Source organism: Cajanus cajan, chromosome 2 (assembly GCF_000230855.2).
Source record: "Cajanus cajan strain Asha chromosome 2, NIPB_CcT2T_4, whole genome shotgun sequence".
NCBI lineage: Eukaryota > Viridiplantae > Streptophyta > Magnoliopsida > Fabales > Fabaceae > Cajanus > Cajanus cajan.
Genome location: NC_138518.1, coordinates 18,828,844 through 18,900,932, shown reverse-complemented (window position 1 = coordinate 18,900,932; position 72,089 = coordinate 18,828,844). Strand labels below are relative to the sequence as shown.

Here is a 72,089-nt window from a genome sequence, read left to right as displayed (position 1 = left end):
CCATAACACTATGTGTCTCTAAATACTCAAAATTTGAAGAAACTAAAGAAAATGTTAAATATCTATTATAAACAATTTATAATGTTTAGCATTGAAAAAAAATTTAAGAAGTTCAACCTATTAATAAATAAAATTATTTATTTATTTTCTTAAATGACTCTCGCTTGGGAGCTAAATCTAAACAAACAATACTATCGGAAGGGTATGCAGTGTATTAACAGCAGCCAAATGTCCACTTATTAAGTTTCCTTTTTCCTTTTAAATTAATAATTAAAACCTTCCAAACAATCATAAAGAGTTATACAACAAACTTTTGTCTTTTCAATATGAATCAAAACCATACATTTAAAAAAAATTATAGTTTGACAAGCAAATAAAAGGTTAGATAATTTAAAAGTCACCTGCACAGATTATGTTCGATAGTAAATAAATGAGGCAATGAGATCTTTAGCATTGAGAGAAGAATAGTCATTGAAGAAAAAATATATATGCAGTAAAAATTTTCAATTTTTTTTTCAATATATGAATGAAGCATAACATGTTCAACTTGGATGATGATTAGATTTCAAAAACCAATACTCATTCACAGTATATATGACATAGTAGATAAATCTATCAATTGAATTGTTTGTGTTCAAAGAGAGGGAAAAAAAAGTAACATTGAGAGAAGAATATTCACAGAATAATAAATAAAAAATAAAGAGAAGACAATAATATTATAATAATGTATTTTAATAAAATATTTTAAATAAATAATATAACACATACTTCTTTTAAAGTATATAGTGTCTATCCTCTATCACATAAATAACTTTATTTGTACTACTTGTGACATGATAAAAAAAATGAACAGCTTCTAACATGACAATCTAAATACAATGAGACTAATATTTTAATATTAAATACCTTTAGTTGTTGTTGCAATCATTATAAATAAAAATAAATAGTCACTCACCTTTTAATCATGCGTTGCAAGAAACAAACACCAAATGTACATCGAAGGCAATATCCACCTGTTTTTGTTAATTGAGTTCATCTAAGAAACCAGCCACCAAATGCATAGTAAAACTACCCTACAAAAACTTTTGTTTTGTTACTTTAAAGCAACCAGCAACCAAATGCTTTAATTATCTGATGAGGTAGTGATTATTTTGGCTTATTTGCTTTAACCAACCATCACCAACCAAAAAATATATTAACCTTTGAATTTTTTTCCTTTTTATTTATGTAACATTTTAATTTTGTAGTAATTATTTGATATTCATTTATTTTTTTTCTTTTTACTTGTGTAACGTTTTTACAGGTAAAAACTTTAGTTTAATTTCTGAATCAATAATCAAAGTATCAAATCTCATAGTTAACTATTTATTTAATAACCATTGTAATTATTTTGAAAAATATTATAGGAAAAAAACTGAATAAAATTTATAATATTTGTTTAAAAAGAAATTGTGTAAACACATAAATATAATTAATATTACAATATATCTTTATACAATATTTGTAAATAATTATAAATTAGTTTTATATTTAGAAATTTTTTAATAAATTTTTAAAATAAAAAATAATAAAATATGAAATAATATTATTTTTTTATCTTCATGTTTCAATTAGAAACTTGAAGAAAGTGAAACATGAGGAAATTGTCACATGAAAACTATACCTAATTCAAGAATTAGAATAATTTTTCAAAGTTGTTGATAAACAAAATGAAACAATCTCATCGTCACCTTATTTTTCAATTTGTTCATAATTAAAGTATGTTTGAAATATTTATTCAATTTGTTCATAACCCATTTGAACAAAATTAGATTTATCCAAAATTATTAACAAAAAAAAGTATTAATAAAGACATTTATAGTTTAAAAAACTTGTTGAATAATATTTGCATAGAAAAACATTTACCACAGGAAAACACCAATTAAAACTTCAATCATAAATCGAAAGGTTAGAATAAAACTAACAATATTTCACAACTAAATCATTAGCACCATTCACATGATGGTATAGTTCTCAAAATACAAAACAATCTTATGATAGTTAAAATCCAAACCAAACCCTTGACATTAATAACTCATAGTCTCCATAAAAGACGTATCCAAAAGGATGAAAACCAACAATACCATCAATCTCAAAATAAATTCATGTCCAAAGGCATGAAATCACAATTTCAAAAGAGCATAATACCAACATCTATATCACTATGAAACCATATGAATAGTTCCTCCAAACTTCAAAACATGTAAACCCAGAACACAACCTAAACACTAATTAATACAAAGAAATCATCATTCTTTTGGTTCCCTCTTGATATCAATCAACAACTTTGGTACCTTGGTGCTGGATTTTTGAGTTTATTGATCCTCAACATTAGAAGACAGTTCAACAGGACTAGCAAGTCTCTTCCCTATGACCTTAATTGGAGGGGTTTCTTCTAGAAAATCAGAAAACATATCTTGCACAAATGAAAATATTAGTGACAATCATAGTTACATCATATTTGAATAAACTTAAACAAAATACATTAAGTAAAAACTAGCAACCAACTTACATTAGGTTGTTGGGTTAGCACTTCTCCACTAACAAATTGATTGTCATCAGTATTAACATTATCAATCTACATACAAAAAATTGATTGAAAAATCATTAATTTAAACCAAATACATAACTTTTACTTTGTAAATTAAATGTGATATAGGTATAATAAAAATTAAATTATAACCATGATATTTTCATCAACTTCATCACATGGGTTTGACTTGATCTCTGTGTTACCATGTTATTCATCATTCTGTAGGAAAAACTTCGTATAAGTAATTACAAACATTCTTAATAAATAGTTCACATTTGAATACATAATAAAATTTGACAAAACAAATAACCTTGATTGAATTCAATAGTTTAAATTGACCAATCATCTCCTTATTAGCACTTAGTCTCTTCACTATATAACCTTGCCAATGGTGATCCACTACTACAAGATGTATTATCTACATTGGTTCTAGAAGGTAATCTACATCGGTTATAAAACTGATGTAGAATAGAGCGACTTAGTAATACAAAGACTTCTACATCGATTGTCAGAAAAACCGATGTAGATTTGCATTCAAATTTACATCGGTTGTAAGTAAAATCGATGTAGATTTGACCACAATTCTACATCGGTTATACCAACAACCGATGTAGATGTGTACTCAAATCTACATCAGTTCTACTTGAAACCGATGTATATTGCATTTAAAAAAAACTAATTATTTTTTTAGATTCTTTTTAGGTTACCTGTATAAACATATTTTATTTATAACACCAAACCAAAACCCACGATAAAATTGTTGAGTTTTGTAATAACTACTTTAAAAGTCATTCATAGTATAATTTCTAAATCTAATTGACCGAGTGTGTGTGTCTCGTGCTTCTTTAATTCTATTTGAGGGAACTTTCTTTTAGTGCTACAAAAAAAAGAAGAATCATTTGTTGTATGAGAAAATATTACATAACTATGATGGGATCTTTGCTGCAGAAATGTGGCATCTAAGAGCCGCTATAAGATGAGAAATTCCCTCTGTGAGTTGCTATGGCACCACTAATGCATTGACCATATCACTTCATTGTTATCCCATGTCCATCGTAGCTTCCACCCTGGTTTGTCTATATGGCGATATAGATAGTAGTTTTGAAGGGTCACCCTTGCCTGCACAAAATTCAAGCTAGTTGTGATTCATAACTTTATATTATATGTTACAAGATAGTAGAACTTAATCATTTAGTTAGTGTTGAAAAAAAAAATTCAACTCCAAATGCCTTTATTCAGTGTAATTTGCAAACCAAAGCTATAGTTTATACAGTGTATAAATGACCAAGTTGATTGGAAATTTTTAATTTTCATTGTATAATTTATCTATCAATAATTCCTCAAGCTCCTGGATAATTTTTGGTACACTTAATTTATTGAGCATAACTGTGAAGCTACTAAGTGTGTGGTTGAAAAATCAAATTGCGGTTTAAGCCTGTGATTGTGAGAATAAGTGATAGGATCAAATTTCAAACCATTTGTAGGATCATATGAGCAAATTGAATTATCATTGGATAGGACAATTCTAGTCCTGCAACCATTGTATATTGAATTTTGATGTTGTTTCTGAAACAGGCTGAAGATCCTAGGTTCAATAGAGAAAATTTGGAAAATAACAAGCTTTTCTACAATCGAATTGTTGATTTGGCTTCTAAACATTCGTCCACTCCTTCCCAGTTAGCCTTAGCATGGCTTCTCCATCAGGGAAATGACATAGTCCCTATCCCTGGTAGTGTCTTTATTACATTTAAGAAGACTAAATAGTTCAATATATGTTATGAGTTGCTTACTATATGTTTCTACAGTTTTACTTTTCATTCTTGAACTTTCTTTATCATATGTTCAACAAATTCTACTAATTTTATTTTCTTCATTTCACTTGTTTAAAAACCACTTGATGAATAAGGAAAAAGCATGATATTAAATTCTTCTCTCCAAACTTAGTGGTTAGGAGAAGAGATTCAAGTAGACATATGAGTACTTAAGTTCATTTTCATTCTTGTCTTCTCTCTGTAACTTGTTTTTATCTATCTATTATCTGTGCATATTGTGATTCATACAAAACAAAGATTACATAAGTAGTTGTTGTAGGCATTAGCTGAAATTATAAGAATAAGAAGGGGAAATCAATACAAGGTATATGGCTTGAAACTAAATATAAAGTTCACAAACAGGATGAAGTAAAAACCTCTTCGTCTGACATCAATTTCACATGTAAAAATCTGACAGGAAATGAATGGAAACCTAAACATGTACCTTCTGTTGAATTGTTTATATAATTGCCTATCCATCTTGTGCCTTATATATTTACATTCACTTTAAATTATAACCAAAAATAGAAATTGGACAATTCAAAAAATTAAATGAAAAAATGAAACTCAAGATTTGTTAGGAGAATGAAAAACTGAAATGATTTAAATTAAATAGACACATACAAGTTAATAAGATGACTGTTTAAGGCCTTGCATTCTTGGATCACTTCCTCTTCATCCAGAAGCTCTTCGAAAGTGAAATTCTCCTTGGAGAAAAAGGATCCACACAATTTAGGAGCTCTATACCACCTTGTTGCAACGTAATCCTGTGAGCAAAACAAGTGGGAAAAAATGCATAATGATCACGTGATTTAGCAACTATTAACCAGGAAAAATCTACATTAGGTAATCTAAAAACAAAACAAGCTAAATATAAAGATCATAACCTAAGTGTATATACTTCAAGCCTCGAAGAAGCTGATAGAGAAAAAATTGGTAATGCTCTGGAGTTAAATCATCATTTGCTTAATCACAATCAAATTAGAAATAGATCCTCTTGACCAAAACATGATAACCAAGCTTTAACTACTTAGTTTATTTTATTTTCGGATAAGAAAATAAACTAAAAAATAAAGGCAGAAAATTGTTTTGGAGATATATTATAAAAAATCCTAATTAAACTAAAAATTGTGCTCTATTTCTAAATTTTTCTAAAAAGAAGGTTGTCCATTGACTCCGAATGTCTTCCAATTTGGTTTCCGGCAATGGTGCAACATCATCAAAAATTTGTAACATACAGAATAATATATTAGTTACATAAAAATCATGTAAATAAATTAATTAATGATAGTAAAAGTAGAAGAATTACATTACCTCAATCCAATCATTTGTTACTTCCCCTTCAATTATGTCTAACATCCAATTCATCACATAATATCCACACTCGTAACCTCCTTGTTGATTACTCTAAAATGAAAATTAGATTGAGTTGTATAAGTAATTTTTAATTTAAGCTAATAAAAAAACATTTTAGGCATATTAAGGTTACAAATCAATTACCATGGGATAAATCCAATCTAGGTTCTTTGGTTGTGCTGTAGAGCTACCCCCATGACATTATAGACAACCATAACACTAAGAAAATAAATGAATGTAAGTTACATGGTTAAAATTTATAACAGAGAGCATAAAATAAATACCTATTACAAACTAAATTTTACCTTTTAATTAAATTTTTTATTTGAACATTTGGCTTACGATGGAAAGAACAAAACTAAACAACAACATTCTTTGCCGGACAGAGAACCAATAACTGCCAATGATTTCTACATTTAGGCACAATTAGTTATACAATAGATACATAAATACAAAAATTAAATGGAGTTCTCAAATATGCACTTACTGATCAACGTAAGGAACAAAGTAAATTTGCTTGGTGAATTTTGTAACCTTTCAATGATATAATTTTGAGACTCCGCTTTTTTATTCTCGGATTTTTGAATTGATTAGGGCTCAAGAAATCCATACAAGTCACCATGATTGAGTTCTTCAATTTTACGATTCAAATATCTAAAATACATACAAAAGAAAAAAATTAATAGTGAAGGAAATCATAATTAAATAGATAATGACACTAACAATTGTGATAGAAAAGAATGGCACAATCCAAGAGGGGGGTGAATTGGATTCAATGACCCTTTAAAAATTTATCAGAGTATTTTGGATCTTAATTTCAATCAAAACTTTTCTATGACAGAATTTCCAAATGAAGCTCTTCTAAAGACTTGTTACAAAAATATGAATGCAATATGCTCACTTGATTACAACATAATGAGGTTCAACAATAATGTTCAATTACAGATTTAAACCATCAAGATTCACATACACTTGTTAATCAAGTTTTATCTTCTTTAATATTCAATTAAGCAATTACTCAAAGTAAGAGATAGGGTAGAAGAAGATTGCACAAGTCTTTTATACTGGTTCAGCCACTCCACATGTGACCTACATCCAGTCCTTAATCAACACCTGATTAAGATTTGTTCCACTATCTTTAATCAAGAAGGTTTATAAGCAAACACACATGCATATACTTCTATACTAAAGATAACCACTTTCTTGACCCCAAGAAAGCACCTCTTGTAGAACCCACTACAAGAAATCTTATTACTCGAGAAACCCTTCTCAAGATTTTCAACAAAGATTCACAAAGAATAAAAGGAACGAATTCACCTGGAATTCTTGAACAAATCTTTATCTTCCCCTTTCAAGATTATGATGATGATGATCTTCTATCAAAGCTTTTCACAAACGTTTTTACTCTTGGATTTCACAAAGAAAACTCTCCAAGATGTCACAAAGACTAAAAAAAAAACGTTTTTCACAAATTGATTATCAGTTCTAACTCATGTCTAAAGTTTCTCAAAGTTCAAACTATTTATAAAAGTTTCAGACGCAAATAATCGATTATTTTAAAGAATAATCAATTATTTTGTTCTTCAGGTTTTCTGGAAACCAACCAAGAACAATTTAATCGATTATTTTGCTGGATAATCGATTATTCCAGAGAGTTGTTCCTGGGATAATCGATTATTTTGGCAAATAATCGATTATTACAGCAAGGCATTCCACTTAGCCTATTTGCTGAAATAATCGATTATATTTAACAATAATCGATTATTTTGAGTTAGTTCTTAAAACTTCATTTTAAGACTCAAAATAACTTTTCCAATGTTTTTAACTCATCATCATATACTCTCTACTTAGTTTAGATAAGATTTGATTATGCACAAAGCATACCAAGCACACACAATACAAAAATTCATTCACAACAATTTATTTCCTAAGTTCTATTACATAGCTCCAACTCATAGCATTTTCTTGACTCTTCTTTGACTTTGTTTTTGTGCTCCAAGTTGTTGTTCTCATGTTGTGATCATCAAAACTCTTTTAAGCTCTCCCAAGCTCAACAATCTCCCCCTTTTTGATGATGACAACCCATGGTTCACATTGAATCAACCCAATGTGATGGAGAAGACTAGGAGAAGTGAAGTAAGACCTCCTCCTTGAATCCGCCAAAGCTAGGATCTTCTTCAAAGGAGATTAGAAACCGTGATGATGAACACTTGAAGACAAGAGAAACTCGGATCTAGGTTTCCTAAGCTATGGAGGGAAGTATCCAAGCTCAAGAAGCAATGGATTACTCACTTCAAAGAGAAGAATAAGATGAACTCCTAAGGTTTTGAGGTGAGTAATCTTGGTGACTTTGAAGGGGAGAAACTCGGCCAAAGGCTCTCAAATTTTCATTCAATATTCAAAGTGAGTACAATAGGTGAAGGAGGGAACATATATGCATCCGAAAATATGAATACACTTGGCGCCACATGAGTGGTCACCATGTTGGTGCCAAGATTTGAATTCAAATTTGAATTTGAATTCAAATCTTGTCACACATGTGTATGACCGGTCCCATGAGTGCTTGGTGCATTTGGTTTTGATTTAGTGTACATTTAGGGTTGAATTTGAGTCACACATGTTCAGCCAAGGTGGCATGATCCATGTGACTCAAAATGCAACTTAAATGCATGCTAAATTAAACCTAGTTTACCCTAATTTAACTAAACTAGTAATCCTCCTTTAATCCTAATCTAATGGCCTAATTACAATGGCCAAACAAATACAATGGAAAGGAAAAATTACAAGAATGAAAATGAGCCCAGTATTGGGTACCAAAAGCCCAAAGGACCATGAAGCCCAAAACTAGGCCCAACTAGCCTATAACCTAAAATGCTACTCTATATGGTCCAAAATACAAGACCAAAATATATTCAAACTAGGTTAACAAAAATATAATAAGGATGTTAATAACAAGATAGGCCCATGTTGAAACTTGGTTTGGGCCTTCCAAGCCCATAGGGCCCATTGGGCCTGAACTGGCCCAATCTTCCATGTCTAGCCCACTCCTCTTGGATCTTTGAGTATGTCACCTCTTGCACTCCAAAGCATGATTCCATCACAATGCTAAAAACATCATTGTGCCTTCCATTTTGCCTTTAAATTATTTCAACCTGCACAATACACACACACAAGCACAATACCTGCACAAAACAACACTGTACACACACAATACCATTTCTCCCCCTTTGGCATTATCAAAAACAAAGTAAGCCAAGTTTAACAATCATAAGCCATGTATAGAATATGTCCAGTAATGTGTCAAGTATAACCCAAACCAAGTCATATGTGCACCATTTAGCCACAGTTCAAATCAAATTAAGTCAAGAAAAACATTACCACAATAAAAAAAAACAGAGTATTCCAATCAAAACCAAAATAGCAATTCATATGCTCACAAAACAGAGCACTTTTGCATCAGTCAAGCACACCATAACATGATACCATATTCAGACCACTAAATCAGCAAAATAAAATCCAAATTTCATCAGATTTAAATTGTTCAACATCAAAAGCAATAAAAGTGTTCAGAAATTAAAATCATTACAACCCAAATGAACTTAAAATTGTTCCAAACTCGAATTAAAAACTAAACAAAATAACAAAAAAATAGAAATCACTCCTCATCATCCGGAATACCAAGCTGGGTCTTGATGAGTCTGACTTCATGATCTAGTTCGTCAAACCTATCAAGAATTCCAGAGTACATGGATTCTTGTCTCCGTGACATCTCCATCATAGCATCCATTTTGTTGATCATGATCTGCTCAAATGATGAAAATGGCTTCAACTCCGGATCAGCTTCCCTAGGCTCAGCTTCCACTTGTGGTGGCTGATCCTCATCTTGAGAAGGAACACCATCCTCATCAGTAGCTGGCTCTGGGGTAGGAGGAATGTCTCCTTTAAAAACCCACTTATCTTCTTGCTTCAGCATCCCCATGTGATGCAAAGAAGATTTCTCAATCTTATTTGATGCGTGCAGTACAATCTTTCTTTCACCTGTCAGATCTACACCAGCATTCTCAAAGATTTTGGACAAAAGCAAAGCATAAGGAATTGGACCGTCTTCCTTTCTCCTTGCTTTCCAGATACAATCGTTCACAACCGACGCTTTCTCATCCGCGAACCACTTCGAAATCGGTTGCTCTGAGGGAAGAGGGCGTTTGCTCCCCCTCACTTCCAGCTTCTTGGGCCTCCTGGAAGAAGATGCCATGGATGGGTTTTTGAGAAAGATGAAGAAGATGAGAGATTTGGGAGGATTTGAGAGGGTTAGGGTTTTGAGGGTTTGGGAGAAAATGAGAGAATGAGAGAATAAGAGAATGAGAGCGTTTTTGAAGCCCTAGCACGTTCTGGGTATAAGGGTAATGGGTAGTTTTAAGGGTTGGCGCGTAAATAACCGTTTCAGGAAATTTTAAAAGAAAACCCAGATAATCGATTATTTATGCAAATAATTGATTATTTGCATCAGTAAAATCTCTTTAAAACGAAATCTGATATGGATAATCGATTATTTTAAGGATAATCGATTATTACAGAGGGTAGTTACTCCTAACACGACCCAGATAATCGATTATTTACAGAATAATCGATTATTCCAGTGACTTCTCAGATTCCAACCTTCAGATAATCGATTATTACCCAAGATAATCAATTATTATAGTGACTCTTGAGTTCCTTCTTACCAGATAATCGATTATTGCCCAAATAATCGATTATTTTAGAGACTCTTGAAATTCATCATGTTCCAGATAATCGATTATTATCCAAGATAATCGATTATTTCCATGAATTACTTAAGATAATCGATTATATCTTAAGATAATCGATTAATCCAGAGAAGTTTTGCTTCTCATAAATTTTAACATTTGTCAATTTTTACCAAGTCTTATTTGTCACTGATACTTTCTACCACACATATCTTACTTCCATTCTCACAGCATAATCAATTCAAACTTGATTCATTGATTATTCCTAATTCAATTCTCAATTGGTTGAATCTTTCTCTTGGTAGAGGTTTTGTAAAAATATCAGCTAATTGCTTGCTTGTTTCCACAAATTCTACAACACAATCATTCCTTTGAACATGATCTCTCAAAAAGTGATGTCTTATCTCAATATGTTTTGTTCTTGAGTGCAACACAGGATTCTTGGTCAAGTTTATTGCACTAGTATTGTCACACCTCAAAGAAATTTTGTTCAACTCAACTCCATAATCTCTTAATTGTTGTTTCATCCAAAGAATTTGAGCACAACAACTTCCAGCAGCTATATATTCAGCCTCAGCTGTACTCAAAGCAACACAAGCTTGCTTTTTGCTATGCCATGAAACAAGTGCACTACCTAGCAAGTGACAAGTTCCACTTGTGCTCTTTCTATCTAGTCTACACCCAGCATAGTCTGAATCTGAGTAGCCTATCAGACTTAGTGAGACTCCCTTTGGATACCACAACCCCACATTTGTTGTACCTTTCAAATACTTAAGAATTCTCTTCACACTTTTCATATGAGATTCTTTAGGATTAGCTTGGAATCTTGCACATAGGCACACAGCAAACATTATGTCAGGCCTACTTGCTGTCAAGTACAAGAGTGATCCTATAATGCCTCTATACTTTGAACTATCAACAGCAATTCCTTTCTCATCTAAGTCAAGATTGCAATTGTTTGATATTGGTGTGGCAGCCTCCTTACACCCTTCCATACCAAACTTTTTCAGAAGTTCATTGCAATACTTGCTTTGACTTATGAAAATTCCATCATGCATTTGTTTAACTTGCAATCCTAAAAAGAATGTAAGCTCTCCCATCATTGACATTTCAAATTCTCCTTGCATGATTTTTGCAAATTCTTTACATAGAGAGGTATTTGTAGATCCAAACACAATGTCATCCACATATATTTGTACATACATTGTATCATTTTTAAACTTCTTGACAAACAATGTATTATCCATCTTTCCTCTTTCATAATCACTCTCAATTAGAAATTTGCTCAGCCTGTCATACCATGATCTAGGAGCTTGCTTCAAGCCATAGAGTGCCTTCTTAAGCTTGTACACGTGATTAGGATTCTTGAAGTCCACAAAGCCAGGTGGCTGTTCCACATATACTTCCTCTTGTATAAATCCATTGAGGAAAGCACTTTTCACATCCATTTGATAGAGCTTGAAATTCTTTATAGAGGAATAAGCAAGAAGTAATCTAATGGCTTCTATCCTTGCTACAGGGGCAAAAGTCTCATCATAGTCAATTCCCTCTTCTTGATTATATCCCTTAGCCACTAGTCTTGCCTTATTTCTTAGAATTATTCTAGATTCATCAAGCTTATTTCTGAAAACCCATTTGGTTCCAATAATTGGATGATCTTTTGGTAATGGCACTAAATCCCACACTTCATTTCTTTCAAACTGATTTAGTTCCTCTTGCATGGCCATTAACCAATGCTCATCTTTAAGTGCTTCATCAATGTTCTTAGGTTCAACTTGTGACACAAATTCCATGGTGTTGCAAATATTAAAAGCATCATTTTTGTTTGCAAGAAAAATAACCCATGTGTATCTAGAATAGTCATCAACAATTACTAAGCCATAGTAGTTTCCGCCTAAGCTCATGGTTCTTGAAGGACCAAACAAATCCATGTGAATTAATTGCAAAGGTCTAGATGTGGAAATCTGATTTTTGCTTTTAAAGCTAGCCTTCACTTGCTTGCCCTTTTGACAAGCATCACATAGTTTGTCTTTTCCAAACTTGAGTTTAGGTAGACCAACCACTAATTCTTTCCTACACAGTTTATTTAGGTGATCCATATGAATGTGTGCAGCTCTCCTATGCCAAAGCCGTATATTTTCTTCTTGAGTTATTAGACACTTAGTATTTGACATTGTTATGGAATGTTCTAAGTCAAGCATGTATATATTGTCAATTCTTTTACCAATGAATCTGATTTCTTTACTCTTTTTATCACATATCAAGCAACATGTATTATCAAATTCAATTTTAAAGCCTTTATCACACAATTGACTAATACTCAGCAAATTATGTTTCAAGCCATCAACAAGCAAAACATTTTCAATCAATGTTTGAGAGGAGGGATTACCAACATTGCCATGTCCAAGAATTTTTCCCTTATTGTTGTCACCATAGGTAACATACCCTTCATTCTTCAATTTCAGATTTGTGAATTTTGAAGGATCCCCAGTCATATGCCTTGAGCAGCCACTATCAAGGTACCAAAGTAGATTTTTGGCCCTCAAGCATTCCTACAACAAAATTCAGAGGAAAAATTTAGGTACCCATGTGAAGGGTCCTTGTTGGTTAGTTCTCAGCCTTTGACTCTTTTCAACCCAAACCATCTCTCCATTTGGAACTCCATATTTTCTAGAATAGCAGTTCCTAATTGTATGGCCTTTTTTGCAGCAATAAAAACAAGTTGTTTGTCTAGAAAAGTTGCTTTTGAATTTTCTAAAGTTATGACTTTTCACAAAAGCTACTTTCTTTGACTTAAATGGCATGCTCATACTTTGGTTGAAACCAAGTCCACTCCTATCAAAAGTGTTTCTTTGTTTTCCCAAAAGAATGTTCAAGTTTTCATTTCCATTAGTGAACCTTGCAAGTGTAGATTTTAAATCAACATTTTCTTTTTCAAAAATTTTGCAATGTTCACAACCATCTTTTGAGGAGTGAGCTTCACTAAAGTTAAACATAGTTTGAAGATTTTCATGCTCATGCTTCAAATCTTCAAGCTCTTGTTCAGCTTCAATTAAAGCATTTTCATACCATTTCAGCTTGTTTTTCAACTTTGAATTTAAGGCACCTAATTTGACAGCTTCTTCATGAATTTGTATAAAAACTTCTTGAAGCTGATCATAATCCGGATTGGATTCAAGGTCAGAGTCACTTACAATTGTGTCATGGTCAGTTCCAGCCATCAAGCACAGGTTATTCTCCTCACATTCAGATTCATCACTTGATGTGCTTGAGTCATTATCTTCCCAAGCAATGTAGGCTCTCTTCCCTTTTCCATTTTCTTAATTTTCTTCTCCTCTTGTTGCTTCTTCAAGAGATTTGGACACTCAGCTTTCATGTGTCCCGGTTTACCACATTCAAAGCAATTAAAGGAGGATGTGCTTGCTTCCTCTTTCTTGTTTGACTTCTTATTGAATTTGTAGGGGGAATTCTTCTTTCTTCTCATGAACTTTCTGAACTTCTTTACCAGCAGATTGAAGTTCTCAGTTTCGGAATCATCGGAGCTTGTTTCTTCACACACCTCTTTACCTTTGGCAGATTTCAAGGCTTTCAATGACACTCCTTTGCCTTTCTTATCTTGCTGCTCATGTTCATCAAATATGTGCAGCTTTTGCTCATGCTCCCTCAACTTCCCAAAGAGAGTAGCTAATGTCAAGGAGGTCAAATCCTTTGATTCTTCAATGGTTGTTACCTTTGCTTGCCATGTTCTGTCCAAGCATTGCAGCACTTTCAAATTCAGCTCTTCCTTCTCAAATTTCCTGCCAAGGTCAACAAGGTGATTTATCAAGTGTGTAAATCTCTTTTGAAAATCAGAAATAGATTCACCATTTTGCATTCTAAACAACTCATATTCTCTTATGAGAGTATGCTTCCTTGATCTCTTTACATCACTTGTTCCTTCATGAGTGACTTGCAAAGTATCCCACATTTCTTTAGCAGATATGCATTGTGAAATTCTAAAAAATTCATCAATAGACAATGCAGATGTTATAATGTTTTTGGCTCTCTTATCATGTTGGGCTCTTCTCTTTTCCTCATCACTCCACTCACTCCAATGTTTTTCCTTAAGCTCACCATCATCATCTTTTTTCATAAGTATATAGGGTCCATTTTCTATAGCATCCCATACAGCAACATCAATAGCTTCAATGAAAATTCTCATCCTAATTTTCCAATAGACATAGTTTTCACCATTGAAAACAGGAGGTCTATGAATAGACACACCCTCACCATAGGGTAGGTTGTTGTTGGCCATTTTTTAAAATCTTGAATAACTCTCAAGAACCTTGCTCTAGATACCAATTGATAGAAAAGAATGGCACAATCCAAGAGGGGGGTGAATTGAATTCAATGACCCTTTAAAAATTTATCAGAGTATTTTGGATCTTAATTTCAATCAAAACTTTTCTATGACAGAATTTCCAAATGAAGCTCTTCTAAAGACTTGTTACAAAAATATGAATGCAATATGCTCACTTGATTACAACATAATGAGGTTCAACAATAATGTTCAATTACAGATTTAAACCATCAAGATTCACATACACTTGTTAATCAAGTTTTATCTTCTTTAATATTCAATTAAGCAATTACTCAAAGTAAGAGATAGGGTAGAAGAAGATTGCACAAGTCTTTTATACTGGTTCAGCCACTCCACATGTGACCTACATCCAGTCCTTAATCAACACCTGATTAAGATTTGTTCCACTATCTTTAATCAAGAAGGTTTACAAGCAAACACACATGCATATACTTCTATACTAAAGATAACCACTTTCTTGACCCCAAGAAAGCACCTCTTGTAGAACCCACTACAAGAAATCTTATTACTTGAGAAACCCTTCTCAAGATTTTCAACAAAGATTCACAAAGAATAAAAGGAACGAATTCACCTGGAATTCTTGAACAAATCTTTATCTTCCCCTTTCAAGATTATGATGATGATGATCTTCTATCAAAGCTTTTCACAAACGTTTTTACTCTTGGATTTCACAAAGAAAACTCTCCAAGAAGTCACAAAGACTAAAAAAAAAACGTTTTTCACAAATTGATTATCAGTTCTAACTCATGTCTGAAGTTTCTCAAAGTTCAAACTATTTATAAAAGTTTCAGACGCAGATAATCGATTATTTTAAAGAATAATCGATTATTTTTTTCTTCAAGTTTTCTGGAAACCAACCAAGAACAATTTAATCGATTATTTTGCTGGATAATCGATTATTCCAGAGAGTTGTTCCTGGGATAATCGATTATTTTGGCAAATAATCGATTATTACAGCAAGACATTCCACTTAGCCTATTTGCTGAAATAATCGATTATATTTAACAATAATCGATTATTTTGAGTTAGTTCTTAAAACTTCATTTTAAGACTCAAAATAACTTTTCCAATGTTTTTAACTCATCATCATATACTCTCTACTTAGTTTAGATAAGATTTGATTATGCACAAAGCATACCAAGCACACACAATACAAAAATTCATTCACAACAATTTATTTCCTAAGTTCTATTACATAGCTCCAACTCATAGCATTTTCTTGACTCTTCTTTGACTTTGTTTTTGTGCTCCAAGTTGTTGTTCTCATGTTGTGATCATCAAAACTCTATTAAGCTCTCCCAAGCTCAACAAATTGTGTACTTACAACATCCATAATTGTATAATTGAGATGTTAAGCATTGCTTCACGTTGTAATAATTCATATATATCTTGAAATGAAATATACAACGTAAAATCATCATCGCTGATCCCAAATAGACTTGCAGGACATATCACCTGAAATTGGGAACTTGGGTAAGTAGCAAACTTGAAATATAAATATGTTAAATAGTCTTTATATTAGTTAGTCAAGTCACCTGAAATAGTTTTCCATAAAGTAAGGACTTTGATGCCTCATGTAACCCAGTGATAGGATCACCATTGGGTTCCGACCTATTAATAGATGGAACTCGTTTATTTGCTCGATGAATATCCTATAGAATAAATCAAACATCAAATATTAATATGAATAAACAATATGTATTTGTAATTAAAGTTAGTAATAATGAAAAAATAGGAAAAAATATATACCGTGGTTGAAATAAGCCTGACAAGATGTCTCGGCCATGCAATGAAAGTTTGTAAGGCTTGCCCAACCAGCTGAACCTCTGAAGTAGGTATGGGAACTCGAGCATTAGAATCTCGAACTTCCTCAATGACCACCTTGACCAAATCATTTGTCAAAGGCACGTTGTGTATAGTTGAACTCCCCTCACAAACTCTACCAATGGCCTCTACAAGCGGAGGAATCCCCTCAATTCATAACTCACACTTATTGGAGATTTCAGCATAAACCTCATCTCCAAAGGGATTACCAGCAACAGTAGCACTTGAAGGAGTTGGACAACTGCCTTTAGTGCTAACACGGGCCATGATAGCATGATCTACCTCAACTGGAGGAACATCCTGTGACTGTGCAGTACTCATATTCGGGTACTTTTCCATTAAAGTTTGTGTGACCCGTACATATATTTGTTGTGTGAGGGCTTCAAGATCCTATGGGCTCAATCTAGATAAGGATGACCCCTATGATAATGGTCCAAAGTAATTACCAATAGTAACACCAGCGCCAGCTGTACGAACACGACCAAGATGCTCTGGTCGTCCAAGGGCAGTATTTAATATATCCTAACGACCTTCAGGAATAAATGAACCTTGTGATTCTTACTCCTCCAACACATTCTACAATAAACAAATTTTGTTTATAATATATCCGTAAATAAAAAAAATCTACAATAAATCTTCAAATATATAAAGAGATTAATTTTATAAGAAAATACTTACAATTTTTTTGTAATTTAATTAGCAGACTCAGAAGTCATCTCTCCAAAGCTTTTTGTGCAAGCCATGTTCCACAACCTATGGCGTGGAGGAGGAGGTGGAGGATCAATCACTGCATCCTCACTAGCACCAGATTGTATTGCTACCTCCTTAAGTTGTTTAAGTTCTCTTTTCATATAATTTCTCAAAAGTAGCTCATAACCCCCACGAGACAATAGGTGGGGTGCATTATTGAGTTTCTGGATATCCTGCACTTTTTTTCTTACAAGCTGCAATAATTTAATAAAACGATAATTAAAAGTGAAATAAAAATACAAATTTAATATACATTTTACAAAAAAATAAACAAAATTTACCTTCCAAGAAGGGTCATTCTGAATTTCTTTGAATTTCTCTCATTCTTCAGGGTCAATATTATACTCATCACACAAGTTTTTACCCTTGTGTTTCCCATGTACCCATTCCCTGGTAAGATAAGACTTGTGTTGCCTAAATTTTGTATCAACAGTTGAAAGCATTTTAGTCTTTAATATTGTAGTATCACTAATGTCATAGAATTCCTAAGTGGTCTTGATTTAGAGATTAGAGACCAAGTGGAGCTATGATAAGATTCCCAATTGCACAAGGGTTGAAGAAGGATCTTTTGGGTTCAATCTTGGACTTAATTTTTGGAATGTAGGTAAAGAAATTAGATGATAGAAATGGAGGGAAGGAAACGGTAAAGGAATGGAGGAAGAATCACTTTTCCAAGAAATTAGATGATAAAGGAATTGGAGAATCACTCTCACTTAGTTTTTTTGATTAAAACTCAAATTCTTGTCTATCTTTTATTCATTCCAGTGGGCAGCTTATAAGCTTACAACCAAGACCTTTCACTTACATTAGTGGGCAATTAATGGACTCCACTAAGCCTATCAATTATGACCACTAATGACAAAACATTAAAAACACATGCTAAATTCGTGCACCCTTTGGTATGCCTCATGGCTGATTCATCCCAAAGGTTTTGGACCTTATTTAACTAAAAAACAACTTGCCTAATAACTAGCCCAATAAGTGGTGCAGCCCAAACAAGAGTTGGTAGCCACTTTAACAAGAGTTTTAGGCCTTTATTTACTAATTACAAGTACTAAAAACACCCACTAAGAAAATGGCGTAATTAGGTTTCACAATCCTTGATACAATTCACCATCTTGGCCTTGTCTTCATCATTGGGCATTTCTTCAAGAATAAGGGCCGCAACTTGTTGCAAAGCATCCTTGGCCCTTTTAGTCCTTGCCCTAGTCATTGGTCCTCCAAGTCCTTTGAGTGCTCCTAAATCCTTGCCCATGTCCTCATCATTCCCTCCCTCTTGAGAAGAATTTGTCCTCAAATCAAAGTCTCCATCATCTACATCAAAGAGAGATAAATCAGAAACATTGAAAGTGGAACTAACATTGTACTCACCGGGCAATTCAATCTTGTACGCATTGTCATTGATTCTTTCTAGTACTTGAAATGGACCATCCCCTCTTGGCAAAGACTTTGATTTTCTTTGTTCTGGAAATCTTTCCTTCCTCATGTGTACCCAAACCCAATCACCAGGTTGGAACACAACTTTCTTTCGCCTTTTGTTAGCATGTTTCGCGTAGCTCTCATTTTTCTTCTCAATTTGAGCCTTCACACGTTCGTGTAACTTCTTCACATAGACCGCTTTGGCCTGCCCTTCTTTATGCTTAAAAACAGAAATGTTAGGCATAGGCAATAAATCAAGAGGAGTCAAAGGGTTAAAACCATACACAACCTCAAAAGGTGAACAATTTGTTGTGCTATGGACAACCCTATTATATGCAACTTCAACATGAGGCAAACTTGCTTCCCAGGACTTAATATTCTTTTTTAAAACAATCCTAAGCAAGGTCCCCAAAGTTCTATTGACTACCTCAGTTTGTCCATCGGTTTGTGGGTGACAAGTTGTTGAAAATAATAATTTAGTACCTAACTTGCCCCACAAAGTCCTCCAAAAATGACTAAGGAATTTAGCATCCCTATCACTTACAATACTCCTTGGCACACCATGAAGCCTCACAACTTCTTTGAAAAACAAATCAGCCACATGACACGCATCATCTACCTTTTTGCAAGGTATGAAATGTGCCATTTTTGAAAACCTGTCAACAACCACAAAAATAGAATCTTTGCCATTCTTTGTTCTAGGCAGTCCCAAAACAAAGTCCATAGATATGTCAATCCAAGGATATTCAGGAGTAGGCAAAGGAGTATACAATCCATGCGGCAATGATTTAGATTTAGCCATTTTGCACACAACACAATGTTCACAAAATTTTTGCACATCACGTTTCATATGAGGCCAAAAGAAATGTTCTTGTAAAATTTCCAAAGTCTTTTTAATCCCAAAGTGCCCCATCAAACCACCCCTATGTGATTCACTAACAAGCAATTCTCTAATGGAACATGTAGGCACGCACAATTTGTTTTCTTTAAATAAAAACCCATTGTGCTTAAAATATCCATTTTGAGATGGTTTCTCACATGCAGCATATATTTCACCAAAAGTTTCATCAGAAGCATACATTTCTTTCAAAGATTCAAATCCAAGCAATTTAGTTTCAAGAGTGGAAAGCAATGTATGTCTCCTTGATAAAGCATCAGCCACAATGTTCCCTTTTCCCCTTTTATGTTTTATAACATAGGGAAATTGTTCCAAAAACTCCACCCACTTGGCATGCCTCTTGTTAAGCTTGCCTTGTCCCTTCAAATACCTTAGGGACTCATGGTCACTATGTATTACAAACTCTTTGGGAAAAAGGTAGTGTTGCCATGTTTTCAAAGCTCTTACCAAGGCATACAATTCCTTATCATAAGTGGAAAAGTTAAGGGCAGCCCCACTTAATTTTTCACTAAAATAAGCAATTGGATGGCCTTCTTGTAACAACACAGCCCCAATCCCAACATTGGAAGCATCACATTCAATTTCAAAAGATTTAGCAAAGTTTGGTAAGGCAAGAATGGGAGCATTGGTTAGCCTTTGCTTAAGAGCAACAAAGGCTTCCTCTTGTTTCTCTCCCCACTTAAAAATCACATGTTTCTTTACTACTTCATTAAGAGGTGCTGCCAAGGTGCTAAAGTCCTTAACAAACCTTCTATAAAAACTTGCCAAACCATGGAAACTTCTCACTTCACTCACGGATTTAGGTGTGGGCCATTCTTGGATGACCTTAACCTTTTCCTCATCTACTTGTACTCCTTTAGAACTTACAACAAAACCAAGAAATACAACATGATCAGTACAAAACACATTTTTCAAGATTGGCAAACAATTGTTCTTCCTTAAGCACCTTCAAAACAGATTTCAAATGTTCCACATGCAATTCAAGAGAAGTGCTATAGACAAGAATATCATCAAAATATACCACAACAAATTTGCCAATAAATTCCCTTAAAACATGGTTCATCAATCTCATGAAAGTACTTGGTGCATTAGTTAAGCCAAAAGGCATAACCAACCACTCATACAAACTATATTTTGTTTTAAAAGCAGTTTTCCATTCATCACCCTCTCTAATTCTAATTTGATTATATCCACTTTTCAAATCAATTTTAGAGAAAAAACTTGCACCATGCAATTCATCAAGCAAATCATCAAGTCTAGGAATTGGGTGCCTATATTTTATGGTGATGTTATTTAGAGCCCTACAATCAGAACACATTCTCCACGTCCCATCTTTTTTAGGGACCAAAATTACCGGAACAGCACAAGGACTCATGCTATCTCTTACCCATCCTTTGGTCATGAGTTCATCCACTTGCTTTTGAATTTCTTGCGTTTCTTGTGGATTGCTCCTATAAGCTGGTCTATTGGGTAAGGAAGCTCCTGGAATGAGATCAATTTGGTGTTCAATTCCCCTCAAAGGTGGTAATCCACTTGGTACACTTGATGGAAAAACGTCATGAAATTCCTGCAAAAGAGATTTAACACTAGAAGGTATTTCCAATTCATCAAAAGTGTTAGTGTTTAAAATTTGATTTTTGCAATACATTAGATAAAGGGGCTGTTTAGCAAGGAATAACCTCTTCACCTCACCCTTTGTTGCCAAAAGACTCTCTTTTCTCTCAAGTGTTTCGCTCCTTTTCTTTCCACTTTTTTTTTCTCAAGTTTTTGTTCACTCTTTTTCTCAAGATCACTTTCTTTCCTCTCCAAAGAAATCTTTTCTCTCATCCTCATTTGATCCTCACACACCTCTTTAGGACTCAAAGGCTTGAGGACAATCTTTTTATTTTGGTGCACAAAAGAGATCTTATTGGAATAGCCATCATGGACGACTTTAGTGTCAAATTGCCAAGGCCTTCCCAAAAGTATGTGACTGGCCTCCATTGGAACTACATCACATAGCACCTTATCTTTGTATTTTCCAATGGAAATCTCCACTTCTACTTGCTGCCTCACTTGCACCTCTCCATCCTCACTAAGCCACTGGAGTTTATATGGCCTAGGATGTGGTTTAGTGTCTAAATTTAGCTTTGACACTAATCTAGCACTAGCCACATTAGCGCAACTCCCTCCATCAATAATCACCATGCAAACCTTTCCATTGATGGAACACCTTGTGTGGAAAATATTCTCCCTTTGGCTTCTTTCTAAAGGACTCATTTGACTACCCATCATTCTCCTAATCATCAATAAATCTCCTTCCAGGGACTCCTCTTCCTCCTCAATGTCACCTTCTTCTTCCTCACTAACATCAGATTGGCTAGTGTAATCCCCATTCTCTTTAAGAACCATGGTCCTTTTGGTAGGACACTCATAGGCATAATGACCCATGCCTTGACACTTGTAGACCCCTAAAATTGCCCGGGTCGGAAATAAAGCTTGAAGACTCTCGAAGACTGAAGGAAGATCAGCCAGAAGGACTCCTGGAAGGCCCTAGGAGGGTTCTCTGTAGGTCTAGAGGTCTTAGAATAGCTCAAAATAAGAAAGTGGAGAGAATGAAGCCCAATACGGCCGTACTAAACTTAATACGGCCGTATTGAAGCTTAAATACGGCCGCAGTGAACTCAATACGGCGTATTGAAGTTTCTGAAACTTCAATACGGCCGTACTGAAATCAATACGGCCGTATTGAAGCTTCAATACGGCCGCAGTGAACTCAATACGGCGTATTGAAGTTTCTGAAACTTCAATACGGCCGTACTGAAATCAATACGGCCGTATTGAAGCTTCAATACAGCCGCAGTGAACTCAATACGGGCGTATTGAAATTTCTGAATTTCAATACGGCCGTATTGAATTCAATACGGCCGTATTGAAGTTCAAAAATTTCAATACGGCCGTATTGATTCTGTAGCCCGTATTGCGCCTGTTCCCTATAAATATGACGTCAATTGGACGTCATTTGACACTTTCACACACAGTTTTAACCCTCTCCTTGAGTATTCTGGGGTTTTTGAGCAGTGTTCTGCCCTAGAAATCACTCGGAGAGTTGATCCGACGAAGTTCTTGAGCCCCGAGCCATTTTGCTTGAGGATCGAACCTAGTCGAAGGGAAATCCTCCGGATTTCCAAGTCAAAAATTATTTTTAGGAAGGAGTGAGCGGGCTTGTAGAGCGAGGGAACGCCAAAAAGCTTCCCAGTTTTACTTGATATATAAAAAGCACGCTTCAAGAGGTTTCTTTTCTAAAAATCCCTTCTTTTACTGCTTTCTGTGTGCATATTTAACTGTCATCATGTAGATAGTTAATTTATAATTGCTTAGAATAAATAGGGGTAATTTAGTAATTTTATATTGTTATTTTAGAAATAATCTGTCATAGGGAACCCGAAAGGGGCGCAGTGGGGTGCTAACACCTTCCTCACGCGTAACCGACTCCCTTACCCGACTCTGGTTGTAATGGCCGAAGTCGATTTTTGAATCGATTGCCTTATCCCTTTTTCCAATGTTTTGAGTAAAACATTGGTGGCGACTCCACGAACCCTCCTTTTACGAAAACCGCTAATCCATGGAGGGTCCCGCTTGGGATTAACATGGATTGGTGAGACTTTTAATAAATAAATTGGATAAGATCGACAAGGTCTCAGTTTGAGAACAAGTCGTTCTAATAATCCAATACATTTTCAAAACCAAAATAAAAAGCGAGCTCGACCGTCTTCGCGACCGCCGAGGCCCGTTTGGGCCGGTGGCGACAGATGGCGACTCCACTGGGGAAGCCTCGAGAGTCAGTCCCATTTAGTGACAGATTATTTTTAACAAATAATAGTTAAAATTACTTTATTACCCCTCACTTGTATGATAACATGTTTATCTATTTGGCTTTAATAACTGTTGTATTTTTAAATTTACGCAATTGTTTGAAATAAAAACTGCACACAAACCTTTGCACACAACAGTTCCCTCTATACCCGGGGGCATGAGTGATTAACCATAGGGAGTGGATGTTAGTACGGCCGGTTGTCGAATGGGTCTATAGGTGCCCGTAGACCGTTGTCGGAAAACATCACTCAAGGTGATAACCATGAACTTGAGTCCGACGGTGCGTTGGAGCTTTCCATCGACCTACGATGAGAGGAATTGGGTCCCTATAATGGGGGCACCTTGGGGGCCTTGGACTGGTGAGAACAGTTAGAACCTACCTTGAATATGCACCATTTCTGCAGGATACCCCTACCTCGTGATTCGCTCGTGACTGTTCGTGGATGAGTGAATTGTGTGTGCATTCTTTATGTGACATTGTATGAGCATATATTTGCACCTTTTAAACATACAACATTCTTGTTTACAATAAAAAAAAATAATAATAATAAGAATAAATAGAAATAAAGATTTTCTAGTACATGGTGTTAACATCTGCCTCCATTGCATTCATATAGGTAGTTTCCCTTTTCACCCAAAATACACAAAAATACAAAATACTCAAAAAGAAAAAATACGTATTTATCCAAACCAAGCAATATCATGCATCATCTTAGGAATATCCCGAAAACATGATAATGCTTAGTTGAATAAACACTATGCATGCATATTCATCGCCATCATCTCATATCATGCATTGTATTGTAGATTATGGAGAGGTCTAGGGAGGTGCAAAGGCCATTAAAGAAAGTGGACTTCCTATTATACCGTGCTGAGAGGTTGGATCACCTCTGTACCTTGATGTCAAGAGAGGCTCGCGTCGAGTTTGAGAAATCTTACGGGCGAGTTCTCGATTTGATGAGGATTTGTGTGGATCCAGCTTTTCTGAGGGCATTGGTTCACTTCTGGAGTCCCGATCTGCACTGTTTTGAGTTCCCCCAGTTTGACCTGGTTCCTACTCTAGAGGAGTACGAGCTCATGTTACGGTGGCCTAAATCAGCTGGGGTTTACCTTTTTCAGGGGAACCATGTGGCCGTAGAAAGAGTAGCCACTCAGGTCAAACTACCTCTACGATCAGCTGCCTTAGTAGGGAACGGCAGTATCAAGGGTTGGAAGCTTGCTATGATCGAAGACCACCTTTCTTCCTTGGCTGGTGAGGGAGATTGGTTAGCTTTCAACAAGACTCTAGCGTTAGCTGTGTTTGGGATGATCCTATTCCCCTTTCACGCTAACACAGTGGACCATGCTGCAATGGACGCTTTCTTCGCTTGGGACGTACACATGAAGAGTCCCGTGCCCGCTATTCTCGCCGACACCTTGCTGTCTGTTCATCTATCTCAACAGAAGCAAGGGAAGATCATCCGATGCTGCACCTCCTTGTTATATGTGTGGGGCATCACACATTTCTACGCCTCTAGTCACATGGGGGCTTTGCCCGATCCGTTGAGAAGCTTCTCAAAGATCCCCGTCTGCCGCCGATATGCTTCCGAGTGGAAGGATGAGATGGAACAGTGGAGTATCGAGCACTTCACGTGGGTTTGCCCTTGGTTCCGTCCGAGCCATGTATTGACAAGATGCGGCAGTTATTCGAGCATACCGTTGATGGGCCTCAGAGGTTGCATAACCTATTCACCTAAATTGGTTATGAGGCAACTAATGAGGACCCAAATCATTCCTACCATAGAGGAACTGGGAGGGTTGTGTTTCTCTTTCGATCCCGAGCATCAGAGAGACATGCACGCTGTTATAAGAGCGTGGGAGAGACCAACCTATGAGGGAGATCTCGAGCTTGGAAAGCCTCGGGTATCCGTCTCCATTGATTATGAGAAATGGAGGAATGAGAGGGGGGTGTCACAACCATCCACCTCTTGTGCAACCACGACTACAAGGAGGGTGTTGCAAGAACAGGTCGACGCCTTGACCAAGAAACTGGAAATCATGGGAGCTCAGATGAGAGTTCTTGAAGAGAAAAACGAAGAATCCAGTTTCACCATTGATGGTCTTCAAAGGCAATGCAAGAAGAAAGACCATGAGATAGAGCGGCTCAAGGATGAGTGTGCTAACCTCAACGAGGAGACTACTCGGGCATCCAAAATGCCAAAGGTTGAACCGAGTAGTCAACTCCAAGAAGTCAATATGAAGATAGCACGCCTTGAAGCCGAGCATGCAAAGCAGGCACAGTTGATCAAGGACATGCAAGATGATTTGTTTCTGACTCGATCCGACGCACAGCAATGGCGGGAAGTCGCTCAACGACAAGCCGCAAACCTTTCCGATTTCCGCAGAAAGGAAAGGGAAGGATTGGCACAAATGGCCAAACTCCAAGAGGAGAAGGATCGAGCCGAAGACGAGCTTAATGAACTACAGGCCATGATCAACTACTATACTCAGAAAGCGAAGAAGGCTCAGAAAATCAGTGACGATATGAGCCAAGCGGTCCATACGCAGATTGAAGCAATGGGTCGTCATGTCGAAGAAGCCGAAGATGAATGGCAAAGAAATATGAACCCGCCTGTGGGTTTTTACCGGCTTTTCTCTTATTGTAAAAAATTGCTTCAAAGCATTGTATAAAAGTTGTACACTTTCTTTAATGAATAAAATCGTATTTTTGAGATTTATTGCCTTTGCATCTCATTAGTCATTCATTTTGCATTTATCTCTCTTGGTAATTAATAATAAAGATTAATAAAAAGAAAGAATTAATCGATACGTATGTTCAGAATGGATCGCACGCCATTTGTGATAAAATGCAAACCAACAACTGCGCAAAGCGAACACACGACGACGCCGTTGTTGGTAATCAAGACAGAAAAAGGGGAAGGTCCCACGCCCTTAAGGATTGTCGCACCAAGACCATTCCCTTACGAATCAAATAAGGCTGTGCCATGGATATACGACATCCATACTTCTGCCGACAGTGATATCTCTAATATCGCTGGACTTGGGGGCATGACTAGGAGTGGCAGGATCTACACTCCCGAAGATCTTCATGATAAAACCCCCAAGAATAAAGAAAAAGAAGAAAAGAAAACCGAGGAAAAAGAATCCGAGGAGGAGACAGACGAGCTTTTGAAGTACATCCGACAAAGCGAGTACTCCATCGTGGATCAACTTCACAGGACGCCAGCGAAGATTACTCTGCTGTCGTTGATCCTAAGCTCTGAACCGCATCGACAAGCTTTGTTGAAAGTCTTGAACGAAGCATATGTGTCGCATTCCATATCCCAAGACAAATTTGAGGGAATTGTTGGTCACATCACGGCTAATGATCACCTTACCTTCACAGATGAAGAGATCCCCGCTGAGGGACCAAACCACAACAAGCCCTTGCACATCTCTGTAAAGTGCAAGGAGTATCACATCGCTAAAGTCTTGGTAGATAATGGATCTTCCTTGAACGTGATGCCAAAAAGAACGCTCGATCAAGTGGCAATCAAGGGAGTCCAAATGCGCCCGAGCAACATGATAGTTCGAGCTTTCGACGGATCTAAAAGAGAAGTAGTGGGAGAAATCAATCTTCCAATCCAAATTGGACCCACTATCTTCAACGTCGAATTTCAAGTGATGGATATTACTCCTGCATACAGCTGTCTCCTCGGCCGACCTTGGATTCATGATGCGAAAGCTGTACCCTCTACGCTCCACCAGAAAGTCAAGTTCATAGTGGGTGACAAACTGGTGACCGTGCAAGCTGAAGATGACATACTCATCAGCAAGCCATCCAACATACCTTATGTGGACGCAGCAGAGGAAGCTTTGGAAACCGCCTTCCAAGCATTGGAAATTGCCAATGTTGAGACGTTTCCCCGAGAAATGAAGAAGGTAGCCCATATGCTCACTAAGAACGGATACTTGCCTGGACAAGGACTTGGCAAGTATTCCCAAGGAATTCCCGAGCTACCCATTATCAAGGAGAACCCGGGGAAACAAGGGTTAGGATACAACCCTAGTAAAGATCAAAGGACGAAGAGGAATCAAGATCCAACTCGACGTTCTTTAAGCCAGATCTTTCGGAAGGCCGGTTCACAAACGTCAAGGCCGGTTGTTGTCATCAAGTGTTCTTCTCCTTCTAATAGGGATGTTTAGACCTGATGACTATTAGAGATCACTCCTCGGGGACAGCCCGACCCCCGAGCCTCGATAGGGCACATGTTTCCATTAAGATTATAATAAAATCATTCTTCATTATTTCTTATTGCTTCTTTTCTTGCTTGCAATAAAATTCTAAACCGCATTATGTAACCCTGTTTGAATAAACATAAATGAGGTTAAAATCATCTTAATAATCAATAAACCCGCATCATTTTTATGTGGAAGTGTGTGACAACTTGGAGCACCTTTTCTTGGCCTCAATAAAGTGCCATCATGGATAAAAAAGAAATCCTAAAGATAATAAGCTCGGCAGGAAACCCAAAAAGGGGACTGCGCAAAAATAAGAGCAAAAGACCCGCTAGGAATCCCACAAAAGGGTGACCTAGGCAAAAATTAGGGTTGCAAAATAAATGAACAAAAATAATAACCCGCTAAGACACCACAAAGGGGTGTTTTAGGCAAAAGATAGGGCCATCAAAAAAGGAAAAACAAAATAAATCCATGATGGTACCACAAACTAAATTCAACAAAGGGGCTCAAGAAAAAGCTATCCAAGTTGTCAAAGCACAATCATTAATAACAAAGATGTGTTTAACTTCATAAGTGTTTAATCAAACTAGCCTAAACACTTGAGCCTACCACTGGCCAGCCATTCTTTCAAAATCCAATTTTTTGAAAAAATAAATCCCCTCTAAAACACAAACTTCAGAATAAAAATACCTTTCCTTTCTTTTCTCTCTTGTCCCGAAAGATTTTAGAATAATCTAGTGGAAGCATGGAGAAATAAATCATCACTGAAAATGGATCTAATCTGAATAATAAAATGGTGGAAGAACTGTGCCAAGAATTCAAGATCCAACACCGCAACTCTTCCCCATATCGGCCAAAGATGAATGGGGCAGTCGAGGCAACCAAAAAGAACATCAAGAAAATAGTGCAAAAGATGGTTGTCTCATTTAAAGACTGACACGAGATGTTACCCTTTGCTCTTCATGATTATAGGACTTCAGGAGGCAATTCTACACGTCGAAGTCGAAAAACCTTATATAAGGGTAATCATGGAAGCAAAACTTTCCGAGGCAGAAAGGGTTCAAAGTCGATACGACCAATTGAACCTTATCGAAGAAAAGCGACTGAACGCCATATGCCATGGTCAAGCCTACCAAAGGAAGATCAAAAAGGCTTTTGACAAGAAAGTCCATCCTCGAATCTACCATGAGGGAGAGCTGGTGATGAAGAAATTGCTACCAGCTCAAAAAGACAAAATCGGAAAGTGGGCCCCAAATTACGAAGGACCATACGTCGTGAAGCGAGCCTTCTCCGGAGGAGCATTGATTCTCACAAACATGGACGGAGAAGAACTTCGATACCCAGTCAACACTGACGTGGTAAAGAAGTATTATGCTTGAAGACGTTGCTTGCATCAGCCCGCTAGGATGAAAACCCAAAAAGGGCATCCTAGGCAAAAGTTAGGGCAAAACGAAAAGCCCGCCAGTACAAGGGTACAAGGCAAAACAAAGGCAAAATTATCCCCGCTAGGACATGTCCTAGGCAAAAATTAGGGGCAAAAGAATAAGACGCAAAAAAATAAAGCAAGCAACGATCACTTGAATCGAAAACCGAAAAGGCGGTTCAAGTGATTATCTTCTAGAAGCGAGCGTCTTGCAGCATCTACACTCCTGGCTCAGGCATCTCACCCGAAGCGATTAAGGGAACGGGAAGAGCAACAATTACAGATATGATTGTTTAAGCCAAATGTATAAATAGCCCACCCTGGCCAGCCATTCTTCAGAAAATTCCTTTTGTATATCTTTCTGTAAAAACACTTGTGAATATTAATAAAATATCTATTCATTTCTTTTCTCCCTTGACCATGTGATTATGCCTCTAAATTGGTTTTTCTAAAAAATTGTATGAAATTCCTTAATAATCGGTCAATAAAGAAAATTGGAGGGGTTCCTATAAAATCCATAAATCTCCTGCATAAAGGCTCATAAAAATACTCCCTCGCGTCAATGACAGAAAGTCCTCCAAAAAGAAGAGAATAGGGAGAGCCACTCACTTTTCTAAATAAATGAACAAAAATAAAAAATTGTATTGCATGCATCACACATATTAAATTGCACATTTAAAGACCTTATCATGAGGCAATTGCATAAAATAGAAAAAATAGAAAAATTGCTTGTGTATGACAGCAGCAAACAAAATGCAAAGATTCAGAAAATCAACAGCGTCATACAGAATAGCTGAGCCTGGAGAGGCTTGCCAAAAGAATACTCTCAGAATAACTGAGCCTGGAGAGGCTCGCCGAAATAATACTCCTACAGAATAATAGAGCCTGGAGAGGCTCGCCGAAAGAATACTCTCAGAATAACTGAGCCTGGAGAGGCTTGCCAAAAGAATACTCTCAGAATAACTGAGCCTGGAGAGGCTCGCCGAAATAATACTCCTACAGAATAATAGAGCCTGGAGAGGCTCGCCGAAAGAATACTCTCAGAATAACTGAGCCTGGAGAGGCTTGCCAAAAGAATACTCTCAGAATAACTGAGCCTGGAGAGGCTTGCCGAAACAATACTCTCACAGAATAACTGAGCCTGGAGAGGCTTGTCGAAATAATACTCTCTCAAAATAATTGAGCCTGGAGAGGCTCGCCGAAATAATACTCTCTCAATAACTGAGACATTTCTGTACAGAAAAAGCCAAAAAAACCAACAAAAAAGGCAAAAATACAGAAAAAGCCAAAATTAACAAAAAAATACAGCAAAAGCTGAAATCAACAAAAAAGGCAAAAACACAGAAAAAGCCAAAATCAACAAAAAGGCAAAAACACAGAAAAAGCCAAAATCAACAAAAAGGCAAAATACAGAAAATCCAACAAATTATACAAAACAATTAAGCCTGGAGAGGCTTGCAGAAATAATACTCCCACAGAATAATTAAGCCTGGAGAGGCTTGCAGAAATAATACTCCCTCAGAATAACTAAAGCCTGGAGAGGCTCGCAGAAATAATACTCCCCCAGAGAAACCTCAGCTCGCGCTCAAAACAAATCCCCAGCGAGAACTATCAAAGCAAAATCGACAAAATTCCCAATGGAAGTACGATCTCCCGAGTAGAATATCCAAGTCAAAGGACTAAAACTTCCTCAGTGAAGATAGCTCTCCAACTCAAGTGTTGAGTGAGGCTAAGCCTGCAGAGGCTTCCTAAATAATACTCTGGGATACATAAGATCCCTCATTCCCCAATCGCCTACTCAGAGGCATCCCTGCAAAAAGAGAAAAATCAAAAATATCAATAAGTATTCCCCAAGCGGAATCTGGCACTCAGCCGAACACTGAACTTCAAATCCCCAGTCGCCTACATAAGAGGCACTCCTTCAAAAGGGAAAATCATAAAAAGATCAATAATCATTCCCCAAGTGGAATCTGGCTCTCAGCCTATCATTGAACATCAAGGTGATATGCCTAACAGAAGAGGCTAATCAAAATCAACGACAAAATCCCCCAGTGGATAACAGCCTACACAGAGGCTACAAAATCAGAAAACCAAAAGAGACACCCGAACAAGGATAACCGGGATACTCCACTTACGTCAAAAGGACGTCAGCCAAACATAAGGCATCGCTCAATTCAAGAAGAGCATCTGTGTCTACACCCCAAGGAGTCAGAAATTCCCCATGGGTACCAACTAAGCAATGCAAGTTGGGGCACAAAAATCTGTGAATGACTGCACATCCCCTAGACGGATCCCTGCGTTATCCAGCCCTCAGTGGCACAAAAATCAAAAACAATCGTCGAAGCAGCATCGTGGACTGTGGAGACAAAATCAACATCCAGAATCCCCAGCGGATAACAGCCTACACGGAGGCAGCAAAAATCAGAAAATCAAAAAGAGATACCCGAATAAGGATAACCGGGATACTCCACCAACGTCCAAAGGACGTCAGCCAATCATAAGGCACTACTCATCTCAGAAAGAGCATCTTCGTGTCTGCACCCCTAAGGAATCAGAAATTCCCCAGTGGGCACCAACTACGCAATGGAAAGTTGGGACACAAGAACCTATGAGTAACTGCACATCCCCTAGACGGATCCCTGCGTTATCCAGCCCTCAGTGGCACAAAAATCAAAAAAACAACCGTCGAAGCAGCATCGTGGACTGTGGAGACAAAATCATCACAAATCCCTGGAAAGGAGATATTCACGCTACCCCGTTGTCACAAACACGGAGGTATGCAGCTTCCGGCTCGAGCAATGAGCGAAGCTATCTCTGGAAAGGAGATATTCACGCTACCCCGTTGTCACAAACACGGAGGTATGCAGCTTCCGGCTCGAGCAATGAGCAAAGCTATCTCTGGAAAGGAGGTACACACTGCTCACCGTCGTCACAAGGGTACTTAGCTTCCGGCTCAAACAAAGAGTGAAGCTAAGCCTGGAGAGGCGGTACTCACAGCTTCCAGCTTGGGCAGCAAGCAAAGCAAAGCCTGGAGAGGCGAAACTCACACTGCTCACCGTCGTCACAAGGGTACTTAGCTTCCGGCTCAAACAAAGAGTGAAGCTAAGCCTGGAGAGGCGGTACTCACAGCTTCCAGCTTGGGCAGCAAGCAAAGCAAAGCCTGGAGAGGCGACGACTAATACTCACCCTGGAGAGGGCAAACTCACCCTGGAGAGGGCAAGACTCACGCTACCAAAGTGACTAGAAGCGCGGAGGTATGCACCAACCTGGAGAGGCTACTCAACAATTTTCCCACCTGAAGACACTACAAGTCGGAAGGATGGCACATTACCCGGACAATTGGGTCAACTCCTTTACTTGTCAATCGGTACACCAAAAGACCGTCTGACTAAGTAAAGGGGGGGCAGCTGTAGACCCCTAAAATTGCCCGGGTCGGAAATAAAGCTTGAAGACTCTCGAAGACTGAAGGAAGATCAGCCAGAAGGACTCCTGGAAGGCCCTAGGAGGGTTCTCTGTAGGTCTAGAGGTCTTAGAATAGCTCAAAATAAGAAAGTGGAGAGAATGAAGCCCAATACGGCCGTACTAAACTTAATACGGCCGTATTGAAGCTTAAATACGGCCGCAGTGAACTCAATACGGCGTATTGAAGTTTCTGAAACTTCAATACGGCCGTACTGAAATCAATACGGCCGTATTGAAGCTTCAATACGGCCGCAGTGAACTCAATACGGCGTATTGAAGTTTCTGAAACTTCAATACGGCCGTACTGAAATCAATACGGCCGTATTGAAGCTTCAATACAGCCGCAGTGAACTCAATACGGGCGTATTGAAATTTCTGAATTTCAATACGGCCGTATTGAATTCAATACGGCCGTATTGAAGTTCAAAAATTTCAATACGGCCGTATTGATTCTGTAGCCCGTATTGCGCCTGTTCCCTATAAATATGACGTCAATTGGACGTCATTTGACACTTTCACACACAGTTTTAACCCTCTCCTTGAGTATTCTGGGGTTTTTGAGCAGTGTTCTGCCCTAGAAATCACTCGGAGAGTTGATCCGACGAAGTTCTTGAGCCCCGAGCCATTTTGCTTGAGGATCGAACCTAGTCGAAGGGAAATCCTCCGGATTTCCAAGTCAAAAATTATTTTTAGGAAGGAGTGAGCGGGCTTGTAGAGCGAGGGAACGCCAAAAAGCTTCCCAGTTTTACTTGATATATAAAAAGCACGCTTCAAGAGGTTTCTTTTCTAAAAATCCCTTCTTTTACTGCTTTCTGTGTGCATATTTAACTGTCATCATGTAGATAGTTAATTTATAATTGCTTAGAATAAATAGGGGTAATTTAGTAATTTTATATTGTTATTTTAGAAATAATCTGTCATAGGGAACCCGAAAGGGGCGCAGTGGGGTGCTAACACCTTCCTCACGCGTAACCGACTCCCTTACCCGACTCTGGTTGTAATGGCCGAAGTCGATTTTTGAATCGATTGCCTTATCCCTTTTTCCAATGTTTTGAGTAAAACATTGGTGGCGACTCCACGAACCCTCCTTTTACGAAAACCGCTAATCCATGGAGGGTCCCGCTTGGGATTAACATGGATTGGTGAGACTTTTAATAAATAAATTGGATAAGATCGACAAGGTCTCAGTTTGAGAACAAGTCGTTCTAATAATCCAATACATTTTCAAAACCAAAATAAAAAGCGAGCTCGACCGTCTTCGCGACCGCCGAGGCCCGTTTGGGCCGGTGGCGACAACACTTAAAGCATTTTATGTCTTTACTCTTCTTTTGAGGCTGTTCTAAGGACTTAGAGGATGATTTTCCATGAAAAGTAGATGCTGGATTGCTTGAAGTGGCAGCCACCTCCTTCTTATTTTTGTCCTTCCAGCTAAAGGAATTATAATTAGAAGAACTCTTCTTGGTCACACTTTTTCTTTTGAGTTGTTGTTCCACTTGAATGGATTTGTGCAGCAAGTCTTCTATCTTAACAAATTCCTACAATTCAACAACATCACGAATATCGTTATTCAAGCCATTAATAAAACGAGCCATGGTTAGTTCCGGATCTTCTTCAATATTGGCTTGCATTATGAGCAAGTCCAATTCCTTGTAATACTCTTCAACTCCTTTGGTGCCTTGTGACAATTTTTGAAGTTTAAATTTCACATATCTAGCATAGCTAGCCGGCACATAACATTTCCTCATGAGCCTTTTCATTTCAGCCCATGTTTCCACCAAAGGCTCTTCATTTCTCAACCTTTCTCTTTTCAACTTATTCCACCACACAAGTGCATAGTCCGAGAACTCCGCTGCTGCAAGTTTCACCTTTTTCTCTTCATCATAATTGTTACAAGTGAAAATATGTTCTATTTTGAGTTCCCATTCCACATAGGCTTCCGGATCACTCTTCCCCTTAAATGGAGGAACATTAAGTTTAACACCTTCAATTCTGGTTTGCCTAGGAGCACCACCATTTCTTCCTCTCCTTTCTTCTTCATGATGATCATGATTCTCTAATCGCTCAATTCTTCCATACAACTCTTCATTGTTTTCTCTCAATAATCTTTGCATTTGAGCATTAATAGCGTCGAACAAGAGTCTTTGTGTTCCATCCAAATGATTTCCATCTGCCATACTTCAAAAACAAGAGTAATAACAAACACAAAGAAAATAGGACCTCACCACTCTTCTCACGTGTATACACTCGTAAAATGAACACTCGTGTATGTCACTCTCAATGGCTTTTTCTTTTTTTATGATGTATCTCTCTTGCCTTTTACCACTCTAGCAATTCTATTAGAGTTTTTTTTAAAGCAATTCAAAAAAATAGACAACACAAAGAACAAACCACAATTTTTGTGTTAAAAGCAAGGTTTAGGATAGGCTTAAAAAGGAATACAAAACAGCCTCCAAAAAAAAAGGAAATTTAGGAATCAAAAACTGGAATTTAGATAAGTTAGTAACAACCTTCAACCAAAATATTACCTTAAAGATTGAGTTTCAAGTGTTCTAAATGCATGAACCATTCAGCCACAACTCTTTCTTCTTTTTTTTTTATTAATTATGCACAAATTTTTTTTTTTTTTAAATTCTGCAATTGTTTTTTTTTTTTTTTTTTTTGAACACTATTAAGGCCTAATTTTTGCAATGGTTTAGCAAATAAAGAAAGAACACTAAGGTAATATCAATGGTAATGAGAAATAACAAGGAAGGATGTTACCCAAAGAAATTCCAGCAAATGATGTGGATGAACCCAAAAACCGGAGCTCTTGATACCAAATGATAAGATTCCCAATTGCACAAGGGTTGAAGAAGGATCTTTTGGGTTCAATCTTGGACTTAATTTTTGGAATGTAGGTAAAGAAATTAGATGATAGAAATGGAGGGAAGGAAACGGTAAAGGAATGGAGGAAGAATCACTCTTCCAAGGAAGGCTTCACACAAAGAATTGTGGATGATCCTTTGATATGCCCAAATTCTTGAATCACTCAAGAACAATTGGAGAATCACTCTCACTTAGTTTTTTTGATTAAAACTCAAATTCTTGTCTATCTTTTATTCATTCCAGTGGGCAGCTTATAAGCTTACAACCAAGACCTTTCACTTACATTAGTGGGCAATTAATGGACTCCACTAAGCCTATCAATTATGACCACTAATGACAAAACATTAAAAACACATGCTAAATTCGTGCACCCTTTGGTATGCCTCATGGCTGATTCATCCCAAAGGTTTTGGATCTTATTTAACTAAAAATCAACTTGCCTAATAACTAGCCCAATAAGTGGTGCAGCCCAAACACGAGTTGGCAGCCACTTTAACAAGAGTTTTAGGCCTTTATTTACTAATTACAAGTACTAAAAAAACCCACTAAGAAAATGGCGTAATTAGGCTTCACAATCCTTGATACAATTCACCATCTTGGCCTTGTCTTCATCATTGGGCATTTCTTCAAGAATAAGGGCCGCAACTTGTTGCAAAGCATCCTTGGCCCTTTTAGTCCTTGCCCTAGTCATTGGTCCTCCAAGTCCTTTGAGTGCTCCTAAATCCTTGCTCATGTCCTCATCAAGCTACTACCCTACAGGGACTTAAATGATTTAGTCCAACTTTGTGTAAGGGCAGAACAACAAATGTTGAGAAAATCTTCTTTTAAAAGAGAAGGCTCCCACTCTAGATCTCTTAAGAAAGACTACATGGTGGAGGAAAAATCTTTTGAAAAGAAAAATATTTTAGAACCCTCCAAGGAATTAGCTAAGTATAAGGATAAGAACAAAGAGAAGGGTAAAGGTACCCACACTCCACACACTAGCACAAAGATTAGTGATATTAAATGTTTCAAGTGTCTAGGGAGAGGCCACATTGCTTCTCAATGTCCTACAAAGAAAGTCATGATCTTAAGGGGGCATGACACTTATAGTAGTCAACAAGAGACTACTACTTCCTCTTCTAGTGAGAGTGAGGTTGAAACAAAGCTTCAAAGGACCAAAGTGGAGCCAATTTATCCTTATGAAGGAGAGCTCCTAATGCTTAGGAGAATCCTTCATAATCAACCTAGTGGTACTCTATCACAAAGAGAGAACATCTTTCATACAAGATGTAATATTTTAAATAATGCTTGTTCTCTCATTGTTGATAGTGGTTCATGGTGCAATTGTTGTAGCACTAGGTTGGTTCAAAAGATGAGTTTAATTACTATGTCACATCCTCAACCTTATCATTTGCAATGACTTAATAAGGATGGCGACATAGTAGTTGACCAACAAGTGAAGGTCAAGTTTTCCATTGGGAAGTATGAAGACCAAGTTTTATGTGATATAGTACCAATGGAAGCTTGTCATATTTTGTTAGGAAGACCATGGCAATTTGAAAAGAAAACTATACATAATGGTCTTACTAATGAAATTTCCTTCATTCACAAGGAAAAGAAATTTGTACTTTATCCTCTTTCACCTCAACAAGTGGTTGAGGATCAAGCACAAATGAAAAACAAAAGAAAAAGAGAAAAGGTAGGGAAGAGTAAAGAGGAAGAAATATCCTCTAAGGGAATTATGTCTAAAGAGAATTGTCTTATCACTAAAGAACCTATGAAAACTATTCTCTTTATTCATAAAGACCTTAACTCATACCCTCACGCTGCCACTAATCTTGAAGAAGAGATTCACAAATCCATTATTTTTAAAGAAAAAGAATCTCAACTTCAAGATTTTGTGAAGGAGAAGTGAACTTCATTTAGCTCTACTTCTCATGCTACTTCCTTGGTGGTGCCCAAGGTAGATAGCCTTGCTTTTTGTAGGACTTGTCCTACCTTAGTTGTGTCAATAATGCACCCAATTTATGGAATATATTATTTGTTGGATATAACATATGAACCTTCAAGGTTCCTTGTGACAAATTCTTTTCATAACTATCCAACAAATAATATAGTCCAAAATTGTTTAGGAAATTTCTTAGTAGTTTTTTCATTATTTTCTAGGAAATGCCTAGGTTACCACATAGGGTACATTAGGCAAGATGTTTTAGTTTTTAGGATTAAGTCTTTAGTGTGCTATAGTTTTAGTTTTAGCACATTTTTAGGATTTAGTAATATACCTAGTCTATGTATAGGAGAGGATCCTATTCATTATATTAGTAGGTCTAGTGTCATTCATTTCTTTAGGTTCCATGAAAGGATTCCTTCTAGGATATTCCTATCACATTTATTTGTTGAAAATATCACATCTAATGAATTTTATTATATATTTGTAGGTATGACAAATGATCATGAGGACCCTCGAGATTTGAGGTCAAATCCTTTTCAAGAGGGAGGGGATGATAGACTATGCCCAAGGCCAAGGAATCCAAGAGGTGATATACTAAAAGAACCAAGAGGAATGGGATGATCTTAAAGACCTTTTTCATATATTTTGTACATAGTTCCTTTGTATAGGTCTAATTTTGCCTTTGTATTTGTGAGGCACTTTACTTGCTTTCAATTAGTGATTGTATATTCATTTTAGGGTGGGTTACTTGGAGAGTTTAACTCCATTTAACCTCCCTAGTTGATACATTCATTTTGTATTTTTTCAGTAGGGAAAAAGGGGTGGCATTTAGCAATGCTTGAGGGTGTGACTAGTAATTGGGTCAGGACTGGGCCTAGGCAAAATTTTACATATTGGACTCATTTTGCTCCTAATTTTTCATAGATTTGATTTAGCTAGGTCTCATCATCATATGATGAACCTAACTAAACCAAATCAAACATTTTTGAATTAATTCATGGAGCAATTTGAGCACTTGGCCGCCTAGCTCTCCAACTCCTTCTTTGGCCGAAAATTGCAAGCCATTCCTTCAAGCCTAGTAGCTTCTCTTCCAAGTTTCTAAACTTAGGTAGGTTGAGCTGACCTTACCATGGTTCTTAAGTGAACCATGGTCAAGGTAGCTTCTCCTACAAGTTTCTAAACTATGGAAGGTTAGCTACACCTTACCATGGTTCCTAGTGAACCATGGTTAAGGATAGCTTCTCCTAGAAGCTACTTCTCCCTATATATTTGATTTTCCTATACTTGTACTCACTTTTGACAAATTTGAGAAATGAAATCTGAATTTTCTCTCTAAATCAAGAGTCCCTAAACCGTAGAGAACTTCCACTCTAGGTTTCCCTCAAAGTTTATTCAAACTTTGTCTTGGTTCCTCAAGCTTCTACAACAAGCTAAGGAGAACCGAATCATCTTCAAAGACTTCTACTCCATTGGAGCTTGCTTCAAGGAGTTTCGGATCTCTTTCAAGGTCAACTCAAGAGCATTTTCGGTCCTAAGCATGGAGAGCTTGAAGGAACTTCAATCTCCTCCAAGTAGCTCCATCACCTAAAGTAAATTGGCCTCTGCCAAGACCCACGCCGGGCGCAATTTCTATCAAGCTCGGCCTACACTTCATTAGAGCCCCTGGAACGACCAAGCCCGGCGCATTTATTGGGGCGCCGGGCGCATTAACTACTGGAAGGTCTGAGCCTTAATTATGTCGGGCGTGTATCTGCCAAAGCCCGGCCCCACACCAGATTAGGTTAACCTTTGGGTTTCTACTGATATGGGGGCCGGCGTGGGTAATTGCACGCTCGACGCGACCCATCAGATGCCCCATAACCCCTCACGCCCACTCTCCCACTTCTCACGTTTTTACACCAACCTCTCAACTCATCTCCCTACACACTCTTCTCCTTCAACTTCTCTTCATCTCCCTCAGATCTTCTCATCTCAACTTCTCTTCATCACTCATTGTCAGCATTCTCCATCTCGAGGTCACGCGTGCCATTTCTCCTCCTCTACAACAGTTCAACTCAAGTAGGTTCACACTCAATGTTTTTCTTGTCTGTTATAACTGGTTCTGCATTTTTTCTTCTTCTTTTTGGGATTTCATGGGGCTTCTGTTAACCCCCATTGGGGTGCAATCGCGCCAGGCGCGGTGCCTTCGGCTGAAGCTTCGAAACGGCCCGTTCAAATTCCAGAATGGCCCGTTTTGGACTTTGGAACGGACTGTTCCATGTCTAGAACGACCCGTTTCGGAATTTGGAACGGACTGTTCCAATTCCAGAACGACCCGTTCTGATCTTGGAACAGCCCGTTCTGGGCCAATTTTCACACAAGTCTACTTGTGCCCGCGCAATTCCTTTTTACGCCCGGCGCAGTTGGTTCCAGAGAGTCCTCTCTACTCTCTGCGCCCGGCACAATTATGTTTTGTGCCCGGCGCCTTCGCTTCCAGAGAGAGCTATATGCTCTCTACGCTCGGCGTACAAGTTTCAAGCCCGGCGCAAACAGCTCTGAACCCTTATTTTTGTTGTTTTTAGTTTCTTTTTAGGTTTCAGTTTCAGTCTAAGGCTAGTTTCCTTTTGAGTAACTTGAACTAGTCATCATTGTATGCTTTATGCTCATGCCTGTCTGCCTGGAATTCTTGTTTTATTTTCTGCAGATGGCCTCCTCTAGCAAACGCCCCCGTGTTGGCCAATCGGGTCAACCACCACGCAAGCCACGTAAGCCCTATTCCAACCTCTTCCTCACCGAGCGAAATGAGACTCATTTTGAGTCTATCAGCAGCAAGAAGTTTATTCTGGAGAGGCGGGTGGAGTTAGAAGAAAATGAGGCCCTGGAGTTCCAGAATGAATTACACAGGCGCCGGTGGGACAAGCTTGGATCCTACCCACTCCCGGCCAACATAGCAGTGGTTAAGGAGTTCTACGCCAATGCCCTGAGACTAGAGGAGGGCATTGCACCATTTACCAACTATGTTAGGGGTGTGCATGTCCCCTATGATGCCAGGACGATTAATCAGTTTCTGGGAACTACGCTGAGGGCTGATGAGGAGTCTGAGTATGGCAACTACACAACTGACACGATGGATCCTGCAGTAGTAGAGGTTGCCATCTGCATGCTTGGACTTGGGTTCCACAGGAACCGATCTCAGCAACCTCTCCATGTGAAGCACCGGGATCTCCTTCCAGTGGTCAGGATTTGGTCTGCCTTGGTGCATGCCAACATCCTCCCGTGCTCACATGTCTCCGACCTGCACTAGACTCGGGCCATGCTCATGTACTGCATTATGACACAGAGGACCGTGGACCTGGGCGGCATCATCTGTATGGAGATCTCTGGCTGTGCCAACTCTGCACCTGGCTCCGCCCTTGGACATCCTTCGCTCATCACGCAGTTATGCCAGCTGGATGGTGTGGATGTCCATTCGCCTCCGTTTGAGGGTCTTGGCCAAGCGATTGACAACAGATATATCTCTGCCTATTGCCAGGACCGCGCACCACCAGTCGTGCCTGCACCCGAGCCCATTCATGCTGCTAGGCCTCAGGAGGACGTACCTATGGATGAGGCTTCTGCCCCAGGCCCTCCCCTCACTTTGCATCAGCGTTTTGACGCCTGGGAGAGCCGCATGGAGACCTTCATGCAGAGACAGGAGGGTCGGATGGATGCCTTTATGCAACAGCATGAGTCTCTCCACCGCGGGCAGATGTTCATATTGGATGCCTTCAGGAATTTCTCTCTGCACTCCGCTCCCAGCTACCAGTTCCCCACCACAGCTAACTATCATGCCTATACTGGCTGGCCTGGGGACCAGGCTCCTTTCTTTGGGGGAGGTGGAGCTGCTGCTGATGCTGCTGAGGAGGATGGAGCACCTGTTGAGGATGATGACCAGCTGCCTTAGCCATTTTTATTGTTTCTTGCCATTTATTTTTCTGTCTTGTATTTTCAGTGTTTAACGATTTTTGTCCCAAAACGCTATTATTATATTTAGTTCTTTTTGATGATTACTCTGTTGGTTCTTTTTGTGAATATTCTGCTTTAGCACGATTTTTAATCTTGTTGATACTTGTTTTGCTTATGGTCGATTCTGGATTGTGGTTTGCTTGATGTTTCTGGTGTGTGTACCTTAGACATTTTCAGGTAGCGTTAGATCTTTAGTTCATGACTAGTTGCATACGAGTTTCAATGTTGATCATAGAACTGAGCTGAGTTTGATAGTTTGTGTATGCATAGCCGAGTGAGGTTTGAGCCTAAATACCGATGAGTGAACTACGCTTAAGTTGCATGATAGACTTTGCTTGAGTTTCCCTGGTGGTTTGCTTATGTTATGTACTTATATGATCAAGGCATTCATATTTCCTTATTTTGTTAACCATCTAAGCCAAAAAACCATCTTCACTTTTCACTTGACTCATACCTTCCTAAGCCTAAACACCACACTTTCTACTTATCCCAAACCATGAAAAATTAACCATAACCTTTGGCTTTGGTTAAGAGAGCAAATTGTTTACATCAAACAAGTTTGGGGGAGTTGAAGACTGGGAAATTTTGGGAAGAAGAAAGTATGTGGTCAGCAATTACAAAATCATTCAAAAACAAAAAAAAACAAAAAAAACAAAAAAAAAACAAAAAAAAACAAAAATATTAAGATGCAAAAGTGTAAATATGCATCTCATAAAGGCTAATTAATGGCTTGGATCAAGTTATGGGCATGTGCTAAATTGTTGTATTGGGGTATGAAGAGGGATATCATTGTAGAAATCTTAATTGCTCTCTTAAGCCATAGCAACTTGAATCCTTGAAAAACCATGAGATTGTTACTACTTAACCCATATTTTCCCTAATAAAGACCTTGTGATAAGTGTCTGCATTTGTTTTACCACTGGTTTCATTTGGAAACAAAGAACAAAGTTGAATCATGTGGAAGTGAGTAGTATACTAGAGAAAAACACTCACCCTGTTACACTAGTGTGCATAGAGAGAAATACTTTCCTAGTGAGGATGCATACACAGATAGTCATTACTCTTCTCAGCTCTTTGATCTCTTTTGAAACCTTTGTTTGCACCTTGTCATGTTCCATTGCAATAATTGTGACTGAAAGTTCATCTGAGGTTCATGCTTGCTAAAGGAAAATATAAGTAAACTATGATGTAGAATTTGACACACATGCATTGCTTTTTATCTGCTAGATTTATTACCTGTTGCTTGAGGACAAGCAAGGTTCTAAGTTTGGGGAAGTTGTTAAGTCTCAATTATACTTCTTTTTGGATGATTTTTTTTTTTTTGAATGATTTTGTAATGGCTGACCACATACTTTCTTCTTCCCAAAATTTCTCATTCTTCAACTCCCCCAAACTTGTTTGATGTAAACAACTTACTCTCTTAACCAAAATCAAAGGTTATGGTTAATTTTTCATGGTTTGGGATAAGTGAAAAGTGTGGTGTTTAGGCTTAGGAAGGTATGGGTCAAGTGAAAAGTGAAGATGGCTTTTTGGCTTAGATGGTTAACAAAATAAGGAAATATGAATGTCTTGATCATATAAGTACATAACATAAGCAAACCACCAGGGAAACTCAAGCAAAGTCTATCATGCAACTTAAGCGTAGTTCACTCATCGGTATTTAGGCTCAAACCTCACCCGGCTATGCATACACAAACTATCAAACTCAGCTCAGTTCTATGATCAACATTGAAACCCGTATGCAACTAGTCATGAACTAAAGATCTAACGTGACCTGAAAATGTCTAAGGTACACACACCACAAACATCAAGCAAACCACAATCTAGAATCGACCACAAGCAAAACAAGTATCAACAAGATTAAAAACCGTGCTAAAACAGAATATTCACAAAAAGAACCAACAGAGTAATCATCAAAAAGAACTAAATATAATAATAGCGTTTTGGGACAAAAATCGTTAAACTGAAAATACAAGACAGAAAAATAAATGGCAAGAAACAATAAAAATGGCTAAGGCAGTTGGTCATCATCCTCAGCAGGTGCTCCATCCTCCTCATCAGCATCAGCATCAGCAGCAGCTCCACCTCCCCAAAAGAAAGGAGCCTGGTCCCCAGGCCAGCCAGTATAGGCATGATAGTCAGCTGTGGTGGGGAACTGGAAGCCATAAGCGGAGTGCAGAGAGAAACTCCTAAAGGCATCTAATATGAACATCTGCCCGCGGTGGAGAGACTCATGCTGCTGCATAAAGGCATCCATCCGGCCCTCCTATCTCTACATGAAGGTCTCCATGCAGCCCTCCCAGGCGTCAAAACGTTGATGCAAAGTGAGGGGAGGGCTTGGGGCAGGAGCCTCATCCATAAGTACGTCCTCCTGAGGCCCAGCAGCATGAATGGGCTCGGGTGCAGGCACGGCCGGTGGTGTGCGCTCCTGGCAATAGGCAGAGATATATCTGCTGTCAATCGCCTGGCCAAGACCCTCAAATGGAGGCGAATGGACATCCACACCAGCCAGCTAGCATAACTGCGTGATGAGCGAAGGATGTCCAAGGGCGGAGCCAGGTGCAGAGTTGGCGCAGCCAGAGATCTCCATACAGATGATGCCGCCCAGGTCCACGGTCCTCTGTGTCATAATGCAGTACATGAGCATGGCCCGAGTCCAGTGCAGGTCAGAGACATGTGAGCACGGGAGGATGTTGGCATGCACCAAGGCAGACCAAATCCTGACCACTGGAAGGAGATCCCGACGCTTCACGTGGAGAGGTTGCTGAGATCGGTTCCTGTGGAACCCAAGTCCAAGCATGCAGATGGCAACCTCTACTACTACAGGATCCATCATGTCAGTTGTGTAGTTGCCATACTCAGACTCCTCATCAGCCCTCAGCGTAGTCCCCAGAAACTGATTAATCGTCCTGGCGTCATAGGGGACATGCACACCCCTAACATAGCTGGTAAATGGCGCAATGCCCTCCTCTAGTCTCAGGGCATTGGCGTAGAACTCCTTAACCATTGCTATGTTGGCCGGGAGTGGGTAGGATCCAAGCTTGTCCCACCGGCGCCTGTGTAATTCATTCTGGAACTCCGGGGCCTCATTTTCTTCTAACTCCACCCGCCTCTCTAGAATAAACTTCCTGCTGCTGATAGACTCAAAATGAGTCTCATTTCGCTCGGTGAGGAAGAGGTTGGAATAGGGCTTACGTGGCTTGCGTGGAGGTTGACCCGATTGGCCAACACAGGGGCGCTTGCTAGAGGAGGCCATCTGCAGAAAATAAAACAAGAATTCCAGGCAGACAGACATGAGCATAAAATAAACAATGATGACCAGTTCAAGTTACTCAAAAGGAAACTAGCCTTAGACTGAAACTGAAACCTAAAAAGAAACTAAAAACAACAAAAACAAGGGTTCAGAGGTGTTTACGCCGGGCTTGAAACTTGTACGCCGAGCGTAGAGAGCATATAGCTCTCTCTGGAAGCAAAGGCGCCGGGCGCAAAACATAATTGCGCCGGGCGCAGAGAGTAGAAAGGATTCTCTGGAACCAACTGCGCCGGGCGTAAAAAGGAATTGTGCCGGGCGCAAGTAAACTTGTATGAAAATTGGCCTAGAACGGGCTGTTCCAAGATCAGAACGGGTCGTTCTGGAATTGGAACAGTCCATTCCAAATTTCGAAACGGGTCGTTTTGGACATGGAACAGTCTGTTCCAAAGTCCAAAACGGGCCATTCTGGAATTTGAACGGGCCATTTCGAAGCTTCAGCCGAAGGCACCGCGCCTGGCGCGATTGCACCCCAATGGGGGTTAACAGAAGCCCCATGAAATCCCAAAAAGATGAAGAAAAAATGCAGAACCAATTATAACAGACAAGAAAAACATTGAGTGTGAACCTACTTGAGTTGAACTGTTGTAGAGGAGGAGAAATGGCACGCGTGACCTCGAGATGGAGAATGCTGACAATGAGTGATGAAGAGAAGTTGAGATGAGAAGATCTGAGGGAGATGAAGAGAAGTTGAAGGAGAAGAGTGCGTGGGGAGATGAGTTGAGAGGTTGGAGTGAAAACGTGAGAAGTGGGAGAGTGGGCGTGAGTGGTTATGGGGCATCTGATGGGTCGCACCAGGGGTGCAATTACCCACGCCGGCCCCCATATCAGTAGAAGCCCAAAGGTTAACCTAATCTGGTGTGGGGCCAGGCTTTGGCAGATATGCGCCCGGCGTAATTAAGGCTCAGACCTTCCAGTAGTTAATGCGCCCGGCGCCCCAATAAATGCGCTGGGCTTGGTCGTTCCAGGGGCTCTAATGAAGGCTGGGCCGGGCTTGATAGAAATTGCGCCCAGCGTGGGTCTTGGAAGAGGCCAATTTACTCTAGGTGCGCCGGGCGTGACTATGTCACGCCCGGCGTGGTTAACTCAGTGAAGCTTCCACCTAGATTTTTCCACTCCTCACACTCCTAACATATTCTAATCTATATTAACCCACTCAAGCAAGATTCACACAATTAATACCTAACACAAAACACATATAACACAATATAACATAAATATCACAGAACACAAACAAGTCCCATAAAAAAGTATAGCATACAATTATAACACAATCATAATAAAAGCTAAAACACAAGTAACTGAAAAGCACATAAAAACACAGTTCAGATCTCTGGGTTGCCTCCCAGGAAGCGCTTGTTTACTGTCCCGAGCCTGACAATGACCAACTTGAATTGCTCTAATTCTCCTTCTCCTACTGTTGCTATTGTTCCTCCTTGCCCTGTGCTCAATCTCATGATTGCTCAACAACTGCTCAGAGGGATTGATCAATCTAGTTCACAATACCTTGCATACAAGAGAAAGCGGAGGACTAGAGTACACAGGTTAGCTCCAACAATTTATTGCTAACATAAAAATAAAAATAACAATAAAAGAATAAGTCACAAATAGCTATAAATACTAAATTGCCTTGCTAATCCCCGGCAACGGCGCCAAAAACTTGTTGAGATTTTCGTTGAAACACTTTTGTTATAATTGTAAATTAGTTTAATTATATCAACGGTCTCAAACACGGCAAGTATACCGGTCGTTCAAGTAGTAAAATTATCATATCCACAGGGATTAGAAGGTAACATAAGCATTTATTGACTATTCGTGACTAAAGAATGATTTCAATTTCATAGTTTGTCATGTGCATTCAAGGTTATGACTATTGGAATGAAAGCTATAAAAATATTTGTTTGTGAGTGGATAAGGGTAGAAATGGTATTATGGTTTGTGTGAGATTGTGGGGTCAGATTTCACCAAACTCAGACTAATGAATCCTTAATCTTTTGTTACATACATTGCTTAGTCAACCCATAAGTTTACTCAAACCTAATCCTTTAGAGAAAGAGTCTAGGTGCGGATAATGAATATCAATCCCTTGAGTATTCAATACCTACACTCGCATTACGGATTAGGGTTTAAGACTACTAATGGGTCAAGCTCTATCCCTAGATACAATCCCCACTAGGCATATATTTCAGAACTAGTTTCAATGGTATTTCCCAATACTCAATGGAACCTTAAATCATGCAAAGGGTGATCAATCCAAAGCAAGCATTAAGCATAGAAACGTACACAACAAAGAATGAAACATGTATATATATCATTAAAATGTAAGGATTACATTAGAATTCGTTGGTTACATCTAACCCCACAAAAAATGAGTAGAACCACTCAACAATGAGGGTAAAGCAAAAATAGAGATGGAAGAGAGAAATGAAGAAACTGAAGGAAAGATCCACACACGAACGTTCCCAAGCTCTGAGAATCCCTTCTACAGCTCCAAGGAGGCGCCCCTGCGTGAATGAGGAGAAAAGCCCCGAAATTGTCTTCAAATACGAGCTTGGGGAGTCAGATTAGGGTTTATGCGCCCGGCGCATAAGTCTTCGCGCCCGACGCATGGCCTTCCAAATACTCTCTGCCTTTAGGACACGCCCGGCGCAATTCATTTTACGCCCGGCGCAATGGCTTCCAGAGGTGAGATACTCTGTTTCTCTCGCCTGGCGCGGGTCATCTTGCGCCTGGCGCAGAACCTCTTTTATGCTCCTTAGCCTCTTAGATTTTCAATCCTAAGAATCTTCAATCCTCAATTCTCTAGCTCAATACCTGCACAAAAATGAGGTGTATTAAGGTATTGTTAGCTAAATTTGGGTTAGTTATATCTGCACACAAAATGAACCAAAAGAAAACAATTATATTGCAATGGTTCAGAGAATGAGTGGAATTGTTCAATAAGTCTCATCCAAAAAGAAGTATAATTGAGACTTAACAATCGTCAAGATTGTGTACACTTCTACCTTGTAGAACCACAGACCACATTTCATCAATAGGATCTTTGACATAAAATACTTGTGTTGCTTGGTTTGCCATGATGAAAGGTTCATCCTTATGACCCACCTTGCTAAGGTCTACCATTGTAAATCCCATTTCATCGGTTCGCACACCAATGTTAATATCAACCCACTTGCACTTAAAAACAGGAACTTTAAATGTACCATAACTGCTCTCCCAAATGTCTTCAATGACTCCGTAGTAACTTGTGGATGCCACAACATGATTTTTATCATTTCTACTAGAAAAATGCATAGATTGAGCCTGAAGAGTAACCCCACTATTTTGCATGGTATTATTATCATCTAGTGAATTTGTGTAAAATGAAAAATTATTGATATCATATCCATTATAAGTAAAGACATTATATTTAGGCTCATTTGCAAGACATTTTAATGTGACAGAAGCACTGACATCACTAAAGACTTTTTCTTTAAATCATTTTAAGAATGTCTTGTTATGCTCATTGACCAATGATTTTTCATTCATTCTAGGGTTATTTTTCTTCAAAAAGGCTTGGTGCTCAGATATGTAAGGGAGAACCTCCTCAGTGTTGTTCAATATATACAAATGTGCTTGAAGTAATTCCTTTCGAAGAATAAATTTAACTTTTAGGCCTTTTGCACCCTTGCCTTCAATTCTATCCTTATAACGAGACTTAGGAATCCCTACTAGTTTTGCTTTAGACATGTAATTTAAACAAAATTCAATAGCTTCTTCTACAATGTACCTTTCAACAATAGATGCTTCTGGACGGTATGGATTCTTGCTATACCCTTTTAAAATCTTCATGTAACGCTCAACTGGGTACATCCATCGTAAATAAATAGGGCTACACAATCTGATCTCCCTAACTAGATGAACAATCAAGTGAATCATGATGTCAAAAAAACTTGGAAGAAAATACATCTCCAATTGACATAGGATAATAATAGACTCATTTTCCAACTCATCCAACTTGTTAATGGCTTTAGCACATATAGCATTAAAAAAGAAGCACAAACGAGTTAACACACTTCTAACATTATTAGGCAAATGCCACGTATAGCCACAGGTAAAAGTTGTTGCATCAAAATGTGACAATCGTGAGATTTTAAGCCAACCAGTTTAAGATCATTCCATGATACAAGGCTCTTAACATTTGAAGAGTATCCCTGTGAAACTTTCACACCTCGTAGGAGTTGACAAAAACTTATTTTCTCTTTTCTTGACAAAGTATGACATGCTGGAGGCAAATATGTACGCTTACCTTCTAACTTTGGATGTAACTGTTCACGTATACCTATCTCTAACAAATCTTGACGAGCATTGAATCCATCCTTTGTCTTGCCTTTAATGTTTAAAAGTGTGCCTATTACACTATCACATACATTTTTCTCCACATGCATAACATCAATGCAGTGTCTAACATCTAGATGGCGCCAATATGGAAGATCAAAAAATATGGACCTCTTCTTCCATAACTTCTTCTCAATTGACTTCTTTTGGGTTTTTCCAAATATAATATTTATGTCCTTCACCTGATGATAAACTTGCTCACCAGTTAAGGGTGTGGGTGCAATTTCATGTTCTTGACATCCATTAAAAGCTTTTTTCAATCTTCGATATGGGTGATTAGGTTTGAGAAATTTTCGATGCCTAGTGTAGACAGTTTTCTTTCCATGCTTCAATTGTAGGTAGCTTGTTTGTTTTTCACAAATAGGGCATGCGTGATGTCATTTAACACTATATCCACTCAAGTTCCCATATGCCAGAAAATCATTAATAGTACAAAATATCATTGCTTGTAGCTTGAAACTCTGTTGACGATACTCATCAAACACATCAACCCCTTCTTCCCACAAAATTCTCAAGTCCTCGATCAAATGACTTAGGTAAACATCTATGTCATTTCCTGATTGTTTTGGGCCTACAATCATCATACACAATGTTACATACTTTCTCTTCATGCACAACCAAGGAGGCAAATTGTAAACTGAAAGGAGAACAGGCCATGAACTATGGTTGGTGCTTAAGTTTCCAAAAGGATTCATTCCATCTTAAGCAAGGCCGAGCCTAAGGTTTCTTGGCTCACTACCAAAATGTGGAAACAAACCATCAATTTTTTTCCATTGTGGGGAATCAGCTGGATGGTGAAGCATGCCATCACATTTTCTATTATCTGCATGCCATCACATTTTCTATTGTCTGCATGCCATGTAAGGTTCATTGCATCAGTTGCATTAGCAAACAATCGCTTGAACCTTGGAATAATTGGAAGATACCATAACACCTTCGCTGGAGGCCCCTTGTCAACTACTTCGTCATCACTACTACAACCATCATCCTTCACTTTGTACCGTGACAACCCACAACGAGGACATTTGTGCAATGATTCAAACTCTTTTCTACACAATATGCAATCATTAGGGCATGCATGTATTTTCTTATACTGTAGACCCATCAGACACAAAACCTTTTTCGCCTCATAATGACGATCTGGCAACGTGTTGTCTTTTGGAAGCATTAACTTCAACAACTCAAGCAACTCTGTAAAACTTTTATCACTCCACCCATATTTTGCCTTCAAGTTAATTAATCTCAACACTGCTGATAATCATGTGAAAGTTGTACAATCAGGAAACAAAGGTGTCTCTGAGTCACTTTTTAAAGTATCATACACATGTGATTGTACTTGCTGGAAAAACTCTTGTCCCACATCACGAATAATGTCTTTTATTTGATCTTCCATTTCTACATCACCTTGCTCAGTTTGGGCCACAGTTTGAGTTTCTTTATCTTCACCATGCCATATCCATGTTGTATAGCTCGTTAAAAACCCATCACAAATAAGATGGTCTCGTATTTCGTCAATTACACGTCATCTCCCATTTAAACAATTAACGCAAGGACAATAAAATTTTCCATTCAAATCTGCTCGATTTTATTGAGAAAATTCCAAAAACTGTTCAACCCCATTTTGATACTCATCAGTGATTCTTCTTGCATTTATCCAACTACGATCCATTTTTCTTCTTTTGTGAGACAAATTTATTTACACAATTGAGTATTTAGGGTCTCTCTATATAGTAGAAGAGCAAACCATACACTAATGCAATGTTATTTCAACCTATTATTTCATTTATCTAAGTAGGTAGAAGATCCAAATATAAGTCATCTTATTTCATCAACTACATAAATAAAATTCATCTCATTTCTTCAACTAGATAAATAAACCACATAAATATAATTGAGTTTAAGGTACCTTACTAAGAAGATATCACAAACTAGATGTGTTGACTAATGGATGTCAAGAAGAGAAGTATCACCCTCTGCACACTTCTTGCCAAATCAAAATCAAGTTTAAGATTTATGTAAAAAGTAGAAGCTTAAGTTCAAACCTTATTTAACTTTATATATATTCAGATTTTTTATAAAAATTAAAGAAGTTATAAATATTTTGTATATAAATTTTTTTTTTTTGAATTATAGATCTTGAAAAAATATATAAGTATTAATGTAAAATAATTACTTTTTAAGCGAGTCAAAAGTAAAGTTAACACATATTTTAATTAATATAAAAACTATAAAAAAAATGAGAATCAAACCTAATTATTTATGCATTTATTTTGACCTTAATACTAAACCGATCTTAGTAGCTAATATGACTAATAATAATTAATTTTGTGAAAAAATATTAGCTTGTTCATTGATTGTCTTAGATTTGCAATTAGAATTTTGCTCATTGGTTTCTGGCATGGTTTTGTCTTTTTCCCATACTTGTTTGGCCTACCTTAGGTTTCCATTTCAAACGTTAATTAAAATTTAGTACACTAATTATAAGAACCTACCAAAAGGTTATGCAAGCATTGTAATATCTTTATTTTTAGATTTACCTTCTAAAATATTAGTTAGGTTTCAATTTTACTTAATTTCCAGTCTTATTCATCAATGTGTATCCATTCTGTTGTCATGAGGATTATCGTAGTTGTAAGTACTATGGAGTAGCACTATGGTAGCAAATTTCGTCTTGATAGTGGAAAATGAATATTTTAATCAAAGGATGGTTTTGTTAAATAGACATTAAGGCATATCAGAAACTGATTAAGCTACAAAAATGAAATGCATACCAACTTTGTCCAAAGAATTTTTTTACCTTAATAAAATGAGACTCGGGAGGAGTGTTTGCGGTTTCTTGAACACAGATTCCAAGTTGAGATACTTTCGAACATCTTATCATGCCAGCATGACCAAATGTAGCAGTGCTATTGGATGTTTTCGTCTCTCCTATTTGTGGATTACATGCGAACTTGGGAGACTTGGATTCTGTTGTATCAATAGCAGTCTTGTTACATTATGCAACATGGTTCAATATAAATTTTTAAACAAGTTAAAAGAGGTTTTATGTACATATACATTTGGAAACAATGGGCAAATTTAGGAATATGTCATCATTGTAGCCATTAAAGTCTTTCCTTCAAATTTTTAACACCTGCATTTTCAAGGACTCTTACTGCACGTAACTGATGGGAAAATCAGAAGCTACATGATGTCCGTCTAGTGAGATGTAATGAGATTAAAAACACGTTAGAAAATTATTTTTTTCTTTACTATATTATAGGCCTTTTAGTTCTGATCCTTTCAAGTCCAAATTGTAGCTTTCCCTTTCACATACACATTCTTATCATATAATCTAAAGGCATCTCAATGTGAATAAAATGTCACCTAATATTAGTACTAGAAATTTTTGGTCCCTTTAAATGAATTTACTCAATTAAGTTGATTCAAATTAGTCAAGGCAGTGTCACTTTTAGATACATTTATGATTTTAAAAAAATGGAAGAGACATATCCAATTAACTAGGTTGGTATTCTCGCATTTAAGCTCTTCCACTCAAGTGTCACACACCAGTTTTTTTTTCCCCATTTCTAATATCATGAACATCAGATTATTCCACATTGGCCTCCTTGAACAGCAAGCCTCCTATCACTAAAGTGTATGTGCAAAAGAGGGATATGGACTGTGGGAAATCAAATGCTCAAGGGGGCACAGGACAATAATAATGTGGGGAGGGAGAAATTCTATTTATAATTAGTCACAACCATACAAACCTGCCACATATTGGAATAAAGCTAGTACAATAGTGGAATTTGTAGCTGGAATAGGTTGACGGACAGGAATAGAAGTAGTTGAATCCGGTGAGAAGAGTTCTTTGTAGGGTTTCACAATCAGAAAAATAGCAGAGAAATATCAAATTCACCATTCAAGGGCAAACTACAGGTGAAAAAAATAGTACAACTATAGTGATGAACGATGATAACACAACCCTATTACACATGCACATATAAGCTCTACTGTGTTGTCTTCTAGCAATGACATATTAATGTTTTATTCAAAAGTCCTTAAAACAATTAAGAGATGAATTTAATTTATCTAGTGAGTCAATCGATCAAATTGGACTATTCTGTTGGCCAGGTGCAAATTAGACTTGAAAGGATAAAGAAAAATAAACTAATAGACTATCACAAATTAGTTTAGTTTATCTTTCCAAGCTAGCCATATGAGAACAAAAATCAATATAATTACTTCTTAATTTTTCCTTGGATCGAGGCAACATACAGGGAAATGCATTAGACACAACCCCAATTTGCAAATGGCATGCAAATTATCCTTGAAGGCCCTAGGAAATAGTTCCAAACATAAACACCAACTGAGTGCCAAGTTCCCACACAACACATCTTATTGATATAACCTTATCCTCCCTCTAAACCATACCAATATATATATATATATATATATATATATATATATATATATATATATATATATATATATATCACATGCAATTCAACATGAACAAACATTTCCATAATAGAACCCGAGAAAAAACAAAAATCTGATCTGGGAGTTTCTCGATCACATGAGACATCTATTCTTAGGTACACTGACAACACCAGGGAGAAAAAAGGATATGATCAGCCTGAAGTTGCAAAAAAATTGCAAATAAATCTTAACCAATTTATTACCCAAAGGCTATTTATAGCATAGCCCCTTTCCATTCCAATGAATACATTAAAAGACCTTAAATTCCAAACCCTTGGGGTAACAACCACGTGATCATCAAATGAAGACCCAAATGGCAAAGAAGACGATACAAGAAACCCACAATCCATCCAAAACCACACACACAGGACACTTATATAACACAGTCAAAATTTACAATGTCACAACGTACACGTCACACTAAACCCATTCCAGGAACAAACCTCGCATGCAGCAACCAACACGAAAAAGGAGGCCTTAACAGCAGCAAGAGCAGTTGCTTTAAAGCAGAAAGGGGGAAAACACGGGTTAACCAACACACAACACAAAACAAAACGATCATGGCTGAAAAGTGAAGACCCAGATTAAGATTTTTCAAAAAGATCAAAACTTAGAGAGAATTGAAGACCCCCACAAACGAAAAACAATCAAACAACCCAAGTCACAGATTTACACTAAAACAAATAAAACAAAAATGTGACAGTTATAGCTAGCAGACAAATAAAACAAATAAAACAGAGTTACACTAAAACAATATCAGATTTAAAGAAATGCCAAAATGCAGGGTAAATAAACTTCTTTTTAGGAACCTTTGGCCTTTTTAATTAGGAGGAATCCCAGAGACTCAAAAGCCATGTGACAGTTCTAGCTAGCAGACAGCTCAAGATAACAAGTTTATTTTCCCATCTATCATTTACACTCTTCCATTTCTTTTGACTCTGGATTACAAATTTGAAATTAAATTACACACTTTTTACTAATGCTATACCTCATTCGAGAACTGGACGAGGTAGAACCACGAGAACTGGGCGAGGATAATCTGCTACAAATTACAACAACGACTACATCATCAACACAGGATGAAGCTTTAGCCAAAAAATCAAAATCAAACCCAAATCAGAAGTGAATAATTACTTGGCTTCACCAGAATGCTACGACAATGCGAATCAAACCCTAAACACAGATTCAAGCTTCGTGCAGGGACTCCAATATGATCGTTCGCAAGCAGAACAAAATTCATAATTTCAAAACACAGAGTAAGAATCCGAAAAGCAAACAATGACATTTTCGAAGCTCTAGCAGAATTATAGATTAGAAATCTAAACTTCAAAATCAAAAGAGAAGAACGACGATGCTTACGATTACTGTCCGAAAACGAAACAGAGGTTTCAAGCTTGCATCCAAAGTAGGTGCGTTCTTTCTTTGCAAATCAATGACAATGCTTAGAGAGTCGACGGTTCTTTGGGAGAAAGGCTTGGTTCGAGAGTTCAGGTTCACTAGGGAAAATGCTTCCAGAGTTGAGCGTTCATCAGGGGAAAGGGCACGCGCGCACATATGCTTCCAATATTACATCGGTCACCAAGTGAACCGATGTAGATCTCAAAACATTTTAGGGTTATTTACGAAAATACCACCGTCTTTTGGAATAATACATCCGTTCCATCAAAAAATGACGTAGAATACTATATATTTACATTGGTCTCATGCAAAACCGATGTAAATATGTAATGTATTATGCACTTAATTACAAGAATACTACCATGATTTATTTTTATATCGATTTTACTAAAATTGATATAAAATTAGTGACGTTCTAGTAGTGTGATCTATATTAGATTGAGTTATTTCAATCATGAAAAATAAATCTTTGTTCAATAACACTTGAAACTTATTAGGAAGAACCTTTCCCTTTTTTCCTAGAATTAAAAAACAACAAGTTAACAACTTATGGTAAATACATTTATAATAAACAATAAGAATAAGACATTATTTTTTACAACCTTTTCATGTTGTTCCTTCATTTTACGAGCAGACTTTCTAAAAAATAATGGAACGACATGGTTAAACATGACAAAATTTGTGGAACTATGTGACATATTTGTTTGGAAACGCAACACAGTAGGTGTCGTCGTCCATAGAGTTTTTTTTGTTTTTTTGAAAGGAAGAACAAGAATTTTGTGAGGGTAGAACGAATTTGAAATTTCTTAGAGCACGAGTACAAATTTTGAGAACATGAATATAACAGGTGTCTGTTACGGATGGGAGGTAAAAATTAATGGGAGCGAAGTTTATTTTCTTTTTAAATTTGAAATATTGAGATTAACGAAAAGATTTGTTCGAAGATTATAATGTAATTAAAATTTACAAAAATAAATGATTAATAATGGAAACTTTCCTTTTTTGTGTAAATATTTTGTTGATTGTTTTATCTCTTATTTTTCAAAATATTATTTCTCTTTCATACTTCTTTTATTTAATTTTATTCTTTTTTCTCTAATTTTTTTGTAAATTTATTTTTCCAATTTCTGATATCCTCAAATTCAAAATTCACACCCTTTAATTAATCGCATACATATATTTCATTTTGATTTTTTATTTTATTTTTTAAAAAAAATGCACGGAAGCACGCTAATACTATTTAATGTTTACAAATCGGGACAAATCAATATTTTTTAAATAAAAATATGAAATATATTTTTATTTATAATAAATAAGTAAAATGAGTATAATATTATTTTAATTATTCATGTTTTATCAAACATAATTTACTAAAAACAATCATAAAATGAAAGAGATAAGAAATTAAGAAAAAAATTCTACAAAAACTTTGATCGCGAAATTTTTTTTGTTAAATATAGTGTCGTAAAATAGATTTGGCTCCCTTCTTATAACATTGATATTTTAGCCTTTAATTTAAAAATAGTGAAATAATTCAAATAAAAAATACATGAAATTTTCATGGTGAAAATCTTTGATTTAAAGAATTTAAGTAAAAAATTTCACTTTAGATAATTTATTCTCTAAAAAAAAATATGATTTAAAATAATTATTTTAGTTTACATGTAAAGAAGATATATGTCACAAATATGCATATATTGAAGAAATTAACTAAAGGTTATCTTCAAGTCACCAATGAAGCAAGTAAATATTATGTTTTAATAATATAATTATAAAAAATTTATAGGGATTAAATAATTTTTTATTAGATGAAAGATTTTATTTTTTTGTGTAGTGTTGTAAAAAGGACGATTTTTTTATTTAACCCAACATATATATACAATAATTATAAAAATAAAATTCATCATTAAAAACCAAATCTCCAATCACATAAGGATAAAGAGTTCGCATTCATAAACTTAATCCAAATAACATGTCAGTGAAATTACAAGAAATAAAACTGAGTTTTCAAATAGTTTAATGGGAATAGCATCCTAAACTAAGCCTAGCTATGCCTCGATGTCACATATCCTATCAGAGCATGCCTAACTGAAGCCTAAGCCTCATCACCAACATCCTCATGTTGATGATCACCTGCAACACAATTTAAACACATACAAATAACAACAAGGGAGTGAGAAACATCTCACTCAGGTTCAGGTGCAAAAATAAAGGTTAGATAGCACATATACACAACAACACATATTACAAGTTACAAGCACCAATCACACATAAACAATACACATACATAATCAGTATCACATGTACACTCATTTATCATGCAATGATATCATGGACTCGACTCATAAATGCATGCATGTGGCGCCATACGGAAGTTTGACATTTCTCATCACTGGTATGCTACTACAACAACATATTTGGGGCACGTTCATTCATGAATACATCACTGGTGACCAAAGGTACACCTTGTTAGCTTGTTACATCGCTGGTGTGCGGCCTAAGCGGCACACTTAGAATAGATCATAGATGCACATGATGCATGTCACACATCCACTATTTGATGGAATAACACTAAGGCCAAGAAGACCAAGAGGTGATATATTGAAGGAGGCAAGAGGAATGGGTTAGTGTTGAAAAACCATAGAAGAAGTGAGCCTATTTTTGGGCCTTAGCTCCTAAGTTTTTATAGCATTTATTTTATTCCTATTTTTCCATTGTCTTTAATTTCTTATTTTACCCTTGTATTTTGGGTATCTTAGACATAAGATTTATTTTACTTGTATTTCCCATTTTCTCCTTGTATTTTGGGGTGCCTTAGTCATAGGATTTATTTTTACTTGTATTTCCTATTTTACTCTTGTATTATGGGGTGCCTTAGATTATAAGATTTTATTTTATAGCTACGGTATTTTATTAGGGTTAGAAAAAGGCCTAGACGTATATTTTTGGTACCATTGGATTTGTTTTTGGACTTGGTAAGGCTTAGGCCCAAGTGGAGGGCACCTAGGATGCATAGTCTTATCATGCACCTAGATGTAACTTAACCAAACCCAAAGATTCCATCCTTGGCCACCAAGTAGCATCTAAGGTTAATTTAGGTTTCATTTGAAGTGCATTTGGCTTGCATTTTTCGGCCAATGCACTCTCAAATGCAACCCTAATGCTTCCTTCCTTCTATAAATACCCTAGGCTATGCAACTTGTAATCACTTTGGAAATTATAATATTGAGAAAGCCTTTTATGTCTTAATATTTTCCTTAGTCACCCTTGGCTATTTTCGGCCACCACCCTCTCATCTCCACCTTGAGAGAAACAACCCTAGAAGTGACCTTCATCATCATGAAATGAGCCAACCCTAGAGTACCCCTCTCAAACCTTTCATCAAACACTTCATCCACACTCTCCATTTTTGCCCATTCCACCATATTCATTCTCTAAACTTGACGCCACCCTTGAAGGACTTGATCCAAGGAGTCAAAGTGTCCTCACATTGATCAACCATTCCATCAATGCAAGCAAGGATGCCATCATGTGGTATCTGGAGCCTTGGTTCTTCAAGGGTAACATTTTCCTTATCTTTAAGTATTTTCGGTCATGTCATGTCTTCCTTGAATGTCTTCTATGTTGTGCTTAAATGAGTCATCATATTGCCATATTTTGATGATCCATAAATCTCCTTTCATGTGTTGATTCATACCATATCTTCCTTGTGAATCATCTTGGCATTTTTAGGCTTTCTTATTTAGGTTCTTACCATTTTTCTTTAAATTTGAGTTGCTGGAAAAATTTTGGGCTGCATGATATATTGATGATTTTTATTTTATAATCCATCCGGTTTTGTCATAAGCTTGTCTCCTTTGAACTACCTTGAAATAAATTCCATGTTTTTATGCTTAGCCTTTGAAATGAACAAAAAAAATGACATGCATGCCACTTGTTTGATGAAATGGTTGTGAGTCCTTGATGTGCTTTAGAGAGTCATTCATGCATGTTAATTAGTTCTAGCATGTTCCATACTACTTAAATATCATGTGTGATTAAATTCCTTGCACATTCTTGTTGGAAAAATTTTCGGCCATATCAATAGTCTTGAGTAATTCTTGTGCACTTGACATGCCTACATGGTGTTTGATGATTTGAGCATGAACATAACTTTTATGTGCATATTTTTGCTGCTGGACATTGCACATTAAACCTTTAAGAAAACACTCAAATCATGTCTCATTGAGCTATTATAAGTTACTAAGAGAATACTCCAAAAAGTTGCTAACCAAACCAACAAACACAAGTGTAAAACCCAAGCAAAGGAAAAATATAAATTTCAAAAAAAAAATATTGTGTCTGGACCTTTGACACTAAAATCGAGGCATAACCAAGCCTAAAAAAGAAAGAAGAAACAAAAGAATCCAAGACAAAAGAAAATGGGAACCTTTGCTAGAATTGTGGAGTTTTGGACCAAATTTTCATACCTTGACACTTGGAGTTATTTTGGACTTATGGACAAAGCTTAATGGCCAAATGAGACATTTAATCAAACAAATTAAGTGCATTACATTCTTTTAAGCCTACTTGTTGAATTCTATTCTAGTTCCATTCTAGGACTTATTCTTTTGTGTGTTTGCCTTTCTTAATATGCCTTAATTTCAGTTTTGTGTCTTCTTTCTACTCTTAAGTTTGTCTCATCAATTCCACTTTGAGTTTATCCTTTTCTTAATTGTGCCTTTTTAGTTTTTCTTCCTTGGCCTCTTGTACTCTTGGGTTTTGGTTTCTTCTTGACCTAGGTGAGGAAAGCTTCTAAACACCACACACTTTCTTGGTGGATTGAGTGGAGGGGCTGTCCGATTTGAGTTCAAGGAGCTTTGGAGGATCACACCAAATCAAAGAGTGCAAACACCATTGAAAGGCTAACTTTGGGGTGTTCATTGTGAAAGGGTGGAGATTTGAAGACTTAAAGACTTAAAATTGTTTTTTTTCAATTGTTTTCCTTTTGTTCAATTTTTGGCCTCTTGTGTTTTGGCCTTTGTTTTCATTCATTTTGGTTTGTAATTGGCCATTTTTAAACCTCTTCATTTTAGGGTAACTCGAAGTAGTGCTTCTGGGAGTGGCTTGAATACCACCAAGGTCTTTTCAAGCTCCCATCCTAGGGAATCCGACTAGCATATGCTTTAAAATGTTTTTTCTTTGCATGTTTTATAGCTTTAGTAGCATATTTGCTTAGGTTCTTTATTTTTACTTGTTCGTTTTAGAAGGCTACGAGTTGCCTACTAGGGGGCCGTGCACACACACCTTATTCTTGTGCAAAATTGTTTTGTAAGAAAAGTGTCAAAAGGGCTTAGTGATTTCTACTTGAAGAAGCTTAGTTTTTAAGTGATTCTTAATAGTCCACCTCCTTTGATAGTTCACTTTGTGCACTTAAGCCTTTTTACACCAATCTTACACCTTAAAAACTTTTTGTGAAAATCTTTTCATCACTCACTCTTCGTGAAAACCTTTTTGCCAACCTTTTTGCCTAGTGTACATGGTCACAATTCTTGTAGTACTAGGTCTAGTGTTAGAGATGAGCTTAGAGAGTTAAAAACGTATTTGAGAAAAAAAGAAGAGGAAAATATAAAAAGAGAGGAAGAGTTGAGAAAAAGATAAAAAGAAAATACAAAGAATAATGAAGAAATAAGTTAATTACTTGCAAAATTAGTTGAAGGGAGAGAAACTAGTAGATCCAAACCTAGGTTTGATCCAAATAGGTCTCAAATAGGCAAAGGGGTTAGAATCCTTAAGAGTGTGCATGAGGGAGAAAATACAAAAAGAGAGGAAGAACTTAGAAGAAAGGAAAAAAAATACAAATAAAGAAAGAAAACAAGAATAAAAGTATAGAGAAAGTTGAAGAGTGGTTAGAAAAAGGAAAACAAACAATACTCTTGGAAAAGAGTAAAAATGGTAATATTTCTTCCAAAGGGCTTATGCTTAAAGAAAATCACTTTACCATTGAAAATGATTTGAAAAAGACTATCTTTATTCATCAAGACCTTAACACTTTCTCTCATGTTACCACTAGTCATGAAGTAGAGATTCAAAAACAAATATTTTCTAAAGAAAAAGAATCTTAACTTCAAGAATTAGTGAAGAAGAATGGGGCTTCACTTAGTCCCACTTCTTGTACTACTTCTTTCGTGGTGTCCAAGGAAGATAAGCCTTCTTTCTTTAAAACTTTTTCTACTTTAGTTCTCTTCATAAAGCACCAAACTTTTGGTTTGTATGGTTTGTTGGATACATCTCATGGTGTTGATTCTTCTATTTTTGATCTTGAAGGAAGTTCAAACTTATTTGAACTTAACTTGGTTAATTCCCTACAAGACTGTCGCAACCCGAAAATTTTCGATCTCGCGACCTATGGTTTAAACATCCTTTTAAAGATCTCATCAATTAAGGAATGCCCGGACACCAGGCTAATCCTTAATTAATGGTTTTGAAAATAGGTTCATGGAGTCGCCACCAATGTTTTACTCAAAACATTAGAAAAAGAAAAGGTTTTTAAAGATCTAATAATGGCCTTGATAACCAGAATTGGGTTCGGGGGTCGGTTACGTGTAGGGAAGGTATTAATGATTGTTTACATGAAATTTAAATTACACGATGAACCCTAAAATGTCTACATGATTGCGTTTGTTATAGCAATATTTGAAATAAAAGAAAAGAAGGACGGAACAAGAGATTGATGAGTAATACCTTGTAGCAAGCTTTATTAGATCTTCAATGGAGATTTTAGGTGCTTTGCGGTAACATTTCACACTACACAAATACCTCACAAATCTCAATAAATACAATAAGGGGGAGAGAGAGAAATTTCGAGCTTTAAGGAGTATTGGACGAAATTTTGTGGCCTTGAGAACTGTGCCCAAGCCTTCTATTTATAGGCATCAAAAAGTGACCAGAACGGCCCGTTCTGGATCTGACCGTTTTGTGTTAATTTTGTAACTGGAACGACCCGTTCCTACAACCAGAATGGCCCGTTCTAGAGGTAGTTTAACACATAATTGCCTATGCTGGAACGACCCGTTCCAAAGTAAGGTTTCAGGCCTTTTTTGTAACCTGGAACGGCCCGTTCTAATTTAGGAACGACCCGTTCCAAACTAAGGCTTCCTTTTTTTAGGAGCTTGGAGCGACCCATTATAGTTTGGGAATGGCCCGTTCCAAACTAAGGTTTTAGGCCTTTTTTGTAACTTGGAACTACCCGTTCCGATTTTGGAACAACCCGTTCTGAGCTACTAAAACCAGTTTATTTGGGCTTTAGGATTTTTGATATTATGTCCTATTGCTTCCATGCTTCGAGAGCTCCTTTCTTTATAATAGATGTCCATTTCATTACTTTATTAGGTCTGGACAAAATTGGGTGCCTACAGCTACCCCTCTTTACTTGTCCTTTGGAATAGCTATGTGTTGCTTTTCCAAAGGCAAGTAAAGATGTAGACATTTTGTTCGGGTCTTCTCTTTGTCTCTTTCTATTGGCACTTCTACGTTGCTTCCCTTGGATAGGTGTATCTGCTTGTATCCTCGCCCTTTAGAGTAGCTGAGTGTTGGTTTGCGTACTCTATTGGGTAACAAGGGTGACAAACTATACATCTGATCTTCAGTCTTCGAGTATATGCTCCATGCCATGGCTCTAATTGCTTCTCTTGCGATAGTGAGGTAGAGATTTGAGTCTTCGCTCTTGTTATGACATTAGATGCCTCCACGTTGTTTTCTTCGAGTAGATGTTGTTTACTTGTATCCTTTCCCCTTAGAGCAAATGAGTGTTGGGTTGTATGCCCCGTCGGGTGTTCAAGGATGGTAAACCAAGACATCTAGGCTTCCGGTCTTGATGTAGATGCTTCCTACTGCTTTTGCTTGCCTTATGGTAGTGTGTTTCTTTATTTGTAGCTTGTTGAAGAGGGAGTATTTTCATAGCTCAGCTTCCCTCACGGCTTTGTCGTATACTGAATTGGGAGGTGAGTACAGTCTCTCCAGACCTTTCCCTCATGGCTTTGTCGTATACCGGATTGGGAGGTGAGTATAGTCTCTCCAGACCTTTCGTATACCGAATTAGGATGTGAGTATAGTCTCTCCAGACCTTTCCCTCACGGCTTTGTCGTATACCGGATTAGGAGAAGAGTACAGTCTCTCCAGACCTTTCCCTCACAACTTTGTCGTATATCGGATTGGGAGGTGAATACAGTCTCTCCAGACCTTTCCCTCACGGCTTTTTCATATACCGGATTGGGAGGTGAGTATAGTCTCTCCAGACCTTTCCCCCATGGCTTTGTCGTATACCGGATTGGGATATGAATACAGTTTCTCTAGACCTTTCCCTCACGGCTTTGTCATATACCAGATTGGGAGGTGAGTACAGTCTCTCCAGACCTTTGTTGTATTTTGAGGAAACTCTCGGTACCCTCATTAGTTTGCTTGATTTGTGGTAGAGTTTTTTCTAAATTTCATTTTTGTTTAGCTTCGACTCTTTCATGTTTGAAGCTTGCCTTTTTCTGCTATTTTTCTAAATGCTTCGGCTTTTTCAACATTTACGAAGCTTGCCTTTTTTTCATGTTGTTGCTTTTGCTCTTTATTGTCATCATTGATGGAGGGATCTATTCCCATGATGTTATTTGCTGAATCTTTGTTGATGAGTATTATTTTGGAAGCCACTCCTGGCTTTGCTTAAGAAGTCATTCCTGATCTTGGCATTTTCTTGGATCATCCTTCATTTAGTTGAGGAGTAGGGCGCAATGGCCTCTTCAGGCTTATGGGTTTGCTTATTCGGTCGATTCCATTCTATTCCACTATTGATATGTCTTTGCTTAGTGGGCACATAGAATCACTTGGGGTTGCCATTTGACACCGCTTTGACTCATGCTTGGCTATTGAGATTTTACGAGTGCTTTGTCCTGATGACTCCTTCTGACCCATAACAAGTAGCATGCATGGATGTATGGATGTAATGAAAATGCAAGACAGGAATGATTCTTTTATTTTTTTTTTTTGTGTAACGCCCTTCCATATGCCCCCTAACTCATATGCATGCGATGTAGTTTATGCTCGTGTGTTTAGTACTAAACATGCAATTCAAAAAAAATTTATGTCAGGAGATTAACCTGTGCGCGTTAAGGTTAAATTTGACGATTCCTATTTATTCGTGCCGTTTGTGATTATTACCGGGATATGTTCTTTTGAACTCAAGGTTTTAGTGGATCCTCAATTATCAGTGTGTAGTCAAACGTCTCTAAACTCCGTTAAGGGACATCTTAGCCTTCCCTCTTTGAGTATTCACTATGCATTTTCCATGTATCTTTTCAGTACCATTTTAATGCCATAAGGGTCAAGAGAAAAGAAGAAAAAAGATGTTTGTATTTTTTTTAAAAAGTTGTTAGAAGGGATTTTTTCAAAAAGGGTTTTTAGAAGAACGGTTGGCCAAGGTGGGCTTTAGTGTTTATGGCTATTAAACAAAGCATATTTGCTACAACATGAAGTTATTGTTATGTTTTATCGCTTTTTGGAAAGTGGAGTGATGACCTAGGGTTGTGCTTTGGTTAGATCATCCCCCTAAGTCGCCTTTTTCGTTTTTGACTCGAGTTGCTACTTTGATGTCCTAACTTTTGCCTAGGTTACTTGAGGTGTGTCCCCTAGCGGACATTTTTCTTTTGATCCTTACTTTTGCCTAGGTTACCCCTTTTTACTTGTGGGTTGCCTAGCGGATCTTGCCCTAACTTTTGCGTAGCCCCCTTAGTGGGTTTCCTACCCGGCCTTCATTTTTTGCAGCGCTCGTGAGGTATGGGATGTCTTTATTTTATCAAACCCTAGTCATGTTTGAATTCACGTGATTACTTTTCTCCTACCTTTTCCATGCTATTGTCCGAATAACATTTCTGTTGCAAACAAGCTTTGCTTATTTGGGGTTAGTGGATGAGGCCTAAAGTGAATATTTAAAGGGAGAAAAGAAATGAAGGAGTGTTATGGCATTTAAAACAGTACTTCCAATTTACACGTGCCCCTTTAGCAAAGCTCAAAGGCCCGGGCATGCCCCATGTTCGTGATTCGTACACGGAGAGATAGATGGAGGTTGCCCCCTAGAGAGTCATGGTTGATGATTGGTCAGACTACTTTAGGAACACATTCCTACTTACTTGAACGTCAGTGTTTTGAGTTTGGGGTGAAACCTTTATAGATTCTTGCTTCTCAAAGAGAATACTCAAGCTGCCTTTTGGTTTTCAACTCGAGCAGGTATTGCTTTCTTTTATTTTTATGTATCCCTAACTTTTGCATAGGACGTATCCTATCGGATTTTGATTCTTTTTTCCTTTACCCTAATTTTTTCCTAGAATGCCTCATGCGGGTTTTCGTCCTAGCGGGTCCTCATCATGCAATGCGTTTATTTTTCAATTGGGTTTTGTCTTGTAATTTCCTAGAAGCAAGGATTCCTCTATTCTTGATCATTCCTCCTATCCCGACAATTGTGGTTTTAGCATGGGAAAGTCTCGGTGTTTGAATCGTCGATTTGGGCATGTGATGCCCCCAATTACTGATGAGTATTTCCCGATTTGATGTGTCAGGTTTGCACTTGATTACAGTAATTTCCATTATACGGTTAACACGCACAGATTAAGTTTCCCTTTTTATTCTTATTTATTATTTACAAGGAAGGCGTGTTATCTATATGAAACCTAAAATAGGATGCAAAGACACTTGAGAAATTCAATGAATATCATTTTCATTGATTTTTGTTTAGAGAACATTCTTTGCACACTATTATATGTGCCTTCCGTCTCTAATGGATGCATGTTAATGTATTATCTTACGAGATGCATCATGTTTGTTTTCTGCCTAAATTTTATCATTTTTTTTACTAAAAGTTATGATGCATGATTTTTGTTATATAATTTTTGTTTTTTTTTAGTTTTTTTTTTAAACAAACTATCCTATATGATGCTTTAGAGCTAGGGTATACAGAAGAGTGTTAGTTTTTTCTTATTGATATTTGTTTTTTTGTCTATGATTCCTTTCTATTTGACATGAACAAAAAGAGAACACAACAAATGCAACACGGATATGCTCAAACAAATGTACACCCTTGAACAGTCACATTCAAATCCTTGGTTTGTGGTCCCTATAAGAAAGTGCGTTGTATAGGACAATTCTAATCTCACTGGTCTTAAGGCCCCCAAGGTGCCCCCATTATAGGGACCCAGTATCTCTATCGCCGTCACCTGGCAAACTCTAAGGTCTGTCGCAGTATTTCAGGCTAGAGTAACCGGTTATCACCTTGAGTGTGATTTCCGACAAGGCTCGCAGGCTCCAAGGCCAAACTTGGGCCGGTCGTACGTCAACCCTAAACTCTAAGGTTTGTGTACAATTTTTATCAATTATTCAAACAGGTGCAGAATTTAAACAGGCAAACAGATATTGAAGCCGAACAAATAAAACAAACAAAGTAAAGGGGAAAAAATATTTAAATTATTATTCTTATTTTATTAACTTCATCATTTATTTGGGCCTGACCCTCTTAAAACTTCCCTAGTGGAGTCGCCATCTGTCGCAACCAGAAAATTTTCGATCTCGCGACCTATGGTTTAGACAACTTTTTAAAGATCTCATCAATTAAGGAATGCCCGGACATCAGACTAATCCTTAATTAATGGTTTTGAAAATAGGTTCATGGAGTCGCCATCAATGTTTTAGTCAAAACGTTAGAAAAAGAAAAGGTTTTTAAAGATCCAATAATGGCCTTGATAACCAAAATTGGGTTCAATGGTCGGTTACGTGTAGGGTAGGTATTAAGCACCCTACAGTGCCCTCAGTCGGTACCCTATGATGAAGATAACGTAATAAGAATTAATAGTTTAAATATTCAATCCCCTTTTATTAATGATTGTTTACATGAAATTTAAATTACACGATGAACCCTAAAATGTCTACATGATTGCGTTTATTATAGCCATATTTAAAATAAAAGAAGAGAAGGACGAAATAAGAGATTGATGAGTAATACCTCGTAGCAAGCTTTATTAGATCTTCAATGGAGATTTTAGGTGCTTTGCGCCAACCTTTCACACTACACAAATACTTCACAAATCTCAAGAAATACAATAAGGGGAAGAGAGAGAGAAATTTCGAGCTCTAAGGAGTATTGGACGAAATTTTGTGGCCCTGAGAACTGTGCCCAAGCTTTCTATTTATAGGCATCAAAAAGTGACCAGAACGGCCCGTTCTGGATCTGACCGTTTTGTGTTAATTTTGTAACTAGAACAACCTCGTTCCTACAACTAGAACGACTCATTCTAGAGGTAAGTTTAACACATAATTGCCTATGCTGGAACGACCCGTTCCAAACTAAGGTTTTATGCCTTTTTTGCAACTTGGAATGACCCGTTCCAATTTAGGAACGGCCCGTTCCAAACTAAGGCTTTAGCCTTTTTTTAGGAGCTTGGAACGGCCCGTGCCAAACTAGGGTTTTAGGCCCTTTTTGTAACTTGGAACAACCCGTTCTGATTTTGGAACAGACTGTTCCGAGCTACTAAAACCAGTTTATTTGGGCTTTAGGCTTTTTGATGTTATGTCCTATTGCTTCCATGCTTCGGGAGCTCATTTCCTTGATAATAGACGTCCATTTCATTGTTTTATTGAGTCTAGACGAAATTGGGTGTCTACAAAGACAAACTTAGATTATATAAGTTTTCTAGACTCCTCTTAACACCTTTTTCTCATATGTATCTAACAAATAATGCAATACAAAGTTGTTTAGGTAATTTTTTAGTTAAGTTTTCTTTATTTTCCAATACATACCTAGGTCACTACATTGGGTACCTCCAACAATATATTTTAGTTCTTAGGACTAATACATTAGTGTGCTATAGTTTTTGTCTTTTTATCTTTTTAGGTTTTAGTTATACACCTAGACTTCACCATGGGGAGGATCCTATCCTTAGCATTAGAGAGTCTAGTCCTTTTAGTTTAGACAATCTTGTTAGCATTTTTAGTGGAACTCCTCTTAGGATGCACTTTCCATTTCTATCATATACTATTGCCTTTAATGCTTATTTTTATGTTTTTGTTGGTCATGATACCCACCATGAAGAACCTCTTGATTTGAGGTCAAATTCTTTTCAAGAGGGAGGGAATGATGGAATAACACTAAGGCCAAGAAGACTAAGAGAGGTGATATATTGAAGGAGGCAAGAAGAATGGGTTAGTGTTGAAAAATCATAGGAGGAGTGAGCCTACTTTTGGGCCTTAGCTCCTAAGTTTTTATTGCATTTATTTTATTCCTATTTTTCCTTTATCTTTAATTTCCTATTTTACCCTTGTATTTTGGGTATCTTAGACAGGATTTATTTTACTTGTATTTCCCATTTTACCCTTGTATTTTGGGGTGCCTTAGTCATAGGATTTATTTTTACTTGTATTTCCTATTTTACCCTTGTATTATGGGGTGCCTTAGATTATAGGATTTTATTTTATAGCTACGATATTTTATTTGGGTTAGAAAAAGGCCTAGACGTATATTTTTGGTACCATTGGATTTGTTTTTGGACTTGGTAAGGCTTAGGCTCTAGTAGAGGGCACCTAGGATGCATGGTCTTATCATGCACCTAGATGTAGCTTAACAAAACCCAAAGATTCCATCCTTGGCCACCAAGTAGCATCTAAGGTTAATTTAGGTTTCATTTGAAGTGCATTTGGCTTGCATTTTTCGGCCAAGGCACTCTCAAATACAACCCTAATGCTTCCTTCCTTCTATAAATACCCTAGGCTATGCAACTTGTAATCACTTTGGAAATTATAATATTGAGAGAGCCTTTTGTGCCTTAATATTTTCCTTAGTCACCCTTGGCTATTTTCGGCCACCACCCTCCCATCTCCACCTTGAGAGAAACAACAATAGAAGTGGCCTTCATCATCATGAAGTGAGCCAACCCTAGAGTACCCCTCTCAAACCTTTCATCAAACACTTCATCCACACTCTCCATTTTTGCCCATTCCACCATATTCTTTCTCTAAACTTGACGCCACCCTTGAAGGACTTGATCCAAGGAGTCAAGGTGTCCTCACATTGATCAACCATTCCATCAATGTAAGCAAGGATGCCATCACTATTTCATTGACTCAACATCTCACTTATCACATCTCATCATATCTCATGCCACATTATTTAATAATATCATATCACAAATCATATATTCACCTTTCACATTCTCACGTCATATTCACTTAGTCTCATACAAGGAACTTCTCGTAGTCATATACATTAAAATAGTACATAAATCATACCAATAAAATATCCAAAACATGAAGCCATCATCCATTTTACATATAATGCCTCAAAATCATCCAATGATCATATTCCTAGTTTTACTTCATAAGGTTTTCCACATAAACCCACAGAGTACTCTAATTCATATCAAAACTTGTCTATTTTTGAAATTAAACACATATTCATACATCACATCCAATAAGGAACACAACAGAACAATCATAAAGTAAACAGAAACCATTCATATTTTGCCTGTTCCTAGAAGCATGCATCAGGCAAGGGATTGGGGGTCAATCCGACTACCCAACAATTATTCTCACACCCCCGAGCGAGGTTTCTCACTCCCCCCTTACCTGGATAGGAAAAAGACGAAGCTAGAGCAGAATCTGGTTGACCTCCTTCTCTTGGTTCTCCTTGGTCTTTAGAGAGTGTGTCCAAAAGTAGTGCCAGAGTCTGTTATTTATAGATGTCAAAAGTGGCCAGAACAGCCCGTTTCAGATCCAGAATAGCCCGTTCTGAATCCTTTCATCATGTCTTAAATTCACATATGGAATGGTCCGTTCTTAAACCAGAACGACCCATTTGGAGTTAAGTTTAACTCGTAACAGTCATGTTTAGAACGACCCGTTCTTAAACCAAAACAGTTCGTTCCCAACTAAGGTTACAGGCCTTTTGAGTAGTTTGGAACGGCTCGTTCCGTTTTGGGAAGGACCCATTATGGGCTACTAAAACACCTTTATTGGGCTTTGGGCCTTCTGATATCATATCATGTTATTTTCATGCTTTGGGAGCTCCTTTTCTTTGATAATACAAGTTCATTCCCTTAATCTAAGGTATGAAAACTAGGGTGTTACAGATCATAAATTATAGATTGAAAATTATGGATTATAAATTATAGATTATGGATGTTATAGATAGATATGTGTTATAGATACTAAAATACAATAAAAATATGTAAATATTGAGGAACTAAAAATGTTTATGTACCATCATATAGAAATTTGAAAATTATAGAAAAAGTTAAACATGCACATAATTGAGTTCAATATAAATAGTATAATAAAGAAAGAAAGAAAAAAGTTAGAGTACATACCCAAAGTCATCAAAGAAGCAAATCTAAACATAAAAACTTTATTTGTTGTGTAAGGTTCCAATAAAATACTATATGAAAAAATTTAAATCATCAAAAATAATTGAAAACAAAAATTTAATGGAGAAATTAAAAATCAACTATATCAATAAATAAAAATTAAATAATTTAAAAATTCACAAATAAATCAAAGTATGATTATTCACAAAGCAAAAAAATAAAAAAATAAAAAAGGTAGGAAATATTATAACATAGGTGTTCTTAGAATTGTTTTAACAATCCTAAAATTCTATATATTTTATGGGTGGGTGATGGTCAAGGTTGGACAATAGATATGATAATATGACTATTAATTTCATGACCACAATTTATAGTTGACATTTTTTTCCCTACTTCCTTTAGATGAAAAACATATATATAAAAAAAATATTTTAGAGACCTTCACAACTCACCTATGTACAATGTTAATAAAAACATGGTAAATATAACTATAAAGATTTAAAAAATTAAAAATCAATTAAATTACATTAAAAAAGAGAGTTGAATAATACAAACTAAATAAACATCGATTGTTATGATATTAAAAACACAACTTATAAAATTAACATAATTTTATGGTAATAAATGATTAAAATTGAGAAAGACATTGAATTTATTATTTTTAAGTTTAATAAAAAAATTATATAAAAAATAAAAATTGAGTAAATATTATTTAGTTTTAAAAATGACTAAATTTAATATTTATCGTAGAATTTAATAATATAATTTCATGGTAAAAAATTATTCAAGTTGAGAAACACATTTAAGTTTTGAATTTTAAGTTTAATTTTTTATTTATTAAAAAAATGAATAAAAATAATTTAAAAAAAATGACTAAATTTAATAATTTAGTTAAAAATAATAATAATTTATTTTGAAAAAACTCAAAAGAAATCAAATGTATACATCTATACATATTTTAATTTTTAATTTTTTTGAACTATTTTATTCTTTTTAAATAATAAAAATAATTTTCAAAATTATTTAAATGTTAAAAATCAAATACATTATTTTTCTTTATTTTATTGGCCAATGAAATTACCATTCAATATATAACCTCTCCAAACTACCCGTGGGTACAATTAGTTAAGTTAGTTATTATTCCTAAAGAAACCACTCATCCTTTAGAGCACTTTGATTACTTTGATATCTTTTTCAATTCTCGCGGATATTTATGAAATATCAAAGCTTCACCCTCTAAACTTATGTTTTATCTTTTGAGAAATTCAACTTTAATTTAGTTTTTAAAATTTTTGAATAAATTTATTTGATTATAATTTTTAAACTGAATTCCTGTATTTTAAAAATTGTTATAAATATTCATTTCAAAAAGAATTTATCAGATTTTGTCTTTATCTTTCTCCATGGTAAATGAAGAAAGGCTTTGATTTCTTTATATAAATTTATTTATTATATAAGAAAAATCTGATAAAGAACGATTCTTCTATCTTCTGGACGAATGAACATGGAGTTTTAAAATAGTATTCGTGTCTCCATTAAATTTATCCGTCGTGTAGTTGAAAGGTGTCATAAGATTGTTTTACCATTTATTTATGTAATTTATCTTTAAACACGATAAATGGAGAACCAATTATTGATACAAAATAGAAAATAGAAATTACCAACTGTGTTGTATGAAAGAATGACTCCTCTACAGT

At 36.9% G+C, this 72,089-nt stretch overlaps 1 protein-coding gene and 1 pseudogene across 1 annotated transcript; both read right to left on the bottom strand.

Annotated features, from left to right (window-relative positions):
• Positions 1 to 17,360: 17,360 nt before the first annotated feature.
• On the bottom strand, positions 17,361 to 36,294 carry LOC145954799 (uncharacterized; annotated as a pseudogene).
• An 11,971-nt stretch (positions 36,295 to 48,265) lies between these two features.
• Positions 48,266 to 50,558, bottom strand: LOC145954798 (uncharacterized). Its single transcript, XM_083069488.1, has 5 exons — positions 50,502 to 50,558; positions 49,923 to 50,390; positions 49,552 to 49,770; positions 49,077 to 49,347; positions 48,266 to 48,795 (listed from the first exon to the last, which is right to left on the bottom strand). Exons 1-5 carry the CDS (start codon positions 50,556 to 50,558, stop codon positions 48,266 to 48,268), a joined length of 1,545 nt encoding a protein of 514 aa, XP_082925614.1.
• Positions 50,559 to 72,089: the final 21,531 nt, after the last annotated feature.

Excerpts from the sequence above, each read along its gene's own strand:
- LOC145954798 (XM_083069488.1), bottom strand. The coding sequence starts at position 50,558 with ATGGAAGATCAAATAAAAGACATTATTCGTGATGTGGGACAAGAGTTT. Across the intron at positions 49,771-49,922 it reads ACAATGGAAAAAAATTGATG|AGAAAGTATGTAACATTGTG; the intron begins GTTTGTTTCCAC and ends TTGTGCATGAAG. Across the intron at positions 48,796-49,076 it reads GTTACATCCAAAGTTAGAAG|CCATTAACAAGTTGGATGAG; the intron begins GTAAGCGTACAT and ends TATGTGCTAAAG.